The sequence below is a fragment of the Nicotiana sylvestris genome, chromosome 6 (genome assembly GCF_000393655.2).
Source record: "Nicotiana sylvestris chromosome 6, ASM39365v2, whole genome shotgun sequence".
NCBI classification, from domain to species: Eukaryota; Viridiplantae; Streptophyta; class Magnoliopsida; order Solanales; family Solanaceae; genus Nicotiana; species Nicotiana sylvestris.
This window is the reverse complement of record NC_091062.1, coordinates 719,748-791,836: the sequence shown is the minus strand read 5'-3', so window position 1 is coordinate 791,836 and position 72,089 is coordinate 719,748. Positions and strand designations below refer to the sequence as shown.

Here is a 72,089-nt window from a genome sequence, read left to right as displayed (position 1 = left end):
AGCAAAAGGGACGTCAGTACAAATAATATATTGAGTATGTAAGGCACATAAATAAATACATGAGAGATATTGAAGACATATGTACATGACTCAACCTGTAAGCCTGAATAACTTTGTAAACCATAATTACCTTTAACGTCATGCATATGCGTATGAATGTCATGTCGTGCATAGGTACATATTTCATAATATCATCAGCCTTTGAGGGCATCCCATCATATCATATCGGCCACTGTGGGCAAAATCATTATCGTATACCAGCTGATCAGGTGGTGGTGCGTATATAACGCCATAACCTTTCCCATATCCCATATACATATATACATACATATATACGCGTATATAATGCTGTTAGAATCATACTTACATATATATGCGTATATAACGTCGTTTGAATCATATTTCAGCCACTGTAGACAACATCAGCATCATATACCAGCTTATCAGGTGGTGGTGTGTATATAACGTCGTAACCTTTTCCCATTCCATATACATATATTTACATATATACGCATATATAACGCCATCTGGTCATGGGACAATGCACATGAATGCAATGCATGAAAAGTATGTCAATAAAATCATTCGGAAGGTTATAAGACCACTTTGCCTCTTGAGCAATATCATAAAGTAACATCTTTTGAACTTTCGCATTTTTCTGAGACCCATGAACAAATGATAAAATATTATGACACATGAGAATTAAAGAACATAGATATTTCTATTACTTCTATGAGTAGAGTCACTTATGGAATTTGTGCATTTGCACGTTTTGTTCATATCGTATGGTTCTTGCCAAAAGAAAGAAGGGATAACCTTAACATACCTGTTTCTGCGAAATTCTTGAAAGGAATTTATATTTGAATTTGAAATTGGAACGAAATTCTTGACAGAATAAGATGTAATCCGACGAAATTCTTGACCCTACTCCAACGTTTTTGTTGGATTTGTGTGGAATTTGGATGAAATTGTTTTGGGGAAGCCTTTAATATGCTTCTGTTTCAACGTGTTTGAAAATGAAGTCCAATTTGCAGATTGTATCTTTCTTATTAAATTGCTTCTAAGTTTCAAAAGTTGACTCCAAAGTCTTATTTGCTAAGACTTATCATGTAACCTATATCTTAGTCACATTACAAATTTAGCCATTTGGCATTAATGACTTACTTAGTCATCTCCCAATGTTGTAGCTTTTTGCCACGTGAGGTGGGGTAGAATTTTAATAATTTTTACCTATTTATTAGTTAACTGGGTAATGTCCTGTTATCCGGTAATTAATTAATTACCTTCATAATTTAAAAATTATCACAAATTACTTAAAATTCTATTTATTTTTAAAATACTTCTTATATACTTTATATATTATACTATCGTGGTCATATGGTACCTTAAATGTTACTAGTTCATAATTATAGGGTATTATCATTCGACTCGTATTTTATTCCAAATTGGCCACTATCAACGAAACTCGTTTTCTTTAATCCCTGTACCACTTATCCTTCATAACATATACAATCCTTATAATCTCCAAATAATATTTTCCTTGGACTGATGCCAATTACCTTACAACAAATTGAACGCACAATACTATAGGGCGCAACATCGTCGTAACTTAATACTGCGAAGTGTAACATCACCATAACGTAATACTGTTGGGTGCAATAATGTAGTAACTTAATACTGTGTGACGTACTATCGACGTAATATTGTGGGGCATAACATCATTCCCCCCTTTGGAACATTCGTCCTCGAATGTTGACTGATGCTCTTATCATTTTCGTAACTTATAGCTCTTATGAATTCCTAAATACTCTTCCTGCCATTTAAGCAGTTGCTCTGTGAATAAATCAAAAGTCTAGGGTATTCCCCCCCTTTAGTCTTTTTTCTCATATCATGACCTGTGGTCAAAATCTTCCTATCTTGCAGCTGTTGTTACCTCCTATCATGCAGCTTGTATGACCCTGGCTTTGTAAGTGCACTTATATGATTCATCTTTCCTTTTTCCTTTTATCTTTTAGTCAATCTCTAGGCCTTACTTTGTATATACAAGGCTTAATATGATGCCTCTTTGGGCCTCTATAGGTATGTTGAAGTCCTTTGCTCGATACTTTGTTGAATTCACGAATATTGTTATATCTCATCGCGTAGGTCCGTTTAGCCATCCGTATGAATTTGCTGCCATAACTCTTACTTTAATTTATCATTGCTGAGGCCTGCTACCAAATCCCAGCTTACTCTCGTTGCTTATTCCAGCTTGGGCGACCTATACATATCCATTTATAAACTTTTCTTCAACTTGCTTGCACCATAGATTCCCTTATGTTATTCTGGAACGTCAAGAGAGACATCACATGATCTCCAACTTTTCTCTACTCCCTTAACTAGACCTCTCAGTACTTAGAAACCATAGGCTGGAAGAGATGATGGCGACGATGCTGCTATCATTCCTGGTTATTGGATCCCCAGGCTTATAGCCTTTTATCCGAAGTATGGACTATTCACGATCTTCTGTCTTTGAGTATCTCGTACGTTGTTCACCTTTACCTCCTTAAAATCTCGCAGTGTATCTTCTATCTCTTTCCTGACCTCCCGTATACCTAGGTGTAATTCACGTCCATAACTTGAAGCTCTATTTTAATACTCGCACCTATGGTACATACACAATCCGGTGGGAGCTTTTTACTGACTTCTTGTGAGACTGGTACTTCTTCTAACTGGATTCCTTGTAGAGCCATTATAGATTATGGTTGTTGTGTTATTTCTCTTGAACATCTTATATTAAGAGTGATTCTATCATTTTCTCAAGCATAACTTCTATAATTTTTCTAGGTCCAATAATCAGACTCCTGATTTACTTAGGTGATGTAATTCTTTAGTTTCCTCTTCCTTCTGATCAGCCTTTACGTAGGCTTAAGCTATATTCCGATCTGTGGCTCATGGTATCAGTTATTACCTTAGCCTTTCTTGGGCGTTATGGAATATCCATGATACAATCTTTTAACAATTCAATCATTTGTCTATGCTCTAGTCTCAGTTCTTTTTTTTAACTTATACTGGAGTTTTCTATGACTATATGATTGTCAACAAATATGCTGCCTGGATAATGCTCCAGAATCTTGAGTGTATCCATAACGTACTAACTCTGGATCATTGATCGAATAATTCTTATGTTCCATCTTAGCTTTCTTTCAACGTAAGTTATTACTTTTTCTGGTCATTCTGCCTCCTTGTTACGTCCATACTTAGCTTATCTTAGTGCCCACACTTGCCAGAGTTTTCATACAACTCATATGATCTCGAATATTACTTTTAATTCTTACTTCCCATTCATTAGCCATGGTAGGTGCCACTTTCCTTTAGAATGGTTACAATGTTATTGCGAGATTGTTATTACATGACCATTTCCTCTTTAGGTCGTTGTGCTTAGATTGAAGCCTTATTTCTTATCTACTCAGGTAATCTTTCGTTGTAGTACTTAAGGAGAACCCTTGACACTCGTAAAGCTGTAAGCTTATTACGGACCTTTTCGATGTCCTTACTTGCCTATAATCATCCGTTGTTGCTTACTTCCATGCCTTTGTGCTTGTATGGTTGCTTCTGAATTGATATTTTGACTGCCTTCCTAGTGGCACTTTTTTTTATCCCCGTAACACTCATACGGTACATTTAACTACCCCGACTCTTGATTGAATATATCTCAAGAATTATAATGATATTCTCCGAGGCTAAATTCTCCATGTTGGGTTCTACAATATATATCTTACACGATCTGATGACTCATTTGTAACCTCCTGTTTAGCCATAACTGGGATCTTCCTGACCAATTACTAACTACTCGTTAGGCCATTCTCACATCAATATTCCTCGTATTCTTTCTTGGGTTATTTACTTTGTTTTAACTTACGTCTCGCACTGGCTCCGTATTTTTATTAATAACAGCTCGGGCAGGAACCTTTACTTCCTCTCCTTGACGTCGTGCTTGCACAATATTCTTGAATCATAATGTATCTGTAAGATTTGAATAAGTTCCATCTCATTCCTCTTTCATTTATTGCATTCTTTCATTACCATTCCATAGTTAGTAGAACCATTTAATTCTGACTTAATGCCACATCACTCCATATTCCCCCCTTTAGGGGTGTACTAAAAACCGAAGCCACGAGGATCTACCTATAGATGTTTTACCTCTTCATCTTTGGCATCGTTTCTCAACATCAATGATCGTTACTCGCCTTGCGGTAATCCTTCTGTACCGAGGATGACAAATTCCCTTACTCGCGAGGGTGACACTTAGCGTAACTGGCACATACAGTCTCTTAAGCTTAACTTTTCTCACATGTCTTGTTCTAGGGAAATGTCTCCCTGAATGACCATTCTCTGAATTCATCATGAATCTTCTTCTGTGGTCCATTCTATTACCACCGAAACAAAATCTGAAATTACCATGATGTCAATTACTTTCCAACCATTCAGTCCCTAATTCATATTTAGTTTATCTTGTTTACCAGTCCATACTGATTTCTATTACTCTAGGGATTAACTCTCCCCGCTGGTAGTCGTGTTGGAGTCACAAACTTGTTTCTCAAAATGAGGATATAACCTTATGGCCTATACTCTTTTGTTATCTTAAGTCCCATCACCTTTCGTCTCTTCCTTCATTTGACTATAGGTTCTGTAACACTCTACCGTTTTTATCCGTGTATCACACCTTATTAGTAATGCTTCATTATCTCTCTTCTCATTACTCTGCTAATATTTCTGCATATCCCTTTTCTTGTGAAAACTTCAATACGACATTCTTTCGCTTTTAGCTTCCTTTTGCTCCATCCATTGGCTCTTTGGGTTGCTCAACACCCTCTCTCTACAAGGGATGAGAGCCACACTTAAGGTAATATTTATCCCTTCAAGGCTTATAGTGCATGTCTTTGTAGTACATATATCTGGCTGCACTATTTTAGAGTGCACCATCTAGGTGTCTTACAAAGAGATCTATTAGCACATTTGCAATATCCTTCGGAAATGTCAACTGACGCAATCAATTCATCCATCATATCTTCTTATACTACATTTGTTAACCCCTATAGGACATATCTGGAAGGGGTGCGATAAATTGTATATACCTCTGTTACTATTGAATATAACTCAAAAAGCTTATGTTCCTCTGCCTCAATTATAAATGTTGTTAACCTTCATTAACTGGGTACCTCGTACCTTTTTTCACCTTGCTCCTTTTACTTGCTGAAACTTGTATTTATCTTCTTAATCTCTCATTGTCTTTTACCATAAAGATGGATAGGCATTCTTACCTTAAGACTTCTTATCAGGAAGCTTACACCTTTCAGTACACTCATGATCTGCTAAAGACCTCACATTTATTTATCGTAGGCATCATAAAAAAATCCAATTCCTCTGACTTAGCTTTTCCACAACAATCTCTCTTTCCAACCTTCTTTTCGGATATAGGCATCATCTTATTATGAATAAAATAGAATTTCAGAACTTGGATTCTTATAAGTGAGCTCTACCACACGATCTAGAGTAAGAAAAAAGAGTGACAATCCTAAATGCCCTGTAGCCTCCTGCTTATAAGTGTGGTGCACGACACACCCATAAACAAGACTCTACTAGACACGGCTTGTAGACTACCTAGGATAGAACTGCTCTGATACCACTTTTGTCACGACCCAAACCGATGGGCCGGAACGGGTACCCGGTACCCTACTCAATTGAGCACCAACGTAATGTATCTTTCTTAATACATCATCATATACACATGCATACGGGCCTAATAGGCCAACATGATCCTTTATAAACTCAAAACGTAGGCCGACAAAGGCCGTACAATCTTTTATGTACACGACATATGTCTATAATCCTCTAAGAATACATAAATGTCATAAGGGTCGGGACAGAGTCCCGCTATACTAAACAATACACGTCTAAATCATACTAACCAAACGAGCAACTCTGAAGCAAATGGAGTGCACCAACATCTTTCGCGGAGCTGATAGCCTACTTGGAGGGCTCTCGATCTGTCTATCGGGACCTGCCGGCATGAAACGCAGCATCCCCAAGCAAAAGAGACGTCAGTACAAATAATGTACTGAGTATGTAAGGCACATAAATAAGTACATGAGAGATATGGAAGACATATAGAGTACATGACTCAACCTGTAAGCCTGAATAACTTTGTAAATAATAAATTACTTTTAACGTCATGCATATGCGTATGAATGTCATGTCGTGCATAGGTACATATTTCATAATATCATTAGCCTCTGAGGGCATCCCATCATATCATATCGGCCACTGTGGGCAAAATCATCATCGTATACCAGCTGATCAGGTAGTGGTGCGTATATAACGCCATAACCTTTCCCATATCCCATATACATATATACATACATATATACGCGTATATAATGCCGTTTGAATCATACTTACATATATATGCGTATATAACGCCATTTGAATCATATTTCGGTCACTGTAGGTAACATCATCATCATATACCAGCTGATCAGGTGGTGATGCGTATATAACGCCGTAACCTTTTCCCATTTCATATACATATATTTACATATATACGCGTATATAATGCCATCTGGTCATGGGTCAATGCAAATGAATGGAATGCATGAAAAGTATGTCAATAAAATCATTCGGAAGGTTATAAGACCACTTTGCCTCTTGAGCAATTTCATAAAGTAACATCTTTTGAACTTTCACATTTTTCTGAGACCCATGAACAAATGATAAAATATTATGACACATGAGAATTAAAGAACATAGTTATTTCTATTACTTCTATGAGTAGAGTCACTTATGGAATTTGTGCATTTGCACGTTTCGTTCATATCGTATGGTTTTTGCCAAAAGAAAGAAGGGATAGCCTTAACATACCTGTTTCTGCGAAATTCTTGAAAGGAATTTATATTTGAATTTGAAATTGGAACGAAATTCTTGACAGAATAAGATGTAATCCGACGAAATTCTTGACCCTGCTCCAACGTTTTTGTTGGATTTGTGTGGAATTTGGATGAAATTGTTTTGGGGAAGCCTTTAATATGCTTCTGTTTCAACGTGTTTGAAAATGAAGTCCAATTTGTAGATTGTATCTTTTTTATTAAATTGCTTCTAAGTTTCAAAAGTTGACTCCAAAGTCTTATTTGCTAAGACTTATCATGTAACCTATATCTTAGTCACATTCCAAATTTAGCCATTTGGCATTAATGACTTACTTAGTCATCTCCCAATGTTGTGGCTTTTTGCCACGTGGGGTGGGGTGGGATTTTAATAATTTTTACCCATTTATTAGTTAACTAGGTAATGTCCTGTTATCCGGTAATTAATTAATTACCTGCATAATTTAAAAATTATCACAAATTACTTAAAATTCTATTTATTTTTAAAATACTTCTTATATAATTTATATATTATACAATCGTGGTCATATGGTACCTTATATGGTAGTAGTTCATAATTATCGGGTATTATCATTCGACCCGTATTTTATTCCAAATTGATCACTATCAACGAAACTCATTTTCTTTAATCCTTGTACCATTTATCCTTCATAACACATACAATCCTTATAATCTCCAAATAATCTTTTCCTTGGACTGATGTCAATTACCTTACAACAAATTGAACGCACAATACTATAGGGCGCAACATCGTCGTAACTTAATACTACGAAGTGTAATATCACCATAACGTAATACTGTTGGGTGCAATAATGTTGTAACTTAATAGTGTGTGACGTACTATCGATGTAATATTGCGGGGCATAACAATGAGCTTTGCTTGTCCTGCTTGGTGTTGTGTATCATTGAGGTAGTGTTGCTAAACAAAGCAATTTTGATACTAGACATGCATGATTTAGAAAAATGTAACATAAATACATAATTTAAAATAGTTTTCTTTAGATGAACCGACGAATGCGACGCGGTTCAAGACATTGCAACCTCTCTTGCTCCGGAATTTTGAGGGTCCTCCTTAAAATTCTACCCCAGTTTACTGGGTTGGTGCTTCTGACGGTTGCGTGCGATAAATGGCTGAAATCATCTTCGGAATTTTGAGGGTCCTCCTCAAAATTCTGCCCCAGTTTCCAATATGGGGGGAATGAAAATTTTATTGAATTGTGACCGAGCCCATAGGGCTGCCTACGTATTCCCTCTTAAACGGAAATCAGGTCAGGCGTAGTTCAAATTACATCATACAGGAAATCGTAAGAGTTACACATAGTATTGCTTCACTGCATCTGAATTGATCGGCTTCGGCCAAAATTCACCGTCCATTTCTGCAAGTATGGGGGTTCCTCCAGTTAGAACCCAATGAATCATGTATGGACCCTGCCAGTTGGGAGAGAACTTCCCTTTGGCTTCATCTTGATGCGGGAAAATCTTCTTTAACACCAGTTGCCCCAGTGTAAACTGTCTCGGCTTGACTCTTTTGTTGAAGGCTCTGGACATTCTGTTCTGATAAAGTTGACCATGGCAAACTGCATTCATTCTTTTCCCATCTATAAGATCTAACTACTCGTAGGGACTCCTTACCCATTCTGCATCGTCAAGTTCTGCTTCCTGCATGATTCTCAAAGAGGGAATTTCTACCTCGGCGGGAATGACTGCTTCTGTACCATAAACCAACGTATAGGGAGTTTCCCCGATTGATGTGCGAACTGTGGTGTGGTATCCCAATAAAGCAAATGATAACTTCTCATGCCACTGCTTATGTTTATCTATCATCTTCCTTAGTATCTTCTTGATATTCTATTGGCGGCTTCTACAGCTCTATTCATCTGAGGTCTGTAAGCCGTAGAATTCTTGTGTTTGATCTTGAAGGTTTCACACATGGCTTTCATCAGGTCGCTGTTGAGATTGGAACCATTATCAGTGATGATTGACTCCGAAATTCTGAACAGACAAACAATACGGTCACGGACAAAATCTGCTACCACTTTCTTAGTCACCGCTTTGTAGGATGTTGCTTCAACGCATTTGGTGAAATAATCAATTGCCACTAGAATGAACCTGTGCCCATTTGATGCGGCAGGCTCGATAGGTCCGATAACATCCATTCCCCAAGCAGAGAACGGCCATGTCGAGCTTGTTGCAGTAAGCTCGTTTGGAGGAACCCTTATCATGTCTGCATGTATCTGATAGCGATGGCATTTTCGGACATACTGGATGTCGTCTGTTTCCATAGTCATCCAAAAATAACCAGCTCGGAGTATTTTCTTGGCTAAGATAAAGCCATTCATATGTGGTCCGCAGGTCCCCACATGAATTTCCTCCAATAAGTTGGATGCTTCCTTTGCATCAACACACTTTAGTAATCCCAAATCAGGAGTCCTCCTATACAAGATTCCTCCACTATGAAAGAAGTTGTTAGATAGTCTCCGAAGTGTGCGCTTCTGAGTAGGATTTGCGAGTTCTGGATATTCTCCCTTCATCAAATATTCCTTGATATCATGAAACCAAGGTTTTCCGTCTGCTTCTTCTTCTACATGAGCATAGTAAGTTGGCTGATCATTGATCTTTACCGGAATAGGATCAATGAAGTTCTTGTCTAGGTGTTATATCATGGACGATAGGGTAGCCAATGCATCGGCAAACTCATTTTGAACTCTAGGAACATGTTGGAACTCTGTCTTTGTGAACCTCTTCCTCAACTCCTGTACATGATGCAGATAAGGGAGTATCTTGGAGTTCTTGGTTGCCCATTCTTCTCGGACCTAATGTATAAGCAGGTCTAAATCTCTGATCACTAGTAATTCCTGAATGTTCATGTCAATGTCCAGCTTGAGCCCTAAGATGCAGGCTTCGTACTCGGCCATGTTGTTGGTGCATGGGAACCTGAGTTTGGCAGATACAGGATAATGCTGACCGGTTTTTGATACTAGGATTGCTCCTATGCCAACTCCTTTGAATTTGCTGCTCCGTCAAAAAACATTCTCCGACCATCATAGGATACTGCAATATCTTCCCCTATGAAAGATACCTCTTCATCAGGAAAATACGTCTTTAGAGGCTCGTATTCTCCATCTACGGAATTTTCAGCAAGATGATCTGTCAGTGCTTGTCCTCTGATTGCCTTCTCAGTCACGTAAACAATGTCAAATTCACTCAGCAGGATTTTCCACTTAGCTAGCTTGCTAGTGGGCATGGGCTTCTGAAAGATGTACTTCAAAGGATCCATTCTTGATATGAGATAAGTAGTATAGGCATAGAAATAGTGCCTCAACTTCTGAGCTACCCAAGTCAGAGCACAACAGGTGCGTTCCAATAGAGAATACCGGGCCTCATACAGGGTGAACTTCTTGTTGAGATAATAGATGGCCTTCTCCTTTCTTCCCATTTCATCATGTTGCCCCAGAACACAACCGAAAGCTCCATCCAACACTGCAAGGTAGAGTAATAGAGGTCTACCCGGCTCTGGCGGGACCAAAACTGGCGGTGTTGACAGGTATTCCTTGATTCTGTCAAAGGCTTTCTAACAATCAGCAGTCCATTTGATAGTGACATCCTTCTTCAACATCTTAAGGATTGGCTCACAAATGAGAGTGGATTGAGCTATGAACTGGCTGATGTAGTTAAGTCTTCCCAAGAAACTCATAACCTCTTTCTTGTTCTTCGGTGGTGGCAATTATTGGATGGCTTTGACCTTTGATGGATCCAGTTCTATTCCTTTGCGACTCACAATGAACCCAAGTAGTTTTCCGGTAGGAACCCCGAATGCACACTTGGCAGGATTCAGCTTCAAGTTGTACCTTCTTAGTTTATTGAAGAACTTCCTCAAATCTTCCATGTGGTCAGTGGCTCTCTTGGATTTGGTGATGATGTCGTCTACATACACCTCGATCTCTTTGTGTATCATGTCATGGAAAATAGTAGTCATGGCCCTCATGTAGGTGGCCCCAGCATTATTTAACCCAAACGACATCATCTTGTAACAATATATCCCTCACGGCATAATGAAAGCCATTTTCTCCGCGTCTTCCTCATCTATCCATATCTGGTGATACCATGCAAAACAATTAACAAACAACTACAGTTCATGCTTGGAGCAGTTGTCAATTAGAATGTGTATGTTCGGCAAGGGGAAGTCGTCTTTCGGACTGGCCCGGTTGAGATCCCGGTAGTCAACACAGACTCTAACCTTCTCGTACTTATTTGGCACTGGCACAATATTGGCTAACCATGTTGGATACTCTACTACCCTGAGAACCTTGGCTTTGACTTGCTTGGTGACTTCTTCCTTGATTTCAAACTCATGTCAGGTTTGAACTTCCTGAGCTTCTATTTTACTGGTGGACATGTCGGATCGGTTGGCAGTTTGTGAGCTACAATAGATGTACTGAGACAAGTCATGTCATCAGGCGAATATGTCCTCATATTCTCTTAGAAATTCTGTGTACTCTTCCTTTTCTGATGGTGACAGATGAACACTGATGCACGTTTCTTTGATATTTTCTGCATCTCCCAGGTTGATAACCTCAGTTTCGTCCAGGTTAGACTTAGGTCTGTTCTCAAAATCCTCAACCTCTGGTATATCATATTCTTCTGAGTCTGTATCCGTTTGTTGTATTGTCTCGTTGCATGTCACAATCATCGGTTCATCAAGATAAGTAATAGTAATGTTGTGTAAATAAAGTAAACGATAAGAGCAAGATTTATAAGAAACTGAAATGCTTTGATAAAATTTCATAATTGTTTTGAACATTGGAGCTCTTATTTCAATATAAAAAATGTGGAAAGAAAGTCAACTAGCGAAAAATAAAGATAATGCATGGTGCTTTGTTTAGCCTTGCTCCCCGAAGCTTTTCAGGACCTAGTGGTTCTAATGGACCAATTATTGAGACGTGCTCCGCGGCTCACAGCTTGTATAGAAGGTCCTTCCTCCCTCTCCTCCTCGAAAATGACACAACAATCCATATTATCATCTTCCAAAAACAAATTCCTCATCACCGCCAGTGCTTCCTCTTCTTCCGACCCATACATGACACCGGCTGGCTGGAAGGTCTGCTCTAAGCGAGGTATTGGATGCTCCAACGGGTAGTAGGGACTGCGCCATGGTGGTGACCAGTGGTTGAACTCCTCCCAAGTGTATTCATATCCCAAACCGAAAGTGGTACCATGTTTCTTCAACTTGATAGGCTTAGCGATTCCTTGGAGATTCTTGCTAAGTCCCTTGCCAGGTTCATATCTACACCAATTCAGTATACTTTCAATTTTGTTATCCCACCATTTATCCTTGTCCACGATGTTGACTCACTCAATGTGATGGTAAGTTTCTCCGCCTATCTTCCTTCTTCCTCCGATTTCTGGGATGGTCTGGCGACTGTATATGGGATTGCTACCATTGCCGTGAATAATTACCTCTTGGTGATTCCACTCGGATTTCACTGCTTGATGTAGGGTTGATGCTACAGCCCCAGCGGCATGGATACAGGGTCGTCCCAATAGCAAGTTGTAAGATGTTGGGACGTCTATCACTTGAAAATCAACGTTGAACCAAGTCGGTCCCATTTGCAGACACAAACTGATTTCCCTAATAGTGGACCTTTGGGATCCATCGAAAGCTTTGACATTGACCGCTCCATCCTTGATCTCATGCAGGCTCTTTCCCAGTGTCCTGAGAGTCACCAATGAATAAATATTGAGGCTGAACCCTCCGTCAATCAGGATTCTGGTGATGAAATAATCTTCGCACTGCACAGTGATGTATAATGCCTTGTTGTGGCTTAGCCCTTCAGGTGGCAGCTCATCTTCGTGGAAAGTGATTTTGTGACTCTCCAATACTTGCCCTACCATGTTTGCCATTTCTCCTCTAGTTATGTTGCCTGGCACATACGCCTCGCTCAGCACCTTCAATAAGGCATTCTTATGTGCATCAGAGCTTGGTAGCAGAGCCAAGATAGAGATCTGGGCTAGCATTTTGTTAAACTAATCAATGACCAAATACTCTTTGGCTTGTATCTTCCTCCAGAGATCATTAGGCCCAGTTTCAGTGACGGTTGGTCGTCCAGAGGCCTGCTTACTGGACTCAGCAAGATGTTCTGGAGTATAAACCCTGCCGGTTCTTGTAATACCCTGTGCTGCAATTGCTTCTCCATATTTGGTTTTCCCTTTCTTTCTCACCTCGGTGGTGCAATCCCACGGTATGGCCTTTGGGTGGAATGGTGTTACGGCTGTCATGGCCACCAGAATGGGCACCCTTGCTTTGGGAGGTAATACAGCAACCTCAAATGGTACAGGTGCCTTTGGGGACCCAAACTCGACCTCAATAGGCCCTGGCATCTTTGCAGAAAAAGGTTCTTCGAACTCAAGTGGTATGGACATGTTCACTTCGGCGTCTCCAGAAGGTTGCATCTGGACCACAATCGGGTTAAGGGTGACTATTGGTTTCTTTGGCTCGTCACCTTCAACGATCAATCCAATCGACCCTTTGGGGTCCCAATCTCAATCATGTGAACACCTTCACCCTTGTGGTCTGGTAGAGGATTATTACGGACATTCGGAGTAGGCTCCTTTGCCACAATGATTTTGTTGTCAATCAAAGCTTGGATCTAATCCTTCAAAGAGTGGCACTCATCAATGGTATGCCCCTTCATGCCAGAATTGTATGTACATGTTTTGTTTGGGTTGACCCATTGGGAGGGGTTTTCGGGGTTTATGGAAGGGATAAGGGTGATGTAACCAGCAACTTTGAGCCTTTCATACAGCTGGTCGATAGGTTTAGTAATGGCGGTATACTGTTTGGGGGGTCTGCAGTCGAAGTTTGGTCAGGGTCTAGGGAAATTTTGGCGAAGGGGAGGTGATTGATAATGGGCTTGTTGGGTATTGTAGGCTTCGTAGACAGGTGCAGGTTGAGAGTATCTGGGCGAAGTGGGCTGATATGTGGGAGGTGGAGATGATTGGTAAGTAGGCGGTGGATCTTTGTAAGAGGGCAAGGGTGCTTGGTAATTTAGGGTAGGCTGATATGTGAGTGGAAGTAATGGGTAGGTTTAGTATTTGATTGGGGATTTTGTTCTCTGTGCAACCATCACGACACTCACATCCCTTTTCTTGGACGTGCCACCAGACTGTAGAGCCTTGTTGGTGGCCTATAATGCTTCAAAGTTTGTGACCATACCACTTTTAATACCTTCCTCGATCCTTTCCACTAGCTTAATGATGTCGGAAAATTTATGGCCTTCAATCAACATCAACCTCTCATAATATTATGGGTCTTGAGCCCGGACAAAAAACCTATTCATTTGTTCTTCTTCTAAAGCTGGCCTGACCTTAGCAGCTTCCAACGAGTAGCATACTCGCGGAATGTCTATATAGGCTTCTTCTTCAGGTTCTGGATGTAGAACACATCTGGCACATTCTCCGTATTGAATCTGAATCTGTCCATGAAATTGGACGCCATACTTACCCAATTCGACCACTTCTTCGGGTCTTGGCTAATGTACCAAGATAAAGCATCCCCTTTCAGACTTCTCATAAAGAGCTTCATGCAAATCTTTTCATCCTTTCCTACTCCGACCATCTTGTCTCAGTATGTCCTCAAATGAACTCTGGGATTCTCGGTGCCATCAAACATCTCAAACTTGGGAGGTTTGTACCCCTCAGGCAGTTCGACATCTGGCTGAATGCAAAGGCCTTCGTAATTCAATCCCTCGATCCCCTTGCTTTCTTCAACACCCTGAACTCTGCTAGTCAGCTTCTTGAGTTCTGTGGCTAGATTCCTGATAAGATAGTCTTTTTCATCATACTCAAGTGTGCTTGAAATAGGTTGAGTATAGTATGGTATGGTTTCCACATAGATGGGGGTGTTGTGGAGATGATCATTTGTGGAGTTTAGTGGTTCAGGAATGAGCAGTGGAGTGTTGTTTGAAGTGTGGCATGTGTTGCAGCGGTGATGGGGAGCGGATTGGTTTTGTGGTTTCGGGTTGTTTTGTAGAGGTGTGGGGTTTCGAGTGTTGGGAAAGTTGACATCTGGGGTGGTAAGGGAAAACGACAAGCTTGCTAAGTTCCGAACTTGGTCCAATTCCTCCTAAAATTTCAACAACTTTTGCTCGAGCTGGGAGGCACTCTTCTTGGAAACCTGAATACCCTGAGGAACCTCTACCCTTTCAACTGAGTTCTCCTTTCTAATGTTTCTCAAATCTTCCATTTTTCCCTTGTTCTTGTTTCTGATAGGACTCAGAGAGAAGGAGGCGGAGGGCCCTTAGATCTTGTGGAGTATGATGACGATGCCAGAGTGCACGAACTAACCTTTGGGGAGGGTAATAAAACAAAAAACAAAAACAAAGGTAGCAAGTTAGTGCAGATTATGAGAAGAAAATGTTGCGATATTTAAACACATAGTGCGAGAATATAAATCATGTCCTAATTTGGGAGCCTCATTGTGCCCGAGGTAGGCCTAGCGACAAGTTAATTTGGAGAGCTTATAATGCTAAATGCCTCATTTTATTGATAAAAATAAGACGAATCCCAAAATGACACTAAAAATAACAGAAAATAAAATTTCACTAATGGCCATTGACCTTATTACATTCTTAAAGCAAAAGAAAGCACTCCTAGCTACTTGGTCCCGGAAGGACCTTCTTCAGGTTGAATGTTTTCATTGATCAAATCCTCCAGTTCGCGCAAATTTTGTAGTAAAAATGCCTTCGCCAAGCGTTCTCCTTTGCCTTCCTTAGCGTTTTGACAGTCGGTGACTCTTTTCCTCACTTTCCCTTCCAACTCCAGCAGACTGTATTCCAGATATTCCAGCTTCTCACTAGACTTGGTGACTCCCTCTTTCCATTCGTTGATTTTGTTACTTGATGGGAGGTTCCTCTACCAGGTTAGCAAGAGTGAGGGTATGTTGACCATACCAAAGTCGGGAACTTTGTCATTCATTTCTGCAAAACAAAAGGGTGAGGCCATACTTCTAACAGATTCGGCTATTAAATATCAACAATTAGCATGAGCAACATTTAGTTCTCCAAATAAATGCACAGACATGGTAGCGTCCGTTTGGGTTTCAAGGAAACCCAGTTGACTTTGGATAAGGCTATCTTAAAGAGTCATTATGCGGACAACATAACTGACTCGGCTAGGTTTAACAGTGATGCATGCACATTTGAACAGAGTAAGGTTTCTATTGGGTATTAGACCGATACCCTTGAGCGGACAACTCAAGAGGGAAAGGCACGGAACCGTTGACTGCACCGCTGATCGACTAGTTTTACCACAAATACGCCTTTGCCAAATTTAGGGGTGATAATATTGGAAGGGTGCAACCACTCATTATAAGCGTTGCTATGATATTTTATTTGGCTCGGTGGAATATGATGTTGAATAAACAATTAAATGAATGAAACAAGTTGTCACGTATTTGCACGTTCATAAAGTAATGATTACAATAATTGCTCATAATTACAACGACATTGAAGGGAAGCAGTAAAAGAAAGCATTAAAGAAAAGAAACAAAGAGCCAAGTCAGTTTCATAGAAGAAAAGAGGTAAAGACATTAAATAAAGCTAATAAGGAAGTAATGAAGTCACAAGTAACATGAGATGGTAAAAGCCTAAAGAAGTTCCCAGCAGAGTCGCCATGCTGTCGCGCCCCCTTTTTCTAAAAAGCGAAATCGGGTTCATGACATTTGGGAGGAAAACTCGTTCCCTCTTGGGAATTGGGTTTTTGAAGAGTCTCCACTTAATGATTAAAGTGCATTAGGACACTAAAGAAGAGTACGAGTTGGAAAACTAGAGTTCGGGTAAGGGCTAGAAATTATCTCGAGGGGAAGGTGTTAGGCACCTCCCAAGATCCACTAGTGTGGTTCCCGGCCATGCTACAATTGTGAATTTGAATAACAAGTAAGAAAATAGAAGTCACAAGTAGAAGGGGGTTTTCCATAATATTGCAAGCAAGTTGAGAGTTTGACGAAAGTAAAGAAAGCAGAAATTTTAAAGAAATAGTTTGAGAATAAAAAAACAAATAAAGGAAAGGGGGTCCTAGGTTTACAAATAATATGGATCACATCAATGTAATACCCGGTAATCACTCCTCAAAAGAGGGGTTACACGTGGTATCGGCGCACCGGTCATCATATCCATATCTACCCTTTCCCAGCCCGTTAAGGTATTAAGCGCGAAATAGTATCGTTACTTATTGCATGCTAGTACCCGCCCCAATTTTATCAGTACCGGAGGCATTTGGGACTACAAGTCCTAAAGGGAAGGGAGATTTGGCTTTTCAAAGTTTTAAAAGGATAAAATTCTAGGGCGGCAATTAAAATATATAAGGCAGGTATGGGAGAACACATAACAGTTTAAAGGGCTCAAACGGGCCTCCTCATTTAAACAAACAAATTGTTTAGCATTACTTACAAATACTGGTTATGGTCTGAATTAAATTTAAAGCATTAGAGAAGGCTGATTTATCACATATTTCTCAGATGAGAAGTCCGAATTAGGCCTCCACTAGTTGTAATTATCAAAGACTGATGCAGTTAATTAATTACATAATGGCTTGCCTAGGTGAAACCTATAGGCATGATATCTAACGATGCTTGCTCTGATTTTAAAGAAGGCTTACTGATTATATATATAAAAAATAAGATCTGCAGATATTAAACGACATTACTACTGATTTTAGAATTGCAAACGATTCAGATTCGGTTAATTACTCCAATAGGCATGCTTTCTGAGCGTTGTTGGTTTAAAACAATTATGAAAGTGCAGGAGTCCTATAGACATGGTATCTAGGATGCATTTTGTTATTTTTAACCTATAATTGTTTGTCTAATGATGGAGGTATATGCGGAAGTGCAGAAAACCTATAATCATGATTTCTATATGCAGAAGTGCAGAAAAAACCTACAGACAGGATTTCTATATGATATGCAGAAGTGCAGAAACTTATAGGCAGGATTTCTATATGATATGCAGAAGTACATAAACTTATAGGCGGGATTTCTATATGATATGCAGAAGTGCAGAAAAAACCTACAGACAGGATTTCTATGTGATATGCAGAAGTGCAGAAACTTATAGGCAGGATTTCTAATGATATGCAGAAGTGCAGACACTTATAGGCAAGATTTCTAATGCAAAAGTGCAGAAACTATAGGCAGGATTTCTATATGAAATGCATAAGTGCAGAACTTGTAAATAGTAACACTTATGAGCATGTTGTCTACCCTTTGCATACATAAATGACCCTCTCCTTCTTACTTAGAACCCCATAAGTTATTATAAAATATTACAGACCAGAATAAATCAAAAAAAATACATCAGAACATCCAGCTGCAACCAAACAGCCTAATTCAGACTCAAGGTCTAGCAATATGAGATAAACCAACTTCCAGGATCCATTTTCCAAAAAGCCTTTTTCTTATTTGGGATGTGTCAAAGTTCCCAAGAGTCTCAAAGGGACTCAGGGCAGTGCTTACACCCCAAACACATATTAGAATCAGATTATAGTGCAGTGTGAAAGAGTCAGCCCTCAAATGTCCAAGTTTAGAGGAACTCAGGGTCCCAAAGCATGGCTCATAAGAGGGGGACAGAACTTAGAATCTAAGAGAGAGTGCAAGTGCATAGATGGGATTTAGGGGAAGTTAATGACAGCCTGGTGGTCATGCCCAGCAATCAGGAGTGCTGGCACACCCCTGACCAACCTGTTAGCCAAAGTTGGGAGTTAGGATCCATTGAGGATCAGGTTCAGACCTAAGCAACAACTTGGATGCTGTCAGGCCATGAACCTTAACTCAAACACATAGAAGGGAGTGGAGTATAGAGAGTTCATAACAAACAGCAGATGCAAAGAAAAAAAAAGTTTACATAGTTAACATTAATCACTGAACATGAACAGCAAAGTAAACAAGCTTTCAAAAACTGTAAATAAACACATAGGGGAGTGAGGCAGAAAAGTTAAATTAGAACATACCAGTTTCAGGGAAAACAAACAAGTAAAAGCAGTCTTGAGAAAGCCAAGTTGTAAGCAAACAGTTCCAAAAGATCTCAGAAAGAGTAGAATGCTGTAAGAGTATTGAACTCAAAGTAATATCGTAAGTATGTAAGTAAGTCGAAAGTATTGAACTAAAGGCTCGAGGTATTCAACTCGAAGTAGTGGTGTAAAAGTATTGAATTGGAAGTGTGTTAAAAGTGCGGAAGTGTAGTCCCTTTTATAGTGCAGAGAAACAAGTAAGAAAGGTAAGAAAATAACTTGCAATCAATCACATATAATTTCCCTTCAGTTAAGGGAATCGATTTCAAACGAGTAAAAGACATTTAAGGAAAGATATTTTGATTAAAACCTTTTCAAAAAGGTAAATACATAGAAGTTTATTTAAGGAAAAACTCAGTGGTACACGGCTTGGGAAAAATAAGGAAAGGGAATCAATCAAACAACCAAGGAAATCAAAGTTACAGGTTTAATCTCGAATGAACCAAGTCAGGAAAGGTAAAGAAGGTTCAATTAGAGAGAATCAGTAACAATCAGTCAAGACTCATTAAAAGGAATTCAAAATCAATCAATTAGTCAGTAAAGACCTTTTGAAAGAAGAGTTCCCATATATAAAGAACACAAACATGTGAATCAAGAAGTTATATAGAAGAGAGTTTACTCAAATAGAGGTTCAGAATCATGAGCAAGAAAGGGTACAAGTCCAGTTTGCAGACTCACAATGAGTCTGAGAGTTCAGGGTCCCAAAGCGGAACCCTAACTCGCACAAATTCAAAATTGCCAAGAAACCCCCAAATCCTAGGGTTTCATAGAGATGAGAAAGCAAGTCATTGAAACAGGCTCAGAAGCCTCTTTCAAAGACTTATGAGAAATAAACAGACATGATACAAAGAAAGAAAGCTAATTTGAGGTCGTAGAGAACATATTTGAGAAACTCGGAACTTAAACAAGTTTAGAAAAGAAGAGGTGATACAGAGTTAAATTAAAACAGAGGAAACATGTTCAGCAAGAATGCAAACAGAGTCTAATAGAGCAAACAAAAAAAAACTCAACAGTAAGCACATATACTAGAAAAGTAAGGGAAGCATAACAAGGAGTAACAAGAGTAACAGGTATAGTAGAAAAAGAAGAGCAGGAGAACAGTACACGCGTAGTAAAAGAATCCATAGGAGCATAGCACAAACAAACACATATAAAGAAAGAATCAGAAAGATCTTTTTGAAAAGAAAATTTTGAAGTAAACACTTTAGAAGCCTAGTAGAACACGAACATACCATAGATCTAAGAAAATAAACAGAGAAGAGCCTCGAACAACTTAGGGTTTTAGAGAAACCCTAGAAATGAGAAAGGCTTGGAAGAACAATCAGATCCTAAGTCGAACAGGTGAGGAATCAGGCTCCTGAGGCCTGAATGTGCCGGAGCATGGCCGGATAAGCTATAGAAATGAAGATCTGAGAAGATCTGGAAGAACCATCAAAGTCAGCCTTTAATACCTCGAACACCCAAGGTATAATAATGGAGAGGGGTGAGTACATACCGTCCATGGCCTGAGAAGCCATGGATTTCGGTGAAAACATGGTGAAATAAGGTAGGAGGAGGATAGAGTTTCGAAGAGCTGATGAGAGGATTTGAGAGCGTTTGGGATTCAAAGGCGGCGGGTCAGGTGAGAATGAGGAAGATTAGGGTAGGTCGTTTGGTTTAATTATGAAGGGTGAGTTATGGCCGTTGATCTTTCTCCAAAGTCAAAATGCACGTGATGCAGACAAACGTTCCTACTAGGGATCCGGCATGAGGTCTTGTTATACTAGGTTTAAAACCTGGGTTTATTTGTTCTAGACCTGGCTTACCCGAGCGGACAACTTGAGCCGAGAGGGGGCTGCGTACCGGTAACCAAAAGATCATCCGGCTTTGCAACTTGCCCGAACCTCGTTCTATTTGGAATAGGACACTAACAGAAAGAAGTCACGACCAGCGTGCACTCCTCAAGAGAGAGAAGAGAGGGATTTCGTAGCAGTTTATATATACAGTTCAGATAATATCAAAGCGGTAAAAAGCAACATTTAGCACATTAGGCCCAAACATGTAACCAAATCATATAAAGCCAAAAATAACAATTTATCTAAGCTCGAATTCTGAACCCTGAACCAGAGATTCTGGGTTCGTTCCCTAGCGGAGTCGCCAGAGCTGTCACACCTCCTTTTTACCTACACCCCCCAAGAAGGGATATATAAGGGAGTTTTTCCAATTAAAGGACAATCGAAACGGGATTTATTTATTTAAAGATTCAGAGTCGCCACTTGGGAGATTTATGGTGTCCCAAGTCACCGGTTCAAATCCCGAATCGAGGAAAAGGTTGTCTCTGTATTATAGTCCGCAAATCAGAAATCCGGGTAAGGAATTCTGTTAACCCGGGAGAAGGTGTTAGGCATTTCCAAGTTCCGTGGTTCTAGCACGGTCGCTCAACTGTTATATTTGGCCTATTTATCTGATTTTAGAACAATTATAAACCTATGTGCAAATTTTAACTTAACCGCTTTTATCCATTTTAGGAATATTGCAACATTATTAAAACATGTTTTGAACCACGTCACATAAATACACCCGCGGTCTCCGACATATTTCAACATTGTTAAGATTTAGATTTGGGTCACATAAATGCGCACCCGAATTTAGGAAGATAAATTATTAAAATGACGTGCCTAAAGCAACTACGCATTTGCAACTTTGCGAGGGCCATGGTAATTTCGCTAAATAGCGCGCCTCGATTTCTAAGGATAAAACAAAATTAATTAAAATGAGGGTCATGCAATTGTGATTTTTGTTTGGCACGGCGCGCCTCAATTTATTATTAAAGGGTAATTCAAATTAAATTTAGGAGGGCCATAGACTATTTGTTATCTAATATGGTTCACCTCCAATCTATTTATGAAGAGTATAGTTTAATTAAAGAAATAGGGCAGAACTTCTAATTACTCGTGAATTGCCTAAATTACTTGTTTTTTTAAAAAAAAAATCTGAAATGAAGACCCTACTTTGTTGCAAAGAAATGCTTAGGCCCAATCTATGATGGCCTCATAGCGTCGCCCTTATGAACTGGGCCAAAGACCAGTTCACATTTAACCAACACACGACTCGAGTTTCGAGTCTGGATGACACAAATCCTTTTTAGCATTAGGAGCCTTGGGCTCCAAATAACAATACAGACCTCAATCACTTTTCCTGGTCATACAGTAGTAAATCACAAACTACTGGAAATTCTCATAACATAATTTGAAACTACCAATTGATTGAATATTCTTAGAAAATTGTTACATAGTCATTTCATTCACATATTAGAATGACTCCCTCGAATTCAATTCACATGCATTTCTACCAATAAACTAAACATTAACACAATTTCCACATGAAGTATGCATGATTTGATATACACTTCTCCCTATTCCACTTTGCCTATTTAAATCCTCATCCTACTCGACATTCAAAACAATAACTATTTCACCACACGTAAGGGCTTATCAATAACACCATAGGAGACATAAGCCTAACATGTTTACTGTTGAGTTATCTGTAACTATTTAGGCATAAAACAAACCTACTAACATTCTAAATTCAAAGTTCTCCAGCCACAGAAGCATTTTGGTAGTCATGATTCACATTCCAAACTTACTTGAGTTTATCCTCAATTCAACAAAAGAACAACTCCAAACCCAATTACTAGAAAGCTAGAAATGCCAACAAAACTCAACTTGGTTGAACCAACACACAACAACAGACTAATACTTGACCTATAACCAATTCGAATGGAAAATAGAGTTAAAACAAACACTAATCTTTAGTAAACCAAACAAGAGTGTAGAATCCATAAACAGTCAAATTAACCTTTGATGCAACAGCCCTATCAACTTCAAATTAATATCTAGTGACAAAAGCTAATTTTGCAGAAATATGACACTAAAGAAAACTATAGCTAAAACAGAGAAAACAAGTTAACACTATGCTTTAATCTTCATGCCTTTCATTTCGTTTCTTCACATCCAACATTCATAGTCATATGAGCTTTACAATGTGTACCTGAAAAATGTGAAGTGCACACAACAGAATAATCAGAGGCCCAACAGCAGTAGCAAAACAACAGAGTCAAACACTAGTTAAAACTAATTTAAACCAGAAAGTGAGGTAAAATAGCCCAGAAATCAACTTCAGTCACAAAGTGAACCACAAAAAACTTCAACCAGACTCGATCAGTACCAGCTAACCAGAAATTGCTTCAATACTAGAAAAACTTTAGAAAATACCAAAAGAACTCAATGAAACAGTGTTATTTATCAGTATTTTTCAATATTTCTTCTCTATTTACTCTATCTTTTTTTTTTGAACTCCCTCAAACACTCAAATTTTTTAGAAAGTTTCAAACTGGCAGAGTAACGTAGAGAATTAAAACCAAGTAACGCTAATTCCACTGACTTTCAGCAATTGAAAACTAAGAAAAATTGAAGAGGAATTTCAATAGAGCAGTGTTTATAATGAATTTTTTTTTCAGATTTTTCTATCACTTAGGTCTCCCCCCCTCCCCCCTTTGTATTTTCAGTCCTAAGATCTCTTAAATAGGCAACGGAAAATGCCCCTTGGATTCACAAAATGACCTTTCAACATTTTAAAATGATTCCACTTACTCAATTAATGCACTTCTAACCCTACCACTATTAGAATCTTCTTAAGTTAGGTGAATACCTCTTTTTATTAAACAATTCTCAAGCTATACTCTGAAATCCTAATTATTTGATCAGAACTACTGAAAGTTCTGATTATTTGCAAACTTGCACAAACAATTCTATAAAACAAAATCATCAAGCAGCCAAAACCAAACAACATCAATTTCTGAAAATATAAGAGTTTAACATTGAAAAGAAATCAAAAAATACCCCATACATGAGTGATTTAGAATTGAACCAAGCAAGAAATAACCAACGAATGAACTCATTTGTGATTCGACCTTTAAAACAATTAACACCAAATTAACTAGACTTGTTACTAAACAAATTCAAACAAATTTAATAGAAAAGATCTAATTAAACTGACTGAGTTAGTGGACCAACAACTAGAGAAGTGAAACAAATACTAAAAAACAATAATCAAGAAAACTTACCGGTTTAACTGGACAACTTGGTACCCAAATTTTTTTTCTTTTCGATTTCATCGCCAAATGATGTTAGTCAGTTGTTCTTTGTTAAAAACAAGTGATTAACACTATTTCATGATGAAATCGGCTCTAAAATTATCATCAATTCTCGAGTTTAGGTTTGACTTTAGAATTCGGACCCTTGGATTTAAGATTCGAGCAGATTGAGCCCCATTCGAAGGAAACGGATTATGGATTAGGGAAGAGGGAGTTGTGGTGGTCAAGGGGTGTTAGTTTGGGGTCGATTGGAGGTTGCGCCGCCACCGGAGAAAGTTAGGGCGGTGCTAGGGTTCATCCCTTCGAATCGATATTCGAAGGGCTCCAGGAATGTTCGAAGGTAACGGGTTACGGATTTGTGAAGAGGGGAGTGAGGGGGTTCTACGATATAAATTTGGGGCTGGTTGGCCACCGTTTGCCACCGTGGGTGATTTCCAGCGGGCGGAAGGCGGTGGTGTGTTGCTTGGTCTGTGAAGAGAGACGAAAGAGAGGAGGGGGAAATGAAATGGGAAGGGTCGGGTTTGGGGGGGTTGATATATTAAAATGTTTGATTTAATCAGGGTCGTTGGATAATTGGAATCCAACGGCTCTGATTAAATCATAAATGGGAAACAGGGTCGTTTTGGTTTCAACTGGGGTGGTTCGGGTGTGGGAATGGGTCGGGTTCGGGTAATGGGAAATGGGGCGAAGTTTTAGTCGTTGGATGTAGATGAATGGACGGTTAAGATCTGTTGAAATCGAAACGACGTAGTTATGTCCCTATACTACATTGTTTCGATGGTCTGAGAGACTGGAAGTTTGGACCGGGTATGGGGCATATTTTTGGGGTAATTTGATTTGGGCTTTGAATTAATTAAATATGGCCCAAGAATTCTGATTTCTCTTTTATTCTTCCCTTTTCTTATTTATTTCAAAACTATTTTCTCCTCTCAAAATAAAAATAAAAACTTAATTAATCCCCAAACCAAATCATTCTATCAAATTAACTTAATTATCTCTAAATAATAATTATCACCAATAATTAAATACCAAGAAAATCACACAATTTTGACATTAAACACTAAAATGCAAAAATACTTTTTTTTTGTTGAGATTTTTTATTTTTGTAAAACAACAATTTACTTAATTAATCTAAAAATGTAGAACTAAATTCTAAATGCAGATGCTATATTTTTGTATTTTCAATGCATTAATAAAATTAAATATGCACAAAATATGCAAACACTCAGGCAAATTGCACAGTAATTCCTAATTTTAGCAAATAATTAGATAAAAATCTAATTTTGAGAATTCTTTTTGGAGTAATTCATGTGAGGCAAAAATCACAAGCTCACACTTCTTAATCAATTTATTCAGAAGTGAGAAGCTTGCATGCCCTAATCTTCTATGCCAAAGTTATGCATCATTATCAACTGCCTTCAAGCAGCTCATATCACCAGCTCGTAGAGATTTAAATTCAGCAACGTAGATGTTCTTGTATCTTTTATATACTAACACTACAAGAAATCATGGATACGGCGATATTTATTTAATGACATTTAACATAAATGTCGGAAATATATAATTTCCTGACATTTTCTTAAAAAATGTCACAATACAATGACATTTGGAGAAAAACGTCACAAAATACTGTTAGCTTAAATATCATTTATCAAATGGAAATTAGTGACACTTGTTATAAATATATTATATTATGGATGTTCATTTAGTACTCCGTTGTAAATAATCTTCCTGAAGAAGCTTATCCATACGGGACTCCACCGTAAATATGTTTATCTATTTAGTACTCTATTGGAAATAAGCTTCCTGAAGAAGCTTATCACTTCGGTACCCGGTTATGGATAAATATTGCCCTAGGTAGAAGATTATCCATATCGGGTATAATAAGCTTATCCATTCAGTACTCCGTTATGGATAAATATTGCTCTCAGTAGAAGATTATCCATATCTGGTACAGTAGCAGCTTACACAGCAGCTTGTAGTAGCAGCTTACACATCAGCTTCCTTTCTTCTATAAATAGAAGAGATTTCAGTTCATTATGTACATCAGTTTGAGTTCGAATAATATATCAGTTTCTCTCTATACTTGTCTTTACTTTACAGTCTTTATTTTATAACACGTTATCAGCACGAGACTCTGACATCTCGAGCAAATACTTTGAAAGTATTAGAGGTAAGAACTTTCTTTTCCTAAATAATGTCAAATCTTTCTAAACTTGAATTTGTAGCCCTGGATATATCGGGCAAAAGCTACATGTCTTGGGTGCTTGATGCTGAAATTCATCTTGATGCGATGGGTCTGGCAGACACCATCAAGGATAAAAATCAGGCATCAAACCAAGACCGTGCCAAAGCAATGATATTCCTACGCCATCACCTTGATGAGGGCCTGAAAATGGAATATCTCACTATTAAAGATCCAGTCATACTGTGGAATAATTTGAAAGATAGATATGACCACCTGAAGATGGTCGTTCTTCCACAGGCACGTTATGATTGGACTCATCTAAGGCTACAAGATTTTAAATCTATCAGTGAGTATAATTCTGCTATGTTCAGAATTATTTCCCAATTAAAATTATGTGGTGATAATATTACTGATCATGATATGTTGGAGAAAACTTTCACCACTTTTCATGCCTCGAATATGCTCCTGCAGCAGCAATATCGAGAGATGGGATTTAAAAAGTATTCTGAACTTATCTCACATCTTCTTATAGCAGAGCAACATAATGGGCTATTAATGAAAAATCATGAAAGCCGACCTATTGGTTCTTGTCCATTCCCTGAAGTGAATGAGACGAACTTCCACCAAGCTAAACGTGGAAGAGGTCGTGGCCCCAGTCGTGGTCATGGCCGTGGTCGGGGAAGAAACCCCAATCATGGTAATAATAATGCACCAAAGAAGCCTCCTCACCACCAGCAGTGGAAAAGGAAGGAACAAAAGCATGAAGCGGTGCAAGCGCCAAATGCAGAAAATGCATGCTATAGATGTGGAGGAAAAGGGCACTGGTCACGTACTTGTCGTACGCCAAAGCACCTGGTTGAGCTTTATCAAGCCTCCCTGAAGAAGACAGAGAAAAATGTTGAAGCAAATTTTATTTCTGAAGATAATTTAGACTTCATGCATTTGGATGTAGCTGATTACTTTGCACTCCCAGAAGGAGAAATAAGTCATGTAATCGGTAGTGAATCTGTAGAAATGTAAATATTTTAATTTTTGTTGTTTGTAATAGATAGTATGGTTATGTAATTGTTGTACATAAATAAAAGTTATGCTTTGATAATGATGTTTACTATAATATATTTTATTTATGTTATTTTGAAGAATATGGATAACCCTCAAATTATGTTTGGATCAAAGACAAATCATGAAGATATTTGTGTTATTGATAGTGGAACAACTCATGCCATATTCAACGATCAGAAATACTTTTCTTATTTGCATAAGGAAAAAGCAAATGTTTCAACAATTTCTGGTAATATAAGTTTGATTGAAGGCTCCGGAAGAGCCATAATATTTCTGTCTAAGGGAACAAAACTTATTATAGACAATGCATTGTTCTCCTCCAAGTCCCGAAGAAACTTGTTGAGTTTTATAGATATCCGCCGAAATGGGTATCATGTAGAGACAATAGATGAAATGAACAGGGAATATCTTTGTATTACAAAGAATATTTCTGGCCAGAAATGCATTGTAGAAAAGTTACCAACTTTATCTTCTGGCTTATACTATTCAAAAATTAGTACAATTGAAGCACACTCTATCGTAAACCAGAAGTTTACGGATTCAAATACTTTTGTGCTTTGGCATGGCCGTTTGGGCCATCCCGGATCAATAATGATGAGACGAATTACTGAAAATTCGAGTGGGCATCCATTAAAGAACTTGAAGATTCTTACAAATGACGAATTTTCTTGTGATGCTTGTTATCAAGGAAAAATGATCACTAGACCATCACCAATGAAGGTTGGTATTGAATCCCCTGCCTTTTTAGAGCGTATACATGGGGATATATGTGGACCTATTCACCCACCAAGTGGGTTGTTTAGATATTTTATGGTCCTAATAGATGCATCTTCAAGATGGTCTCATGTGTGCCTACTATCATCTCGCAACCTGGCGTTTGCAAAGCTATTAGCCCAAATAATTCGATTAAGGGCACAATTCCCAGATTATCCTATAAAGGCTATTCGCCTTGATAATGCTGGAGAATTCTCATCTCAAGCTTTTGATGATTATTGTCTATCCGTTGGGATAAAAGTTGAACATCCTGTAGCTTATTTTCATACTCAAAATGGCCTTGCAGAGTCATTTATTAAACGTCTGCAATTGATAGCAAGACCACTACTTATGAAAACAAAATTGCCCATTACTGCTTGGGGCCATGCTATCTTGCATGCAACATCACTTATCCGTCTCAGACCGACACATTATAATAAATATTCTCCGTCACAATTAGTTTTTGGTCATGAACCAAATATTGCCCATCTGCGAATTTTCGGATGTGTTGTATATGTGCCAGTAGCACCACCACAACGTAGTAAGATGGGACCACAAAGAAGGATGGGAATATATGTTGAGTTTGAATCACCCTCTATTATTCGCTATCTTGAACCATTAACAGGAGATTTATTTACTGCTCGATTTGCAGATTGTCGGTTTGATGAAACAAATTTTCCACAATTAGGGGGAGAGAAAAAGGAAATCAAAAGAGAAATTGTGTGGAAAATTTCATCATTATCTCACTTTGATCCCCGTACCCCTATATGTAATCAGGAGGTCCAGAAGATCATCCATTTACAGAATATAGCAAATCAAATGCCAGACGCATTTACTGATTTGAAAAGGATAACTAAGTCACATATCCCAGCAGAGAATGTGCCTATCCGAATTGATGTCCCAGTAGGACCATCTACTAGCATGAGAGATAGTGAACCTAAAGCACGCCTGAAGCGTGGTAGGCTTTTGGGTTCTAAGGATCGAAATCCTCGAAAAATAAAATCGACAAATGATCAAAACGATAATATGAAGGGATCTCCTGAAGAGACCCAAAATTTGATTAGTTCTGAGATTCCTGAAGAAATTAATGAACCCGAAGCTCATGTGAGTGAGGAACTTTTAATAAGTTCGATCGGTGATGGGATTAATTTAAATCGATCTGAAATAGTGGTGGATAATATTTTTGCATATAATGTTGCACTTAATATTATGCAAGATAGTGAGGATCTTGAACCTCGATCTATCGAAGAATGTCGACAAAGATCTGATTGGCCAAAATGGCAAGAGGCAATTCAATCGGAATTGAAGTCACTTTCTAAAAGAGAGGTCTTTGGATCAGTAGTCCAAACACCTGCTGGTATAAAACCAGTTGGTCATAAATGGGTTTTTGTGCGAAAAAGGAATGATAAAAATGAAGTTGAAAGATACAAAGCTCGCCTTGTTGCACAAGGATTCTCACAACGACCTGGAGTCGATTTTGATGAAACATATTCACCTGTTATGGATGCCATAACATTTCGATATCTCATCAGTTTAGCACTACATGAAAAGCTTGAAATACATCTAATGGATGTAGTTACAGCTTATCTGTACGGTTCACTTGATAATGAAATTTATATGAAAATCCCTGAAGGATTTAAAATGCCTGAAGCAAAATCTCAGGAAATGTATTCAATCAGATTACAAAGATCTTTGTACGGTTTAAAGCAATCTGGGCGCATGTGGTATAATCGCCTTAGTGAATATTTGCTGAAAGAAGGTTACATAAATGATGTTATTTGTCCATGTATTTTTATAAAGAAAATGGCATCAGAATTTGTTATACTTGCTGTTTATGTTGATGACATAAATCTTGTTGGAACTCCAGAAGAGCTCCAAAAGGCAATTGAATATCTTAAGAAAGAATTTGAGATGAAAGATCTTGGAAAGACAAAACTTTGTCTTGGTCTGCAAATTGAACATTTAGCAGACGGGATCTTTATCCATCAATCTGCCTATACAGAAAGGGTCTTAAAACGCTTTTACATGGACAAAGCGCACCCATTGAGTACACCAATGGTTGTTCGATCACTTGAAGTGAATAAGGATTTGTTCCGACCTCCAGAAGAGGACGAGGAACTCCTTGGTCCCGAAGTACCCTATCTCAGTGCAATTGGTGCACTAATGTATCTTGCTAATGCTACAAGGCCTGACATAGCATTTTCTGTTAATTTACTAGCAAGATATAGTTCTTCTCCTACACGGAGACATTGGAACGGGATTAAGCATATATTGCGATATTTAAAGGGAACTCTTGATATGGGTTTGTTTTATGCTAACAAAGATAGTGCAGACCTTGTTGGTTATGCAGATGCAGGTTATTTATCTGATCCCCATAAAGCTCGATCTCAAACCGGCTACGTATTTACATATGGAGGTACTATCATATCATGGCGCTCCACAAAGCAATCTATTGTTGCTACTTCTTCAAATCACGCTGAGATAATAGCTATTCATGAAGCAAGTAGGGAATGCGTATGGTTGAGATCAATAATTCATTTTATTCGAGAAAAATGTGGTTTGGAATGTGAGAAAAGACCCACAATTTTATACGAAGACAATGCTGCATGCATAGCCCAATTGAAGGGAGGATTTATAAAAGGAGATAGAACGAAGCACATTTCACCAAAATTATTCTACACACACGATCTTCAGAAAAGTGGTGACATTGATGTGCAACAAATCCGTTCAAGTGATAATCCAGCAGATTTATTCACTAAATCTTTGCCAACTTCAACTTTTGAGAAGATGGTATACAAGATTGGAATGCGGAGACTCAAATATTTGAAACAAGGTTTTCATCAGGGGGAGTAAAATACGCGATGCACTCTTTTTCCCTTACTAAGGTTTTTTCCCATGGGGTTTTCCTTATAAGGTTTTTAATGAGGCACCTAGCAATGCGTCTTACTAAATATGTGTACTCTTTTTCCTTCATTGGGATTTTTTCCCACGTGGTTTTTCCTAGTAAGGTTTTAATGAGGCACATTATCTTTTAATGAACATCCAAGGGGAGTGTTATAAATATATTATATTATGGATGTTCATTTAGTACTCCGTTGTAAATAATCTTCCTGAAGAAGCTTATCCATACGGGACTCCACCGTAAATATGTTTATCTATTTAGTACTCTATTGGAAATAAGCTTCCTGAAGAAGCTTATCACTTTGGTACCCGGTTATGGATAAACATTACCCTAGATAAAAGATTATCCATATCGGGTATAATAAGCTTATCCATTCAGTACTCCGTTATGGATAAATATTGCTCTCAGTAGAAGATTATCCATATCTGGTACAGTAGCAGCTTACACAGCAGCTTGTAGCAGCTTACACAACAACTTGTAGTAGCAGCTTACACAGCAACTTGTAGTAGCAGCTTACACAACAGCTTGTAGTAGCAGCTTACACAGCAACTTGCGTAGCAGCTTACACAGCAACTTGCGTAGCAGCTTACACAGCAGCTTCCTTTCTTCTATAAATAGAAGAGATTTCAGTTCATTATGTACATCAGTTTGAGTTCGAATAATATATCAGTTTCTCTCTATACTTGATAAACTTTACGGTCTTTATTTTATAACAACACTTTTATTTTAATGCCATAATATCCGTCTAACATTTGGAGGGAATAGCTACTAAAAGATATTAATAATTAAAAGTTAAAACGTAAGTTATTCCCTCTAATAAATAATTACTAATAATTCAATCCCTACAATTCCTTTTTATTCACTAAAATTCCCTTTGCTCCCCACGCCGTCAGTTTGTTCCGAACCGTTGTCCAGAGGCGGAGCTAGAATTTTAAGGTTATGGGTTCTAATTTCATCATCGAACCCTAACTCGTTTTAGTTACTGAGTTCGCAATTAAATATTTTTATATATTTAATAATTTTTTCAATACAAATACAGTGTTTAAACAAAAGCTGCTGGGTTCGACCGAACCCGTAGCTACCACACTACCTCCGCCCCTGCCGTTGTCGTACTTTCCCTTCTACCCCACCATCGCCGCCCACCATCATGAGGTTACTAATAACTATCTCTCGTTTTTATATCTATATATCTTTTTCTACCACCATGGTGATTCTAGTTTCGCTAAAGTTCGCCATTACTCCTATATATATATATTTTAAATCTATCTGTCTTATCCGAATATACCTAAATAATTCGTTCAATGGTTATGTTTTTCTTTTAATTTTTTTAATTACTTCTATAGTTGATTTGATATTTAGAATGATAAGCTCTGCCGTTGGGTCAATTATGGTGTGTGTTCTAGGGTTTAGATGCACGTAATTTGGGTTAAAACCGTTGTGGCGGTTTCATTACTGTTTCGTGTTTGTTGTTCGTAAGGCCTATTTCAATTTTTACTACTTCTGAAAGTAATCTAATAGTAGTTAATCAAATTTTTCCTCTTTCCTCTTTAGTTGCTTTTAGTATTATTAAAGAATTTACGGACTTACTATTGGATAGTTCCATAAGTTTAGATGAGTGTAATCGTTCGGGTTTGTAAATTTGCTGTAGAATTTCAGTTAGCCTAATTTTTCTCACCAACCTTGTCTGTAGGCTTGGAGTGAATTTTAAGACACTATTTAACCTTGGATTTTTTAACAACAAATCCATAAAAATTTGAACGGTTCAGTTTATTGTTATTAAAGAGAACTAGTACACCTTTTTATAATCGGATGATGCCCCTATAAGGCTGTTAAAATTGGTGTAGGTGCTGTGAGTTTTATTGTGTAAGAATTTTGGTAAAATTAGAATATATAAAAAATCTTTATCACATCTGATTTTACTCGTAATCAATAGATTTATATTCGATTAGCTCCTCCTTGGTTGCAGATGCATTGTGTATCATACTAGTAACTATTATTAAAGACTTATTGTAACCTCAGAGTGTATGAAAAATTCTTGATCAGATTTACTTTTTACCATTTAAAATCAATAATATTTGTTGAAAAACTAATTCAAAGTTGTAGTAGGAAACCTTAATTATTTAGGATTTGGTTTATTTAATTCATATCTGAATAGGAATTGCAGTTAGAATAAATGTAGGAATAGGCTTTCATGTTTCTAGTTGAAATAGGTTTCATACTATTATAAATATGGGTATTGATAGCTTATTTTATATGTGGAGATTTGTGAGAATTGAAGAGAGCCTGCAGAGACTAATAATAAAATAGTTTTATGAGATCTTTGCTGCTTTGGGCAATTTCTTCTAATTGATGTTCTTTGTTTCTACAACAGATGTAGCATAATGCAATAGCTTACATAGAATTGAGTTGCAATAGTTTGTCTAGTTCCTGCTAAAGTTTTTAGCTTTGAATTCTTTAAACGATCAAAGCACTACTGTAATAATTCTTTCCGGGTTACAATCCAGATTACTAGTAATAATTAATGGAGTAGAAAAAATATACAAGACACTTCTACTTTTATTTATTTATTTATTATATTGTTATAATTCTTTCTTATATGGACTTTTTGTGCAGCATTTGAAGGATGTCAGTTCAATTACTGGCAAGGAAAACTTGAGTTGTGAAAAGATGGATCCCCGAATCGTTGTCACTGTATTTATTGTGCAAGTTAAGGGAATTATTTGAGTTATGAGCAATCTTAGCGTAGTTGTATGTTGACATCTTTTAAATTGTTCAAATTTGTATGGAGTACAATTAGTCGATCACTACTTTTGTTCTTTGGATTCATTACTAAAAGCATTCACTTTATATATCATTTGTGTTTGTACATTGTGTATGATGTTTGATATTTACAAATGTATGAATAAGTACTAGTGTCATGAATAATGAACTAAATAAATGATTATTATTCTTTTTCAGAAAATTGTCAGAAATTTTAATGACATTTCATAAAGTTCTAATGAAATGTCGTAAATGTTTTATTGACATTAACCTAAATGTGTGAAATTAAATGTGACATTTCTTAAAGGTTATAATAAACGTCGTAAATCTTTTACCAATATTACCTTAAATGTCAGAAAATTCAAGTGACATTTTTATAAAAGTCGTAAATAAATGTCGCAAATCTTTTTGTGATATTTACCTAAATGTCGGAAAATTTCCAATATTAAAATTTACGACATTTAGTACATATGTAAATAAAATGTCGGCGATTAAATTTGTGACATTTAAGCACCATAATACGACATTTATATAATGTCGTCGTATCCCCTACTTCTTGTAGTGTAAGACCACTTTGCCGGTTACCAGATTGGTAACTGTGCACACTTTGATAAGAACTCTACTTTGTTCCCTTTATCACAGATTTGATAAACACTCAAGAGACTGTACTTTAGGTCATCCACATAGTACATGTTCTCAATTGAGTGTGAAAGAGACTTTCCAACTTTTCCAACATGGATAATGTACCCCTTTTTCTATTTCCAAAGGATATATTCCCTCCCTGCAAGGCTTTTAGTGAGAGAAAATTCATGGTGTTTCCAGTCATGTGCTTTGAGCATCTACTGTCCATGATCCATTGCAGTCCGTTTCCTCTCACTGTTCCCTGCACATATAAATTATGGGTTAGTTTTAGGAACCCAAACTAGTTTGGGTCCCTTATAATGAGAAAAGGGATGAACAAGAGCTTTTCTAGTCCATGCACGCAATACTCGTTTTTTCGAGTGGTACCTGGTCTCTCTTTAGTAGTCACCTTTTCAGCGAACACTTTATTTTTCTGAACAGATTGAACCCTGGCCTGGCAATTTTCTTTGAAGTGCACATTGTTTTCACAGTGGGTACAAAGCTAGTTATCAGGAATTGTGACGTACTTGATGTGAGGGTTGTAAGGAGTTTTCTCCTTTTGGAACTCGATTCCCTATCTGTTTCCATTATTGTTGAAGTACATGGCAGTGACAACATCTGAGGACCAGGTCCACTTGAGAGATTTCTCAAGATCAATTTTTACTTTCTTCAATTCAACTTGAAGCTGCCTATTTTTCTCGAGTTCACCACATAGACTAGTCCTCACATCATTTAATTCTTTTTCAAGTTTGATGTGTGTCTCACTAGCTACTCCATTCCCTTTTTCAATACTTGCATGCCTATGTTCAGATTTGAGTCCCTCAATGGTTTCCTCTAGATCTGTGATAACCACCAAAAAGCCATCCCTTCCTTGCTCAGTATCAGCAATTTTCTCTTCTATGACATTCTTTTCTTTGCTTAGGTTTTCTAAGGTTTCCTTCGAGTCAACAACCACTACCATCAGGTCATCTCTCTCATTTTCTACACTATTTTTTTTCAATTAGAGCTTCCTTTTCTTTTTCAAGATTAGCTATGGTCTCATTTAAATTCACCACACAGACCACCAGATCATCTCTATATTGTTCAACATCTCCTAGCTCTATGGTCAAGGCCTCCTTATCATTATCAAGACTATAATATGCATCAATTAAAACATTTGCTAGAGACATCAATTTTTTAGAAGAATAGGACTTCAGATTTCTCTGAACATCCCTGAAATTTACCTCATCATTTTCATCCTCTTCATCGTCATCAGACTAAGCCATCAATGCAAACAATGAGTCATATTCCTTTGCTTCAGTTTCCACTGCCATCATAGAGCTATTTTTTGCATATGGTTCCCCTTCTGATTCACTAGAAGAGTCTCCCTAAGTAGCAAGAGCTTTCCTCACAATATTGTCAACCGCACTTTTTCGGTTGAATCGTTTGTCAGGAACCGGGTTCCTTTTTGCTGCTTTGTCAGAGTTTTGTTTGTAATGCTCCTGTTTCAGAAATGGGCAATCTATGATGAAATGCCCTGGCTTTCCACACTTGTGATAGAGATCATTATTTTTTGGTTTGCTTGTACTACCTCTCTTAGGTGCCACCATTTCTTCGAAACATCTTTTGAAATCTTTTAGTGAGATAGGCCATATCACTATCTTCTTCATTTGAGTCATTGTTTCCAGCCTTGAGCACCATGTTCTTCTCCTTCTTTGGCTCTCTTCTTTCACTGTCTTTCTTTCTTTTCATCTCGTATGTCTTCAGATTTCCAATCAGCTCATCCATGGTTAGAGTTTGTAAATCTTTAGCTTCAGTGATAGCGTTCACCTTGCTCTCCCAAGAGCCACGTAGAACACTGAGAACCTTCCTTACAAGCTTGTTTCTGGGAATAACATCTCCAAATGAATGAAGCTCATTTATGATAGATGTGAATCTAGTATGCATATCTTGTATAGACTCATCATCCTTCATCCTGAAGAGCTCATACTCGGTGGTGAGCATGTCAATCTTGAACTGTTTAACCTGAGTAGTTCCTTCATGTGCCGTTTGTAATGCTTCCCATATTTTTTTGGCGGAATCACATGCTGAGATTCTATTGTACTCATCAGGTCCTATTCCACATACCAAGATTTTCTTGGCACGTAAGTTCTTTTCTACAGCTTTTCTGTTAATATCACTATACTCTTTTTGTTTTTTCGACACCATCGGTCCAGTTTCTCCAAGTTTCTTCATAGGAACATGTGGACCATCAAAAATGACGTCCCACAGCTCTGAGTATTCTGCCATTATAAAATCATACATACGAGTTTTCCACCAGCCGTAATACTGACCATTAAATCTAGGAGGTCTGTAGGTTGATTGTCCTTCCTTAAAGTTAGGTATTAACCTTTTAGAAAGAACCTACTCTGATACCAATTATTAGTTTATATGAATCCACCAAACTATAAAGTACCTGGTACTCTATGGGTTTCCACTGGTGATACTAATTAAAACAGTAAGTAAATGAGACACGAGATGTTTACGTGAAAAAATCCCAACTCAAGAGGAAAAAAACCACGACCTACACCTGCAAGCTTTCAACTTCACTAACTTGTAAACACACTATTACAAGCCACTTTGTAATGACTCTATTGCAAAGACTTCAACTCAACTAACTTGTGATACACTTACCACAAGCCATTTTATCACTTTCTAGTTACAAAGACTTTAACTTATGACTAACTCTAGTCACAACACAAACTCAGAAGGTTTATGATTTTGAGTTTCCTAAAACAAAGCTTCTAAGAAAGCATGATAGGAGTTACAATGAATAACAAACAACAAGAATACAGCTCAACTACGGACACACATAGACTCATTGTGGAACTGATCCTTAATGGAGTTGTCTTCTTGTTCTTGACCCACTTGTGATTTCAATGCTGGATCAAATCTTTAATACTTGAGAAAATATCACTAAATGCTCAAGTAAATATCTTGTGCCTTACACCATGTTGTTAGACTACCAAAGACATCCCAAGGATGATGTCAATTCTTGGTTGGTACACGCCTCTTCCCAATGGGAAGTGACTGTTGCACTGTCGCGTGTACAGTTGCAGGCAGTTACTTTCTGCAGTTGCTTTCCAGCTGTATAGTTGACTTGTATTTCTGCCAGAGAACACCAAGGGATCAGGTCCCTGTCTTGTTCCTCAATTCTCTACACTTGCAGCAGTTCACATTAGCTGGAGTTCAGGCTGGAAGTCGTTCAATTTCAATATGTGCCAAGTGTGTCAGGTTCCCTATCTGGTTCTTGACAGTAAGTTTGTTAGATCGTCAAAACATAAGGCAAAGACATTGAAAACTCATCAAGTAGTTTAGTCTTAGCTCAATGTAACAGTGTATATCTTTTCTCAGCATAATGAAGTAACTGATTGCTTCTGCTTCTTTTCATTTCTTCTTCTTCTTCTTCTCATATCTCTTCTCCTGTAACCGCCATAGCTGAAGCTTCTTCACACCTAAAAATATTTTTACTCCTCTCATTAAATTATGTTGCAACATTTAATTAAGGGGTAATTTAGTCACACTAACTATTTTTTTCTACAATTTAATATTTTCTTAATGGGTGTGCTCAAGGCAAATTGATCGCTTATTGTGAATCGGAAAGAATAATTGTTATAAGGTGACGATATCTCTTCAGCGTGTGAAGCAGTAGGTTTATCAAGAGGCCATGACTTCATTAATTATATTACTCCAATTATAGTAAACATTAAGGTGCGGATGTCGTAACTCGAATATTCATTTAGACACCAAGTATTGACTTTGATTTGCTTTACAATCCCTATACATAATCCTTCTTTGTTTTTAAGTCTATCTACTTAAAAACAAATTATGGACATAAGAAAATCAAAGTAAGCTCTTTTAGTGAGATTCGGTGGTGGCGGGGTGCTACTTTAAAACAAATTCTTTATTGTGTTCAATTATTTATTCATTAATTTCAGGTGAGTAAACTCTTATTTTATAATTTAAACATAATTTTTGATATAATCTTTATGTGATTTGAAAAAATAGTTCTTGACACGCGAAATACGCGTATGCTAATTAGTTTCTGATATAATATTTATTTAAGACTAATTAAATAATAGTTTAAATAGAGGGGTGAAAGGATTGGATTAGTTTCAATATCATTTGATAGATTGGCCAAATAAGCCATAAAATCAGCAACTCAATTACAATTTATCAGGTCCAAAGTTCTTAATCCAACTGCAAAAAAAAAAAAAAAACATTTTTTTTCCCTAAATTACTGAGTAGTCGACTAAAAAATAAATGGCTCAAAAGGCTTAATTTTTCATTTAATGAAAAAACCAATTTTGTTATAATCACATATTGTTCAAGTGATAAATAATACGTGCATAATATCATTGTTTTCTCTTTCCCTCACCATTGTTAATTACACAGTCAATCACCGGAGTATTTTCCAGCCACTGGACGGCGATCGGTTCCCGTGGTAACCATTTTCTCCTGTAATTGCATCATGAGATCTATCATCATGTCTACCTACATGCATGTATTATACATGATATCTATATATTTTCATGATGACATTTATATATATATATATATATTCTTCACCCGTTTTCTGAATTCTTGGTAAATTGCGCTAACATCGTGATTCATAATTATTATTCCAATTTTATTCTTTTACACCATTTTATTTCACGTGGGTAACGAAGCATAGACATGTTTTTCATTTTAATCTCCCTCTTTATTAGCCCTAACCTCACCTTAGTCAGCGAATCATTAATTCAATATGCATGTTCTTTGAGAAACATAAAATGGCAGTCGGTGCACTAAACTCATGTTATGCGTGGGGTACGGGAAGGGTCGGACCACAAGGGTCTATTATACACAGCCTTATCTTGCATTTCTGCAAGAGCCTGTTTCCATGGCTCGAACAACTGACTTCCTGATCACATGGCCGCAACTTTAATTTACCAGTTACGCCAAAGCCTCAGAGGCTAATGTAGGATTTCAACCTTAAAGTTCTTAGCATTAAATGTTGCACTTTGGAATTTGATACTTGTTGAAACTTAAGTGGTTTTGTGAAATATATGTCTTGTTAAGTTTAGTGTTGAAAATATTGAGTTCAGTTAAATGCATTAATCTTAGGCTCCATCCGCCTTTGCATGCGTTGTTGAATATGCAAAATTGCGAGTTTTGAACTGTCTATAGAGTAGAGCTGCTTGTTCATGAATGAAAAAGTACTTTGACAGATGATTAATTATTTGTTTAATTATATTAAGCATTGTTTGTTTTATGGATCTCTGTCCATTTTTGGGATCAGATTTTGAGAAAAACTTTAGCTTTTAATGATGATAAATGATGGAAGTGTTATATGGTTAATAACACAGTGATTTTACATTTTTAAATGTGATATTTGATTAGTTGGTAGCCAGAGTCCAAATGATGGGTAAATATTGATGAACTTCTGTTCTTTTGTATAAATAAAAGGAATCAGAAAATAGACTTTGCATCCACCTTATATAGTATGTATTGGCTCCTTGATTAGCTCTTAATTACTCAATTAAAATGCATTACGTGAAATTTGTTGCATGTCTTTTTCCAGGTTCTGTTATTGGGTAACAAAATTAAGTTCTAGGGGTTCTGATATTGCTGCATATGGCGAGAAAAGCTCTTGGTGCTTTAAAAGACTCCACAATGGTTGGGATGGCCAAGGTTAACAGCGAGTACAAGGTGAACTATATCTTTGAAAATATATTATATTAGAATGTTTATGCAATAGTCTAATATTTGAGTTAGAAAAACCATTGATTAAGAATCTTGTTTTTCTTCAGAAACTAGATGTCGCTATACTCAAAGCCACAAACCATGTCGAACTACTGCCAAAGGAGAAGCATGTACGAAGTAAGTTCAATTTTAACTTTGCACATCAGAGACATCGAATTTATATGGCTTTGTGTCAATCTTTAGTGGTCTCAGCAGCATAGAACTTCCGTTAATTGAAGGCTGAGGCAACCTCGGATGAAATTAGTGATGTTCATAAGAAATACAGATGTCTCTTTCATTTCCTTTTAGGAATTATGGGCTTCTAATTTCGACTTAGCCATTTTGTTATCAAATTTAGGAGATGTGTCCAAATAATATGTTTTTCAGTGTCATATATGAACCTTTTGACTTGACAGATAAATGTTTTTTGTCATGCATTTGTTTTCCTTTTGCGTTTAAATGGTTATTGCACAATGTACTCAACTTCTTCTTTTTGCAGCTCTTTTCAATGCAGTTTCAAGCAACAGACCTCGAGCAGATGTTTGCTATTGCTTACATACTCTCTCCAAGAGGCTCACCAAAACGCGTACTTGGCAAGTATGATCCAATTACACCATGCTATTTGTTTCATTTACTTTACTTCAATGCATTGAGTACTTTTTGCCGATGGCTGTTTCTTTTACAATTCTCGTCTTCATAGTCTTGCGTCGAAGAATTTCATGTAGATCATATGCCTGTAAATATTTTGAGGTACAAAGTTCATATGTACTTTTCTACTGACAGGCTCTTATATTATGTTTTCAGGTTGCACTAAAAGCGTTAATTGTTATTCATCGTGCTATGAGGGAAGTCGATGTTTCATTTCTTCAAGAGCTTGTTAATTATACTGCTCATAGAGACCATTTGTTAAACCTAACACATTTCAAGGATGATACGAGCACCAATGGTACGTATCGCCTATCTTTTTGATTAATCATATGCAAATAATTACTACTACTAAAATACGAGAAACTGACAGTGTGGATTCTTCTGATTTTGATTGTGAAGCATGGGACTATTCGACTTGGATTCGTTCTTATTCTTTATATCTGGAAGAATACCTTGAATGCTTCTGCATTATGAGATATGATTTTCAGAGAGAACGGAAGGTATATATGTTATTTTTTGCATTGAATAAAACTATCTTAGATGTTATAAAATCCATTTCCTAAACCATTTTGGAATGCAATTTTTTTCTTTGAAATTGATTGTTTTTAAAGTTCTCTCAATGTAATAGTTAAGTCTTTCATTTTGTTATGAAATTGTTATTGATACTAAACAGAGAATAAAGGAGCTAAACACCCCAACCTTGATAGGAACAATACCTGCTTTACAACAACTGCTCTCTCGCCTTCTTGATTGCCAGGTGATGGATCAATCAATTACTGAGTAATCATTTGAAATCTCTGTTTCTTTTTATATTTTGGTTCACGATGTCGTCCTATAATGTTCTGGTACAAATACATTTCCTTTGCTTTAGAGGAATAATGAGTGTCATATTTTCAGCCAGTGGGAGCAGCTCAATATAATTTCTTGATTCAGCATGCCCTTTCAATTGTGAGTTATTACTGAATGTCCTTTCACTATATACCAGTAACTTCATTTGGCTTTAATGCTTTTCACATTGAAAATCAACTTATCATATATCTTATGTTTGATATAGGTTGCAGCAGAAAGTGCGAGTCTATACGTAGCAATTGCTGATGGGATGCTTAACCTGGTGGACAAGGTACGATATAGTTCAAATAGTTGTGATAATGGACAGATCAATGTGAAAAACAATTGGCATTGACTAATAACCTTTGACAGTTTTTTGAGATGCAACGTCATGATGCGGTCAGGGCACTTGAAATTTATCGAAGGGCAGGAGACCAGGTATGTGCATCTTCTTTGTACATATGCATATATCGAGCTACTCATTGTGCATATTTTGCTTTAATACTTGGAAATATATCTATGTGATGCAGGCAGTAAAGCTATCTGAGTTCTTTGAGATATGCAGGAACCTTGACTTTGGACGAGGTCAGAAATATGTTAAAATTGAAAAGGTAATCCAGTTAGTCTTTGTCTCTTTCTCCTTTTGGTCCATGTTTCTATCCCCTGATTCCTATATTCTCATAATCTTAAACTACAAACAGGTACTCCTTTCAGATTTCTAAGTCTGTTTGACAATGTTGTATGATCCTAGTTTATAGACTTTACATAATAATGCTGACATTTCTTGTTGTAACATGCTGTTTCTTCTTCTAATTAATGAATACAGCCACCTGAATCATTCATTACAGCAATGGAAGAGTACTTGATGGATGCACCAAAACCTCTAATGATTACATGGAGGCCGGTACGTTGTAAAGAATTCAATTGAAAAATCTTGTGGTTAGAATTTCAATCTGTTATAAGGTACTAAATTTTACCTTAACTATAGTTCTGTTCTTCTCAATGTTCTCACATAACAGACAAAACCTGCCCATTACATGGCTGTATGTTATTTCTGTCATTGGAGTTCGATATGATAGAAGCTGCCTGTTGCGGAAGCCAAATGTATAGAGTGTGAATAAGTCACAACTACTATACCAAAAATTATGACAACCACCAAATAATAAATAAGACAATAAAGCAACAATAAAGGGAACACCAGAATTTACGAGGTTCGGCTAATTTAGCTTACTCCTCGGACACAACCAATATTTTATTTCACTCCAAAAATACAAGTGAAATAATACTAAAAAAGGGAAGATACAAATGCCTTAAACAGATGAGAAGGCAAATGAGAGGTGTGTATCAATCCTAAACATTAGGCCTTCTTTTATAGGGGAAAAATCCCCCCAAACTTAACTCCCAACCAATGTGGGACTTTGGCATTTTGCCAAACTTCAACAAATCTCCACCTTGGCAAAATTCCACATTTTCAATTCTCTCTCAATAACAAATTTTGGTTGTGTCTTCATCTTCAATCTTCAGTGTTCAACAATGTTGATCAAATCCAAACAATGTTGAAACTTGACCGCAGTCACCACCTTTGTCAGCATATCAGCAGGATTCTCTGTAGTATGAATTTTCTTCACCGTGACTCCACCTTCTTCTATGATTTCTCGTACGAAATGATACCGAACATCAATGTGCTTCGTCCTTGCATGATAAACTTGGTTCTTCGCTAATTGAATAGCACTTTGACTATCACAAAAAATTGTGATACCTTTTTGTTCAACACCAAGCTCCTTTAGCAATCCTTGAAGCCAAATTGCCTCTTTCACAGCATCTGTAATAGCCATGTACTCTGCCTCTGTTGTAGACAAAGCAACTGTTGACTGCAAAGTAGACTTCCAACTAACTGGTGCCTTTGCAAAAGTAAACACATAACCAGTAGTTGATCTTCGTTTGTCCATATCACCCGCAAAATCTGAGTCACAATATCCAACTACAAACTGATTGTCTTCCTGCTCAAAAACTAACCCGACATCTACAGTATTATGAATATACCGTAGAATCCACTTCACAGCTTGTCAATGCTCCTTCCCTGGATTGTGCATATATCTGCTAATAACTCCAACAGCTTGTGAAATGTCAGGCCTTGTGCAAACCATTGCATACATCAAGCTACCAACAGCATTTGCGTATGGTACCTTTGACATATACTCTCGTTCAGCTTCATCCATTGGCGACATAGTAGTACTTAGCTTAAAATGGGAAGCAAGTGGAGTACTAACTGGCTTAGTCTTGTCATCTATGCCAAAACGTTGAAGTACTCTCTTCAAATATTCCTTTTGAGATAAACAGAGTTTCTTTGAACGTCTATCTCTAATTATCTCCATGCCAAGAATTTTCTTTGCCTCACCCAAATCCTTCATCTCGAACTCCTTCTTCAGTTGAATCTTCAACTTATCAATTTCTTCCGAATTCTTGGAAGCTATCAACATATCATCAACATATAGGAGAAGATATACAAAGGAACCATCTTTAAGCTTGTGCAAATACACACAATGATCGTATTTGCTTCTCTTGTACCCTTGCCGCAACATAAACTCGTCAAATCGCTTGTACCATTGTCTAGAAGATTGTTTCAATCCGTACAACGATTTTTCAAGTTTGCACACCATATTTTCTTTTCCAGCAACTTTGAATCCTTCTGGCTGAGTCATGTAGATTTCCTCCTCCAAGTTTCCATGTAAAAACGCAGTTTTTACATCCATCTGAACTAGTTCCAAATCCAATTGTGCTACCAAAGCCAACATAATTCTAATGGAGGAATGTTTTACAACTGGAGAAAACACTTCATTGTAATCAATTCCCTCCTTTTGAGCATATCCTTTGGCCACCAATCTTGCTTTGTAGCGAACATCTACTTGGTTAGGAAATCCTTCCTTCTTTGCAAATACCCATTTGCACCCAATTGCTTTCTTTCCCTTCGGGAGATTGGCCAATCTCCATGTATGATTCTGATGAAGGGACTGTATTTCATCATTCATGGCAATCCTCCACTTATCTTCTTCTGAACTTTGGACAGCGTCTTTATAAGTAGTAGGAACATCATCAGCTACAATTGAGGTTGCACAAGCAACCGTCTCTATGAGACGAACAGGTTTCGTTATTGTTCTTTTTGGCCTGCTGGTTGCTATTGATTCAAGTTGTTGTTGAGATTCCTGAGTTGGAATCTCCTCTACTGGCTCTCCTTCCAGAGGGTAATCTTCATTTGTTTCCTCCTCTGCTTCTTGTGTAGGAAAAATAAATTTTCCCTCAAACTCCACCTGCTTAGAAGCACCTTCATTTTGTTTGGTATCTTCTGTTACCTTATTTACCATAGCAAATTCATCAAAGGTAACATCTCTGCTGAATATTACTTTCTTTGTCATAGGGCACCATAAGCGATATCCTTTGACTCCAGAAGTAATTCCCATAAAAATAGCCTTCTTTGCCCTTGGATCCAATTTTGACTCCGTCACATGATAATATGCAGTTGAGCCAAACACGTGCAAAGAGTTATAATCTACAGCAGGTTTTCCGTACCATTTTTCAAATGGTGTTTTGCCATCAATAGCAGCAGATGGTAGACGATTAATGAGGTGACATGCATATGTAATTGCCTCAGCCCAAAATTCTTTGCCCAAGCCAGCATTGGACAACATACACCGTACCTTCTCCAGCAAGGTCCGGTTCATACGTTCTGCCACTCCATTCTGTTGTGGTGTATGTCTAACAGTGAAGTGTCGGACGATGCCATCATTTTCACAGACCTTATTGAAATGATCATTTTTGTATTCACCTCCATTGTCTGTGCGAATACACTTGATCCTCCTGCCTGTTTGATTCTCCACCATCGTCTTCCATTTGAGAAAAATTCCCAGCACTTCATCTTTGTTTTTCATTGTATACACCCACACTCTTCGAGAAAAATCATCAACAAAGGTTACAAAATAGTGCTTCCCACCCAATGAAGGTGTTTTGGAAGGACCCCAAACATCAGAGTGTACATAATCCAAAATGCCTTTAGTATTATGGATCGCTGTACCAAATTTAACCCTTGTCTGTTTCCCTTTGACACAATGCTCACAAAACTCCAAGTTGCAAGCCTTTACTCCTTTTAACAATCCTTGATCTGATAGAGTTTTCAAGGATTTTCCTCCAGCATGTCCCAAGCGCATGTGTCATAGCTTGGTTGCTTCTGCCTCTTTGTCGTCACTGGATGTTACTGTCGCTGTCCCAATAACTGTACTGCCACGATAGCGGTACATATTATTATTCTTCCGATTAGCCTTCATTACCACTAGTGCACCGGAGCATACTCTCATCACTCCATTTTCTGCAATGATTTTGAACCCTTTTGATTCTAGGGCTCCCACAGAGATGAGATTCTTCTTCAAATCCGGTACATATCGAACATCTATCAATGTTCTGATCATTCCATCATGGTTCCTTAATCGTATTGAACCAATGCCATATGAGGTAAGAGGGCTGTTATCCGCTGTGTGGATGACTCCATATTCTCCTTCTTGAAATTCCATGAACCAGTCCCTGTTGGGACACATATGATAGCTACAAGCCGAGTCCATCAACCATATGTCTGATGATGTTGATGACTCTGTTGTAACTAATGAGAAGTCTGAATCATCACAATCAGCTACATTTGAATCCATAATGGCCTTTCCATTGTTATGTTTGGCCTTATTCTTCAACTTCGGACAGTCTTTCTTCCAGTGCCCTTTTTCTCGACAAAAGGCACATTCATCTTTGCTGGGTCTGGATCTTGACTTGGATCTTCCCTTCTTTGTCCTCGTTTGATTTTGAGGACGACCCCTCACAAATAGTGCTTCTCCTTCTCCGCCCTTCTGTTTTTCTCGCTTTCTTTGTTCATAGCTGTACAAAGCCGAACAAACTTCTCTGAGAGAAACTTCGTCATTTCCATGGAGTAGAGTAGTTTCAAGGTGCTCGTACTCATCAGGAAGTGACGCCAACAACATCAAGGCCAAGTCACCATCATCATAAGTTGTATCCATATTTTGCAAATCTGTAACCAACTTATTGAAACTGGTGATATGTTCATTCATCGTGGTACCAGGAACATAGGTGAAGTGAAACAGTCTCTTCTTCATGTACAATTTATTTTGACTGTTTTTCTTCAAAAATTTATCCTCCAGTGCTTTCCATAATTTACTTGCAGAAGTTTCCTTTGTGTATGGATATTTCTGCTCTCTAGCAAGGTAGGATCGAATGGTACCGCAAGCAACACGGTTGATAATTCTCCAATCTTCTTCTCCAATAACATCTGGTTTCTTTTCTTCAATGGCCAGATCTAGCCCTTGTTGAAAAAGGACATCTAGAACCTCGCCTTGCCACATCCCAAAATGTCCGGACCCGTCAAATATTTCGACCGCAAATTTCGCATTTGACACAATTCTTGTCATAAGCGAAGATGCCAATGATGACGTATTGTTGACACTTGATGTAGATTCTTCTTGTTTATTGTCTCCCATCTTTGACACAAATATTATTTAATAGCTGACGACACAAATCAAGATTATTTCCTTTCTGGTGTGGAAGATCAGACTATGCTGCAACCACAGAGCATACTTAGACAGTACCTTGGCTCTGATACCAATTGTTGCGGAAGCCAAATGTATATAGTGTGAATAAGTCACAACTACTATACCAAAAATTATGACAGCCACCAAATAATAAATAAGACAATAAAGCAACAATAAAGGGAACACCAGAATTTACGAGGTTCGGCTAATTTTGCTTACTCCTCGGACACAACCAATATTTTATTTCACTCCAAAAATACAAGTGAAATAATACTAAAAAAGGGAAGATACAAATGCCTTAAACAGATGAGAAGGCAAATGAGAGGTGTGTATCAATCCTAAACATTAGGCCTTCTTTTATAGGGGAAAAATCCCCCTCCCCCCCAAACTTAACTCCCAACCAATGTGGGACTTTGGCATTTTGCCAAACTTCAACACTGCCATCATCAAAACCTTCTTTCATAGTATTAATTCTAGTTATCCCTAAGACTTTCGACAGGGAAGTTCTTATGGAATGAGATAACACAGAGTAGGACTAATCTCGCGTAAGGTTACTGAACTTTATTCACTATAAGAGTGACATGAGAAAACTATTTCTTGTCACATTAAAGTAATTGAACTTTACTCACTATAACAGTAAAGTTACAAAAGTATATTTAGTCGCATTAAAGTAACTTAACCTTTCTCAATCTAACAGTATAGTCACTAAACTTTACCCACATTAATGACAACATACTGATCGAAGACCTTACCATTATAATGGGTAAGATCCAGAGATCCTTCGTGAAATTAACCTCACAGATGTAACTAGTTTATAGTCTTATTTCTGGGAATTTCTTCTTTTTTTTTCTTATGCCAACAGGATGATGATGACAGAAGTACCAAGGTCATTGCTGTTCCTGAATCCAAACAAGAGACTGATCAAGAACAAGAACCTGAAGTACAAAAGAAAGAAGAGAGTAACACCGAGACTCCAGCCCCACCCCTCATTCCTGACCTTTTAGTAAGGACTTCTTGACATAATTTAATTACTTCCAAATGGAAAAATCAATTTTCTGATGATACATTGTTAGCTAATTATAAACTTTTATAGTCTTTTGATGAGCCAACTGAAGAATCGGCTGCTCCGGAAGATAACAACTACCTAGCTTTAGTTATTAGTACACCTGGTATGTCTTCTTTCTTTCTTGTCTTCTTCTTTATATTTGTATCTATCAATGCAGAGGGATCCAAGTTTTTCTTCTAAGTATGCTCATTATATTATGTGTGTAGAGGAGTTGTCAAATTCTTTGAACAGTTCAGACCAATGTGGTGAGCCGACAGGTTGGGAATTGGAACTCGTTACAGCGTCAACTTCTAACCAGGGGCCGTTCACAGATAATAAGCTGGTTAGCCTTTTCACTTGAAGTATAAAGATTTTATCTATTGATCCTATCTTATATCTACCATTATTCTATTTGTTGTCTAACCAATTAATAAGAATTGCATCAGCTTGATCAGTGATGTGCCTTTAATATTTTCGTTTACCAATGCTTCATTATATTTGAAACATTTTCTCCTATTTCCAGATACAGGGGGGTGTACTAGATAGATCAAAGTTGGATAATTTATATGACACAGCATTGGCAAGACAGAATATAAATGAGCCTTATAATAGGGATGCTTCATCTAATCCGTTTGAGGTAGCCGATAATTCCCAGGATGCATTTTATAGTTCAAGTAACTCTGGAACAAGTGATGCACAAAAGGCTGCTATGACTCAATACCATGACTATATGGTTTTAATGCAACAACAAATGGCCAATATGTCTCAATTACAAGAACCATTCATGGGACAACAACAAATTTCTGGAATTCCCGGACAACATGAAACCTTAATGCAGCAGCAAATGGCCGCTATCGTGTCTCTACAACAGCAAAATGCTGTTATAACGCAACAAGAGGAAGTCATTATGAAACAACAAAATGATGGAAAGTGTCAAGAACAAGAAACACAAATGCAAGAAAAGATAGAAGGGCCAGTATTGGTTAATGATGCAAATCCATTTGGGAATCCTTTCACTGATGTTACAACGTATAATCCCTCTCAGGATCAGTCTCATGTATCTCAAAATCAAAACTCACAGGCTAGCTTAATATAAAATCATTTTTCAAAGAGAAAAGATGGTATTTGGAAATGCAAGAAATTAGACTGTTGATAAGATGGGAATAACCAATGTGTAATTCAGTTAGATTTATTTGGCTGGTTGTTCTAGTCATAGTGACAGTAGGGGGCTGCTATCATTTCTTGGCAATTATACATGTTGATCCCATGTTTGTGTTAGTAGTAAATGTAAATAAGAATCGAACAGAGTATTAATCAGAAAATGTTCTTTCCTCCTCTATCAATAGAATACTGAATAATCTTTCAAAATGTGCATTTTTGGCTCAATTAATTCCCTGATGTGTTGTTTTTAAGGTAATACCATAAATATGCAAAACACATTTGTAGGATGTGATTTAAGAATGAAGCATAACGCTACAAGTCGCGTACAAATCGCATTCGTCAAATGTGATTTATAGATCGCATTCCCCAAATGTGAATAATAAGTTGTTTTTGCTGCATTCGCTAACTGGAATGTATAAATCGCCATCACTCAGTGCGACTTATAAATCGCGTCTCGGTAATGGTGACTTATAATAATTGCGAGTTATATATTCATTCGATCATTGTGACTTATAAACCACATTCGACAATTGCGAGTTATGAATCGCATTAGTAACAGCCACATTTGGCGACTTAAAAATTACATCTTATAAATCGCATGCTGTAATTGCAACTTATAAATCGCATTCTTTAACTTATAAATCGCATGTATGATTGCGACTTATACATCGCATTTGTAGCGACTTATGCCATGTATTATCTATTCTTTCATTTATGCCTTCCGCGTGGCAACCATTACCATTAACTACAATCTACAAGTGGGGCAACTTTGAAAATGTAAACTTTTTGTTAATACACAAAGCAACTAACTCCATTGTCATGCGGCTTCAGTTTGAAATTTTAATTTCTGCTTTGTGTAAAAAACTTGTTTCAACACAATTTGCTTGGCAAATATTGGAGTTACAAAATAAATGTTGCATAATAAATTATCAAAAGGAACCCCAAATTAACCAAAATATCCGTTAAAATAGCACGAGTTAGTTAATTTTCGGACTGGTCATTCAAAAATAGCCAGCATTTGTTAAGTCATTGAAAAATAGCCATTATTTTGATGTAACAGAGATCGGTCCAGCATAATATACTGGAGTTCGGTGCACTTGTGTAAGAACTTCCAGCATATTATGCTGGACCGATATACTTTGCTGGCTCCAGTATAGTATTTTTTAATTTTGAACAATGTTTTCGTTCAAATTTATCTTTATATGAAACTGCGGCTATTTTTGAATGACCACTTGTAAATCGGGCTATTTTTTAATTTTTTCCAAAATATCCATAGTGTCGGCGGGGAAAATCCAATACACATGCAGTAGGAGCTTTACAGCTAAACGGTGGCCCACAAATTGCAGCCCAATCCAGCGGCTCAAAAACTTTTAAAAAATGGCAATTACATCACTCACATGGTTGTGGGCCCTCAACCATTTAACTCGTAGCCGTATTTCACGGTTGGCCTCTCATCTCTTAGCTGTCTGCTATCAAATGTTGTCATAAAATATTAAATGCATCAATGGGAAAATATCCCATGTGCCTCTTAAGTTTAACCAGTACACCATGAAGTATAGTTCAATGGGAAAATTTTACTTTGTGCTATGTTTGAAAAATGGAGTTCGTGGGATTCAAAATCTTGAGTAAGGTAAAACTTTGGATCCAGAAATTTCACTTTTAGATATATGCAATTTCGTGTGAGCACAAAGTAAAAAATTTCAATAAATGATGAGAGATCTTTTGTTGCTTAATCAAATGTCCAATTTTTTGCCACAAATTACTAAAATAGCTAATTTGATATTACTAAAGCACAAATATCAAAGTGTCAAAGAAATTCAAGTACATAAGTTGAAGGGAAAAGAGAAGGGTAGCTTTGACATAAGCTGCGGTTGATTAGGAGGTTACGGGTTCGAGTCGTGAAAATATCCTCTTGCAAAAATACAGGGTAAGGCTGCGTACAATGACCCTTATGGTCCGCTCTTTCTTCAAAGAAAGCGCATAGCGAAAGCTTAGTGCACTGGACTGTCCTTTTAGGAAATTAGAAATTAGACTGACCAAAAGATCCTAAAGCCCGTCAATCGAAAATAGTTTCTCTATCTTTATACGGTAGAACCAAACCACAACCTTATAAAATGTAAGATAACAACTTTAGCAGTAAATTACCAATCAATTACAACCTTACTTGCTTATGCTATACAAGTGTCTTTATCATATATGTATTCCAAGGAATCCAATAAACAAAGTGCAAATGCGTTTATAAGAAAGCATTTAATAACAATATTCTAAACAAGGGATAAGGAGCTCTCCAATGTTCTTAGCTTCTCTTCCCCAAGAAAAATATTCAATTTTTTTTTTCCTTTTTCCCTTTTCTTCACCTTTCTTGCGGTGATTTTAAAAAACATAAAATCAAAGAAAAAAAAGTTTCTATTAAAAGAAGAAAATAAAATTAACAGAACAATCACTTTACAGACTTTTCTTGACTATAGCCGTAATAAGAGAGATACCACCTAACAAATTTTCTCAACCCGGTTTGCAAATCGGTTGTCGGTTTATACCCGAGTTCTTTTCGGGCCGAGCTAATATTTGCATGCGTAAACGGAACGTCGCCGTTTCCTAGCATATCCACAGTATGCTTCTTAGCTTTTACCTTCAAATGCTTCTCCAACATCCCAACCATCATCGGAACAGTCACCGGCGATGTATTACCCAAATTAAAGATCCGATAAGTAGCGGGACCTCGTTTCTTTCCACCCGACCCGGTACTCTTCCCTGCAGTATCTAATGATCCAACACATCCTTTCACAATATCATCAATGTAAGTAAAATCCCGGGCCAAGTCAACCCGATTCTTACCCCGGTAAATTGTAATCGGCTTTCCTTGTAAAATATTCCGGGTAAATGAAAAATAAGCCATGTCGGGTCTGCCCCATGGACCATAAACAGTAAAAAACCTCAATCCAGTAATTGATAACCCGTAAATATGATTGTACGTATGAGTAATTTCCTCACCAGCTTTCTTTGTTGCTGCATATAATGAAGCGGGTTGATCAGTCCGATCCGATTCAGAAAACGGTACCTTTTCATTTAACCCGTAAACTGAACTGGAGCTGGCCCATACAATAGCAGGTTGCGGGTTAGCATTTTTGCAAGCTTCAAGAAGTGTAACAAGTCCAGCAATATTACTATGAACATAAGATTGAGGATTTTCCATGGCGTATCGCACACCCGCCTGCGCAGCTAAATGCATAACATGCGTAAATGCTACAATATCAAAGAGCTTTGCTAACATGCGCGCGTCGTTAATATCACCTTCTACAATGAAAATATTTTGAGAATTTAACAGATTTTTCCTTGCTTTTTTCAACGAAGGGTCGTAGTAATTGTTGAAGTTGTCGAGTCCCACGACTCCATCGCCTCGTTTTTTCAAGGCGAGGGAAACGTGGGTCCCAACGAAACCAGCTGCACCGGTTACCAGTACGGACATGCCGTTGACGCGGTGGATTTGGGCGGAGTCACGAACTTGTTTCTCCCAATGAAGACTACCCCACGTTGAGGAAAGATACCGGGTACCGGAATCCATAAATGATTGAAAACTCAAATACGACGCCGTTAAAGCTATTAAAAACAATGCCCATAAAAACATTGTACTTGTCGAAGCGAAACATCTATGGAATTGCCGATTTACAGAGTAATAAGTTTTGTCCTTGAACTTTCCTGGTGTTGATGGATACAATTGCTCCTCCAATGGCCGCATTTTCTTGAATAAAAAGAGAAAAAAAGAAACTTCTGGGGTTGTTTTGTAATTGAGAGAAAATTGGAACTTTGTTAGATGCAGAGGAAAATGGTGGATTTTTTGAGTCTGCACCTGAGGAAAGAAGAGGAAAGAAGAGGAATATATATATTGAAAGAAAGCTTCAAAACGCGTTAAAGAAAGAGAGAGAAAGGAAAATATTCAAAGGATAAAGAAATTGGACGAGAGAAAGAGAGAGTTTCGAGGAGACAGCCAATGCCAAGCCAAGCAGTACAAATTTAGGAAACTGGATTTTTGCCTTTTTAGAAAGTGAGGAGAGAGAAAGAGGGGGATGGGTAAAAATAGAAACTGTAGAAAGATAGTAAATCTGTAATTGGATAATATTTTACTTTTAGGTGGAAACACCTTTTTATTTTAATTTTTCATATATATATATAAAAAAAAATTCTTTATTTATATAATAGAAAATGCTCTAATTGGAAACAAAGAAAATGTTTTTTTAATTAAGGTGCTCTAATATTCCAATTAAAGAGACACATTAAGGTGTGGAATTACAATTATTTTGACATTGTTTCCAATTTGTGACAGAGTAAAAGAAAGCGTAAAATCTCTACTCAAGAAGTAAAAAGTGTATAATAGTAAGTTCATATACTATTCGCCTTTGGAAGAAACATAATATTGCTATTAATAAGAATTGTAACGAAGTAGAAAATACTCTTTTATCTTTAATCAAAATTCTAGAGTTCGAGCTTTGAATATGTAATTGTCTTTAATATGGGACTTCTTATTATGAATTTAAATTTAATCAAGCTCGAATTCGAGTACCTAATTGTTAAGATATACTATTAATCATGCGGTTTAGATATAGTATTGTATTTTATTCTTTATGAAATAATTATTTATTTGATTTATTCAATTTAATAAAGTACTATTTTAAATAGATCATTTGTTACATGTGTGTCATTTAGTTATGAAATAGACAATTTAGTGTATGGAGTCTTAGCTCATGCACGGAAGATTAAATTGTCGGTTCTCATAATTAATAAACTATGTTCACAATCGAATATATTATTGGGAAAAATATCTTGATGGTTGTAGCACGAGATTAATGTATAATTTATCTTGATTATGAGAGTGGTTTTACTCCGACTTCTTGTGCTAGTATACTTAGTGTATATTGAACAAGCCAAGTAGAGAAAAAGTATTTTTGTACTGAATATATATAAAATATTTTATCTAATTCATTAAATGAGCTTATACTCCTAATCTTGATATAATTATTATGATCAATGTGATTTGTTTATTGTTTTGATTTATCAAAATGTACAACTCTATTCAGAGTTAGTGTATGCCTAATAGATTGGACAATAACGAATAGTATTTGTGAAATAATAATTAGTTGATAGAATCTATGACTCGATTTTGAGTTTTGATGATACCCATTTATGTAAGCTTATAAGTTTTTATGTGAAAATCCGATCGATGAATTTTGTATCCGTCACATGAAATAGTTTAAATAGAATTATAAAGGATTTATTAGTTGATTAAATTAAATTGTCAGTGATTTAATTTAATTAACTGGTATTTGTGATCTTAACATGGGAAATTTAAATAAGTGTTAGTGAATTTTCGAAATTCATATTGAGGAGTTCAATTGCAGTTTTTTGGTGGAATAAACTGCAATTAATTATAGTAGGAATTAATTTATCAAAATTTTCGAATTGATGCTATAATTGGTAGCCTCTTATTGTTTCTGTGGTCCCTGTTATACTTAGTAAAATCCTCGACAAACTTGGGTAAAAAGTGACTTGGGAGAAAAGTCATCCTTTTGAGTTAGAGTAGGATTCTACTTGCACAAGCAGAATCCTACACGTTTTTGAGCCCCCTTTTGCCTGAATTTCGTGTCTACATAAGGAAGACGTTTTTCACCCAATAACTCACTCTTCAGAGTTGTATTATTTTTGCTCACTCAAAACAATTTCGTCCAAGGTTTTATAAGGTATAGCAGAAGATTGAAGCCCTGGATTCTTGCTCTGTGGAGGATCTGTGCAACGTTTTCAAGAGGTTAGTTCTTCTAATCTCCGAATTATATATCAGCGTCTAGTTTACATGTTTGTGATACCTAAATTTTATACTTGCTTCTGCTGCACATGTTCTCGCAATACTATCAAATGAAACCAAACAAAGAAACATATTTCTAAAAAACCTCACTGCATATGGTCCACATGAGAAGATTAAGCTACACCTTTTGCTATATTTAAAAAGTATATGGGAGTATGGGACCCTAAGTTAGTATATGCTTTAATTAAGCTAATCCTGTCAGCCGTACAACGAGACACGTTTGGTGCAACTTGCACGTCGTAATAAAATATTAATTATAATTTTTTTAATTAGACAATACTTACGGAAGGCCGTATTGTGAAAAATTTTAATGTATAACAATTACAATCATACAACTTACTCAAAAATCTTGAAAACAATCAGTTCAACTATTCGGGGTTGAAAGATAACTCATTAAGTGAGCTTTTTATTTTCCACGGTTTAGCTAAAAATTAATAATTTTAACTCTTTGATGAGACTAATGTAACTTATCACTTATGCTATAAAAAAAGATAGAGAGAATATACTAATAAATACATTAACATGCAGGGAGTTACGGGCGGTGCACTGAGCCATCCATTTGAATATTATGGAATTTTCCTTGATCCTTCATTCTTGACTTAATTTATTTCTTCAAGTGTATAATATCTTTTACAAGAAGATTAAGATTCCAATCTTGGGTGGTTGGAATGGGATTAAATAAAAGAAACCTTAAATAAAGGTTGAATGTGAAATTAGTTACGTGTTAGCTTTTAAGCAAAGTGTGTTCTTTTGACTAATCAAGCACATATCGTCTCTTGTAAAATTGTAATAATGAAAACACCCGTAAGAGCTTATAAACTGATTCTGTTTAGTTTCTTGATTTTTTTTTTCAAATTACTTTCCTTTTTCCCTCAAGTAATGAAGTTTTTCTTCTTCAAAATATTAGAATTTAATCTTTTAATAATGATCTAACTATCATCAAAGATAGCTAAAATTTTGAGTTGAAGTTTTGAGAATGAAGTCGTTTTTGGTAGGAATTATTTTATTTCTCAAAGTGAAATTTTCTGACGCGAATTCAGATTATTGAATCTTGAAATCGGTACCGAGCATATGAAAAAAAAAAGATCTAACTAGCTTTATGCCTTTGTATAGTCCTATGTCAACTTCCAAAATGTGCTCTCTTTCAATTTATAAATGAGGAAAACAATCAACTTTCCTGTCTTCTAAAATTAAAGAGATTGCAGATATAGTTATTAGCTCTTAATGAGTTAGTTAATCCTATTAATTTTATGTCACCTAGTTTCCTTTAATGAACAGGCATAAATCCATAGATTTATTGATAAAGTTGATGAACTGTCGTAATTAATGGAAGGACTAAACTTATACTGTAGAATCTAAGAATAGTAAGTTGACATGATACATGAGCTGTGACGCAGTGTCTGTCTACAGTCTACAGGCTTGACTTTAACATTGATCTGCCATTTATATGAGCTGTGATTACAGTAAGATATCCACTCAGTCACTTATATAAATAGTAATACTTGCACGGACTATACGGATGACTAATACGGCTAAAATCTGCCATCTAGTTGAAAAGGTAAATTTAGCTGGCGTTTGAACTAATAAGTTGTGAAAATAAAATAGCTAGTGTAAAGTCATTGAAAAATAGCCACTATTTTGCTGTAACACGGAAAGTTCCAGCATACTGGAGATTGATGCACCTGTGTATGAACTTCCAGCATATTATGATGGAACTCCAACACACGAAAAGTTCCAGCATAATATACCGGAAATTGGAGCACCTGTCTATGAACTTCTAGCATATTATGCTGGAAGTTCAGTGTATTATATTGGAATTCCAGTATATTATACTGGAATATTTTTCGAATTTTGAACAATGTTTTCATTCCTATTTATCTTTACATGAAAAGTGGTTAAATTTCGATTACTTTTGCAATTGTGACTATTTTTCAATTACCACTTGTAAATCTGGCTATTTTTGAATTTCACCCTAATAAGTTTGGTTAAAATTAATGTGTCAAAATAAATAAAACGTGGGTGTAGATTAACATAACCTAATTGGGCACGTAAAGCAATTTCTTGTAGCGAAAGAGAGAACATAAAACACAAACCATACTTAAATTACTCCATTTAATCTAATACACAAGTGACAACGGCACAAACTAGTACAAGGTACTAATTACAAATATAGGACTCCATGCATTATATATTCTTTATTCTTATTCATACAAAAGTAGTAATTAATCTCCTTTTTTATTTTTCTAATGGAATATTTAGTTACCATAGTCACCTCCGTATTCACGAGCACACATGATCGGCCTTAATTACCGGAACCAGAACCAGCTCTTGATCCAGCGTATGAGCCTGCCTCTGAACCAGCACCACTTGATCCACCTCGATTGCCTGAACCAGAACCAGCTCTTGATCCAGCATACGAGCCTGCCTCTGAACCTGCACCACCATTGCCCGAGGAAGTTGAACCTGAGCTTGAGCTTGAGCTAGAACTTGATCTTGAGCCAGAGCCAGAGCCAGAACCGGCTCCTGCACCGGCTCCTGAACCACTTCCACCTCCTAAACCCAAGCCTACACCAGCACCAACGCCCACTCCTATACCACCACCCACGTCTAGGCCCAAATCCTTTCGTGCCACCCGACCTTCAGAGGCCATAATAAGAGTTGACAAAACAAGCAAGGCAAGAAAGCCCAATGCCTTCACCCTAGCCATATTTAAATTAAGACACTAAGAGTAACAAAATTACAAAAGTAAATGTTTGTCAACAAGTATTCCTCTATTTATCTACTAGTAATGCTTGATTTTATCTTGTTGTAGTGAAACATGACAATTGTAACGGTATTTATAGGTTTAGATACTAAGGTTTTGGTTTGGTAAACATTAACAATTAAAGGCAGTGGGGGACATTTAGCATTATTAACATAATGGGCCGGACTAAAGTTTGTGGATGAGAAATAAAGGCATGAAATTGAAGAAAGCTTTTTGGACTCTTCATGTGATAGCCATACTATGATGAGAGTGTGCCGACCCACGTATCATTCCACTACCATAGTGGAGTACCTATAAAATATACAATAATACATTCAATAGGAGGACAATAATACAACACACGAAAAGAAGAGAAATGTGAATAAGGAATTGATAGACATGAGACATGTGTACCTTACAAGTATTTTAAAATTCATATTCATGTGATGAAATGTTGATTAAACGGTTGTGATGGAACGGTAAGTACCCATTCATTTTAATCAAAAAGTCTCAAGTTTCAATCATGAAAGTGTAATTGTGGTAGGGAGTGCTTTACATCCAAAGCAAGACTTACTGGCGATAATCCGAACCGCAAAGTGGCTACCGAACGCAGGGTGAAAAACGAAAAAATAGAAAGGAGAGAGTGGAATCTTCTGGATTTTAGGACTTAGGTGTGAATAAGAATTTGCTTCTTGAAGCTTCGATAATTAAACGTAGTGCTCTAGGCATAGTTATGCAGAAGTCAAATGTGATGATTATTTGCAATATCACAAGATGATTAGGGTTAGATAAAGATTGGAGTGAAGCTATGTCAAACCAAGAAGCTGACAAGAGACAGCGATAACTGCCTATATTGGAGCGTACGCGTATTTATGTCATTGTATAGCATAGAGTGTGAGTTTTTGGTTTGTGAATATTACTTAGATGGATTAACATTTAACTTTTGCAAATGCTATTAAAAGTTCAGTTTAACTAGCTTGGTAGACTTAGAATGATGATGTTAGACGGAATTTTCTTTCTGTTTAAAAAGAAGATGGAAACTTTATGAAATTTTATGTTTATTTGAAAGCTTCAGAAAAAATTAGAAAGAGCAGTAAAGAGTTGTTTCTAAAAATAGATACAATTCGAAAGAAAGAGAAAAAAAGTTAATTTCTGTTAACATTATAAGAAAGATGAGTTTGCTATTGCTATCAAACTCATTTATCTTTATTAATTTTTGTCTTTCAAAAGGCACTTTATTAGTTAAAGTTTTTAACAGCATACAATTTTACACTAAAAATAAGCTAATCATTGCTAGATTTGTAATTCTAAATCGATTCAGCACGAAAAATATTTATGTTTCAGCTTACTTAAATTCCAAATTGGTTAAAGAAGACTAGTCTTAATAAAAACCACCAATTTTTGGTAATTGTTCAATGCTACAATCAAACCCCCCCCCCCCCCCCCGCACCCCACAATTTTTCTGGCTCTCTCTCTTTACAATAAGTGAAAAATATTACAATAATCCCTTCTTTTACCATTTTACGATATGTTTGTAAACATCAAGGACTGCGACTGCTTGAGATTTGCGAGAGAAAATCCTTCACCAAGTACTCAGTAAGCTTATAATATGTTGCTTCAGTTGGATGAATACTATCAAAAAATACGTATTGTGAAGTATTTGAACACACTGGTGAAAGACTTGTACACAAAGGTCCAGCTTCAAGTAATCCACTTCCACAGCACCCTCTTTTAGTTTCCTCGAATCCTGTTCCAATTAAGTAAAAGAGCAAATTTAGATTAATAAGGAAAAAATAGACAATCTGATGTACGAAGTACCTCGCGTTCTTGCAGGGTTTGGGGAAGGGCAACATGCCAATAGAATATGATGTATGCAGTCTACCCTGACGCATGCATCTGTGGCTGATTCCACGGCTCGAACTCATGACCTATAGGGTCGCATCCAAGAGGATATGATGTAGGTAGCCTACCCTAATACAAGCATCAATGGCTGATTCCCTGGCTCGAACTCGTGACCTATAGGGTCGCACCCCAAGGGAATGTGATGTAGGTAGCCTACCCTAGTGCAGGCATCAATGGCTGATACCACGGCTCGAACTCGTTACCTATAGGGTCACATCCAAGGGGATGTGATGTAGATAGCCTACCCTAATGCAAGCATCAGTGGCTGATTTCACGGTTCGAACCCGTGACCTATAGGATCGCACCCCAAGGGAATGTGATGTAGGTAGCCTACCCTAATGCAAGCATCAGTGGCTGATACCATGTCTCGAACCCGTGACCAATGGGATGTGATGTAGGTAGCCTACCCTAATGCAAACATCAGTGGCTGATTCCACGGCTCAAACATGTGACCTATAGGGGCGCACCCCAAATGGATGTGATGTAGGTAGCAAGCATCAATGGCTGATTCCACGGCTCGAACATGTGACCTATAGGATCTCACCCCAAGGGGATGTGATGTAGGTAGCAAGCATCATTGGCTGATTCCACGGCTCGAACATGTGACATATAGTGTCGCACCCTAAGGGGATGTGATGTAGGTAGCAAGCATTAGTGGATGATTCTATGGCTCGAACCCGTGACCTATAGGGTCACACCCCAAGGGGATGTGATGTGGGTAGCCTACCCTAATGCTCATGCAAGCATCAATGGTTGATTCCACGGCTCGAACCCATGGGCTATAGGTCACAGGATAACTTTACCGTTGCTCCCGGCTCCCCTCAACTTTAATGAGAAAGAAAAACAAAAATAAAGTCTGCATATAAGTTGAAGTATTGAAAACTCAGTACGTACCATATTGTTGTGGATTGTTAATAAGGTCTAATAGGGGATTGTATGTGTCTGCATATAATATTGTGCTTCCTGGGAGTTGTGCTTGCAATTGAGGTAACAATTCCTTAAGCTTTTGATTGTAAAGTTGAGCATCAGAATTCTCATTTTCTATGCAAGTTCTAAGAAGTGGAGATTTTGTAGTCATTTGAACTGGAAGACAACCAATTGGAGGCAGTCCATTCAGTACAATCATACGGCATCCAAGATCATAAAGTTCCTGAAAAAATTACTAGATGCATTAGAATTACCATTAATTTGCAATGCTTCTAGCTAGTTTGATGGTGAAACCTTACTCGTAATGAAGTTTGCACAAAACCAACCAAGGCAAGACGTTATTTTTATGCATATATTTATTCTTAAACCATGATTAAGTTATAATAAGTAATGGCGGAACCACATGTATTCAAGGGATGTCAACTGGTAACCCTTTATCGAAAAATTACAGTATATATATATATATATGTCGCTTGACCTTTTCGGGAGTTTGCATGTTTATATTTTGATCCCATTTAATGAAATTTTTGGGTCCGCCGCTAGTGACTTGGTGTATAAAATTGATGCGGATTGAAAACATTTGAAATGTTGACTATGTGATGAGACTATAGACCCATATATTAATGAAGAGCTATTTCTGGTTCTAATTACCACAAAAAAAAGGTTATTAAAGAAGGAAAATTGGTGAAAGACAAATAGGCAAAAATAAGAAGAAAAGAAAAAAAATCTCATTTTTAGCAAAGATTAATTTATATTAACCAATTAAATAGGAGTACTACTGATGTAGCGGATGAGGCTCCTCCTCCCTTAACCAGAGGTCTCGAGTTCGAGCTCTGCGTATGGAAAAATTCTTGGTAGGGACCGCTACCCTCCAAATGGCCCCTACCCCCACGCGAATTCGGATATAGTCGGACTCCAATGTGGATACCGGACACCGAATAGGAAACCAAAAAAAAAAGTTTCAAAATAGAATACACTTTTCAAGTGGAAAAATTCTCATAAAATCAAAACTATATATAGGACAATCTTAAGTCATTATCCTTTAGGAAGTTTGACAAAAAACACAACCATCGGCAGTGACAACAAAAACAAAAGTCTTAACCTTTCAGAAATGCTGAGAAATTCACAGACATGCATAGTAAAGAGTGATGAAAGACAAAGAACAAAGTAAGTAGTCTAACCTTGACAAAACTTTGCAGCTTTTCTAGCAAAAAATCTTGATATTTACTTACAGTACTGAACTGAAGTCTTCTTGTGGGTATATCATAGAAATTAAAAACTAAGTCATTAGTTCCACAACTAATAATAACCAAAGCACCTTTCACTATTTTTTCAGCTTTTGTCTCTCCTACAACCCCTTTAATTTTCTCCAAATATTCCTCAAAATATTCTAACTGTTTACTTATTGGAATTGTACTAGTAATAGTACTAGTTAATTCATCATATCCTGAACCAGCTGATGCAAAATTAATTCCAGTACATAATTCATTTGTTGATAAATTTGGCTGTAAATATGGTGGAACACCATTTTGTTTGAGATTTAGTAAGAAAGCTAACATGTCTGGAACAAGTTTTCCATTTGAAAATCTTCCTGTTGGGATATTGTTAGGATAATCTTTGCCATAGGGTAAGTGATTTGCTTTGACTAAAGTGAGTATATAGTTATTATTTCCTGTATCCATTGTGGAATCACCAAAAATTAAAATGGAAGTAAAATTTGGCATGACTGTTTGGTTAGTAATGATTATATTACAAAAGAAAAGGGCAAAGAAGAAGAATAAGAAGGTTTGAAGTGCCATTTTGGATAAAAGAATAAACTAAGATATTGGATTTCTTATGATTAATTTCATGAACGTGCATGCATAGATATATAGCCAGGAATTTGTTTCTTACACAACTACCTAATTAATCAATATGTTTAGTCTTCTTAGACGTATATCTTGTGCCTTTAGATTGTTTTTAACCCAACTTTGATCCTGCAAAAGAGAAAATCGAACTTTAATTTTTTTTCTATATTTGAATACTATGGATTATTGCTTCTTAACTCTCCTAACCAAGTTCCAGTTTTTTCTTTAATTATTCGTATTAGGAAAATTCGAATTCGTACCGCAAAAGGTCCGGCAAAAGGTTTCCTACCAAAGATTTCTCCATTGACTTGGCTCAAATCCGAAACCTCTAATTACACCAAATTCTACTTTATGCTTCTGAAAGTAGTTTTGACTTCTAATTTAAATCAACCTTGACACTATTTGGAGTACTACTTTCTTTGTAAGTATATGGATGAAATCAACAAAGAAGAGTTTGCCATATTTAATTTGTGAAGAATCATAATTTTGATACGTAATGTTTTCTCCCTCCGTCTTTAGCCAAGACGTCTGTCCATGTAAAGCTTATCACTTGGTCGTTTTAGATACTAAAATCTTTTATTATTCCAAACAATGTTGTCTTTGTCAGAGTGATCTCAAAGGACTTTTTGAAAAGCTAACTACGGACTGCGACTGTATTATGAGAGTGATATAGAGAGTTGGCTTAACAAGTAAAGGAGTGAGCGTGAAGTGAATTAAGTCAGTGGCTCAAGGGACTGAAATTATGCTATTCTTTTCTCTCTATCTGAACGGACTAAAGTGATTATTTAACTAAATGTGGAACGTAAGTATTGATGTAATTCCTTGAGTTAACAAAGACGACTAACCGACCAGGATCAAGATTTTGAAACGCAAACATGGTTTATGGGCTGATTTCAAGAAACAACGTATCTCAAGTTTTAGGACTCGGAATCTGATGATTCAAAAATGAGGTGAAAGATGACGATCTGAACTATAAGAAAGACTATTTACTCGTTCAAAACAAGTAAATATTGATGCTGCACCAGTTTAATGAAAGTTATGATTCTATGATATCAAAAGAACGAAAGATCAAGAAACGTGTTCTTAAAAGATCAAGAACTAACAAGTTCCTAAAGTCACCACTTGGAATCAATTAACGTGATAAAAAAAAACTTGTTGCGGCCAAACGCACACGTAAGTATTGTTGGGGTTTTAAGCATTAGTATGACTTAAAAGAGGGTGAATGGGAAATGGAGAGAAATGAAATTTTTGAGTGAAATTTTAAGTTCCCCCCTAACAAAGAGACATTGTCCCATATTGGAAAAGGAAGAGGTTTTTAATAAGTATATAAGCAATTGCTCTTTTTCTAGCTCTCAAAGAGTTGAGAAGAAGGCAAGCCTCGCGCCGTCGTCGTCGCTCGGCTCGGCTTCTGCTTCTGCTTCGGTCAATTGATTGATTAATTTTTTGACCAAGTTTATTTGTTAAAAGTAAATATTAACAGAAATGTTATTAAATATTCGTTTTAATAACAAAATATTAATATTAAAATCCAACGGAACCTTTTTCAGTTTTTCAGTTGTGTAACTAAAAATTAAACTTCCCTCTTCAATTCCGGTTTATTATTGCATAAATTAGTCATTTATGTTATGTCATTTATGTTATGGCATTTATGCTATGGGCATTTTGCATAAACAACCATTCTGAAAAGTTGCACCTCTTCAGTTTTCAGCCCAACATTGGCTATAAATACAAGTCCATTCTCTCAGAATTTTCATACGAATTTCTCAGTTCTCCTCCTTTCTTCTGCATATTTTTAATTTCAAAGAAAGCAACAGTAAGTGTGATTTACTACCGAACATTATGTTTGCTGAAACACTGGGTTTGAAGTACCACTATACCAGTGTGTAATTCATTCTATCAAGGGAGGAAATAATCCATAACCTTGGGTGCTAGGAGTGGATTAAATTCCTTAAGGAAACACTGTGAATTCAGTGGGCTCAGATTAACTTCTGTTTCATTTATATGTTATTTTATTTTCTCTAGAATTAATTTACAAATACATTTTACTAACAAGCTTAAGGAAATTTAATTTTGTATTTTGTAATTGTGTTATATTCATTGTTCTGGAGAATAAAACCTTTGTGGTTTTCTACTTCGTTGGAGATTAAAATTTATGTGATTTTAACGTTTGCTTGTGTCATTCTTTTACAGAAATGACTAATGATAACGGAAACCAACTGTTCCGATGATGACTGCCAATGCGTCGTCAAGCCGAACACCGTCATTGGCACCGGCGGAGAAACCCAAAAAAAATTTCGGGTTAGATTTCAAGCGGTAGCAGCAGAAGATATTCTTCTACTTGACTACTTTAAGTCTGCAGAAGTTTATCAAGGAAGGTATTCTTGTTCTGCCTGATGAAACTCCAGAGAATGAACGCTTTCTTGTGATTAAGGCGTGGAAGCATTCTGATTTTCTGTGCAAGAATTATATTCTTAGCGGACTGGAGGACGATATGTATAATGTCTACAGTGGCGTGGAGACGTCAAAAGAATTGTGGACTGCGCTTGAAAAAAAATACAAAACAGAAGATGTTGGGTTGAAGAAATTCGTTGCCGCTAAGTTTTTGGACTACAAAATGGTAGATAGCAAGTTTATTATTACCCAACTCCAGGAATTGCAATTGATTATTCACGATCTCCTTGCTGAAGGTATAAATCGAATTAATATTGATGTTGAAAGTAGTACTTTTAGTATTTTTACTAACATAATTTTCATTGAAGGTCTTGTCATCAATGAAACATTCTAAGTAGCAGCGATGATTGAGAAGTTGCCTCCTTTATAGAAGGACTTCAAAAACTACTTGAAACACAAACGCAAGCAGATGTCCCTTATAGATCTCATTGTTCAGTTGAGAATCGAAAAGGACAACAAAGTTGCTGAAAAGAGAGGCCGTGGAACCTCAACAATAATAGGAGCAAACATTGTTGAGAATACTTCTCAAAATAAGAGAAAGAGGAAGCAGGCTTCTGGACCGAAAAGTAACCCAGCAAGAAGCGGTTCAACGGAAATTGCTACAACTGTGGGAAAGCTGGGCATAAATCTACGAAGTGCCATGCTCCAAATAAAGACAAGAAGAAAGTTAAGCAAACATGGTTGAAAAGCATGAAGATGTTGATGACTTGTGTGCTATACTTTCTGAATGCAACCTGGTGGGAAATCCTAAGGAGTGGTGGATTGATTCTTGATCCACTCGCCATGTTTGTGCTGTTAGGGAAGCCTTTGCAACATATGCTCTGGTTGGACCCGAAGAGACGCTTTCTATGAGAAATGCTGCAACCGCCAAGATTGAAGGATGTGGGAAGATCGTTTTGAAGATGACTTCTGGCAAGGTGGTGACTTTGAACAACGTCCTTCATGTTCCCGAGATTAGGAAGAATTTAGTCTCTGCTGAACTTCTTGTTAAGAACGATTTTAAGTGTGTTTTTGTATCCGATAAGGTTGTAATAAGTAAGAACAAAATATTTGTAGGAAAAGGTTACCTTAGTGAGGGCCTTTTCAAGCTGAATGTAATGGTTGTTAAAAATAATAATAAAATTTCAGCTTCGTCTTACTTACTTGAGTCAAATGAATTATGGCATATATGTTTGGGTCATGTCAATTATAAAATCTTGCGTAAAATGATTAACTTGGAAGTATTGCCTAAGTTTGAATGCGACAAATCAAAATGTCAAATATGTGTGGAATCTAAGTATGTTAAACATCCTTATAAGTCAGTTGAAAGGAATTCAAATCCTTTAGACTTAATTCACACAGATATTTGCGACATGAAGTCAATACAATCTCGCGGTGGAAAGAAGTATTTCATAACTTTTATTGACGATAGTACTCGATATTGCTATGTTTACTTACATAATAGTAAAAACGAAGCAATAGACGCATTCAAGCAATACAAAAATGAAGTTGAAACCCAACTTAACAAGAAAATCAAAATGATAAGAAATGATAGGGGTGGTGAATATGAATCTCCTTTTGAACAAATATGTTTAGAATATAGAATTATTCATCAAACAACGGCTCCTTACACGCCCCAATCCAATGGGATTGCGGAAAAAGGAATCGTTCATTAAAGGAGATGATGAACGCATTATTGATAAGTTCTGGTTTGCCAGAGAACTTGCGAGGGGAAGCCGTTCTTACGGATAACCGAATACTAAATTGAGTACCCCATAGCAAAACACAATCCATTCCATATGAAAAATAGAACGGAATGAAGCCCAACTTGAATTATTTTAAAGTGTGGGGTTGTTTGGCAAAAGTGCAAGTTCCTAAACCCAAAAGAGTAAAAATAGGACTGAAAATCGTTGATTGTGTTTTCATAGGATATGCGACCAATAGAAAGCATATCGATTTCTGGTTCATAAATTAGAAAATTCGGACATTCATAATAATACGGTTATAGAATCAAATAATGCTGAGTTCTTTGAAAATATATATCCGTATAAAAAAGAATGTGATTTGATTGGTGAAGGATCTAAATGACCTCGGGAAGAACCAAAAGAAAGTACATTTAATCAGGAGGATCCAAGACGTAGTAAACGTCAAAGAACGTCTACTTCATTTGGACCAGATTTTATGACTTTCTTATTGACAAATGAGCCTCGAACATTTAAAGAAGCTATGTCTTCTTCGGAATCGTTGTTTTAGAAATAGGTAGTCAATAGTGAAATAGAATCCATATTGAACAACCATACATGGGAATTGGTTGATCTTCCTCCTGGAAATAAACCTTTGGGTTCTAAATGGATCTTTAAGAGGAAAATGAAAGATAATGGCACTATTGATAAATTTAAGGCAAGACTTGTAGTAAAAAGGTATAGACAACGAGAAGGTCTTGACTACTTTGATACATACTCTCCAGTTACAAGAATTACGTCCATACAGATGTTAGTAGCATTAGTTGCAGTGTATGGTCTTAAAATTCATCAAATAAACGTTAAGACGACCTTCTTGAATTGAGATTTGAAGGAAGATATCTACATAGAACAACCTGAAGGGTTTGTGATTCCATGTAAAGAAAAGAAGGTCTGTAGACTTGTTAAATCCCTTTACGGACTAAAACAAGCACCCAAACAATGGCATTGTGAAATTTGACCAAACAATGTTGTCAAATGATTTTAAGATAAATGAATGTGATAAATGTGTATACATTAAAAATGTTCAAAATCACATAGTCATTGTTTGTTTATATGTGGACGATATGCTGATAATGAGTAATGACATTGCCAACATAAATGCTACTAAGCGTATGCTAACTGTAAGCACGTGATTTTGCCCTATATGAGAATTACTCCCAAAAAATTCAAAAATAAAATGATTTTTCTTTGGTGTGCAATTTTGTGATATTTTGTGATATTTTTGAATAATTATTTGTATTTGTCTGTGCATGTTTATTTGTTAAATTAATAAAAATACAAAAATATGTCGCATTTTGCATGTAAGATTTAATTCTACAATTGTTAGTAATTAAATTTGTTTTACAAAAAATAAAAATTACAAAAATAGGCATCGTTTGCATTTTTAGCATTTAATGTCCAAATATACAATTTTATGCTTAATTATTACTTAATTGTGCGTTAATTGTTATTGGGAGTTAATTTGCGCTTTTATAACTTAATTTAGTTCTTAATAATAGTTTAAGTATTTTTATAATTTAGTTTTAGAAAAATAAAAGAAGAAAAAAGAAAACAAAAATACAAAATATCGGAATTGGGTCTCTTTTTCAAATTCAAGCCACAAGCCCAAAAAATACCCAATCTTCCAAAATGACCCAGTCCATTTCGAACTGGGTTGACCCAGTCCATAACCCAAAATACCCAAACCCCCTTTGTCTTTCATTTTTTACAAAACAAAAACAAAACAAAAACAAAAAAGAAGAAGAAAACCCTAAAACTATACTAACCAATCCGCCACCCCTCCTATCTTCTTCTTCCTCAAGCTTCCTCAAGCACACAACCATGGCTGCCCTCGACCCCACTCCCTCACGTCCAAACGCCATTAACAAACAGCTCGTCACACTCACACACACATACACAACAAAACACACACGCACACACGCAGCAGCCCGTCCATGGCTGCTGCTTCTCCTTCTTCCTCGACCTCACCATCGTGAACGTCCACCATTGACGTAGCCAACAACTGCTCCAGCTCCTCCATGCTGCTGCTGTTTCCTCGTCACAGCTGCTGCCCATAAATCGACCTTCTTCGAACGGACCCAACTGCTGCTGCGTCAAGCTCGCGTTGTTGCTCCATTGTTTCCTAAAGCTGCTGAACGCAGCAGCAAGTAGACGACCACTGCTTCTTTTACTCCATTGATGTTGCGTCGACCAGCTGTTTCTTCTTCGCTACATCCAGTCGTCGATGACGAACAACCCGTCATATGGGTCTGAACTGTCCGTCATATGGGTCTGTACTTCCCCGTCGTCGTGTTGCTGCTCGAGCAGCGTTTCTGCCGCGTCAACTACTGTTGTTGCTTCGGCGCGGCTTCATTTGTTCATGTTCGTCATCGTTTGGTCGAGCTTTGGTCCAGGTTTGTCGAAACAGTCCGTACATATTTCGTTCAATCCGGTTAGTAGATATTTGATTTTTTGGTTTTGTTCATGTATTTTGATTGAATTAATTTTCAGATTTCAAATGGAAAGTTAATTAGTGTTTTTTCATGTCTATTTCATGTTTGTTTTATTGTTTAGGTAAAAATTTGTTAGTTTAATGTTTGTTAGATTCAAATTGAAAATTAATTGATTATTTTTTCAATTTGTTTCATGTTGTTATGTATTTTGAAGAAAATTACTAATTTTGTTTGAGTCATTTAACCCGTCATGTTTGTTGTGTTAAAATAGATTTAATTCATGTTCATACTTTGTTTGGTTGATCTTGAATCCAAAATTTGTATAGTTTGATTTCTTGTTTATCACCTATGATTATTTCTTGAATTTGTCTCATAATCTTATTTAAAGTTTAATATAGGAATTGTTTGTTGTAATGTTGTTAGAGTTGATTTTAAGTTCAATATTATTGAATTTAGAAATCTAAATATACTTGTTTGATTGTTGTTGTTGAATCTGAAAATAGATTTGTTTGTTGCTAAAAATATTGTTCAATCAAATTTTAGTTGTTCTTTGTTGTTCAATTTGTGTTCATGTGATTTGTTGTTGAAATGTTGTTGAAATCATGTTCATGTGATTTGTTGTTTGAACATTGTTAGAAATTGATCATATTGTCTATATTTTGGTTAAGTTTGATTAATTGATTGTTATAGCTGATGGGGTAGTTTGGTAATTTGTAGTACGTTCAGGGGTAAAATGGTAATTGCAATAAGGTCGGAGGGGTAGTTTGGTAATTGAACATTTTGTAATTCTTTATGTTAAGCATGGGGGACAAAATGTAATGGGTTGGGTTTTTGATATAGTTGTTTAATATAAAGGGGGGACAAGACAAAATTTAGTGGGGAGGAATCTTGTATTTGTTTAGTGAAGCATGGGGGACAAAAGATAATGGGGTGGTGATGATATATTTATTTAATGTAATGGGGATGAGTGGGAAGAATAATGGGTTTGGTAGGAAAAAGTATTGATTTTAATTGATTGAAAGATTTATGGGATGAGATATATAGAGAAGTCTTGAATCTGATTTAGACAGAATATAAGGAAAGAGAACACAGATTGAGAACGAGAGAAAAACGAATCTGAAGTAAGAGAATAAAAAGAGACAGAACAGAAAAACACAAAGGGAGAGAAAAAAAGAGCTGAATATTTAAGAGAGAGAAAAATTCCGAAAAATATTCAAACTTTCAAATAAAAAAAACTAAAAAAATCTTCTGCTTTCTTTCATTGTTTGAAATCAGCATTAATTGTTGTTGTTTCATAAAAATTGAAAGCATTTGTTTTGGGATTACTACTCCACCGGTCTGTTACTGGGTTGTTACTGTTGTTGGGCTGTTGTTGTTGTGTTGTATTATTATTACTGCTGCTGATTCTCATCTTCATCTTCTTTTGTTCCCAATACCAGGTATACGACGGTAATACTAGCTATTGCAAGCTAATAATGTGGAAGCATGAATACATATGAAGAATGAAATTTTGAAGTTTTTATTTTCGCCTTTTCTTTATTTCTTTTATTGATTGTATTTAAGCTATGTCATGTATTACTAAATAATAATTGGAATAAGAGAAAATAACATAAGTTAGTCTTTAATGCATCGGTTTGGCAAAACGGGTTAATTCAATAGTTATGAAGGTTTTAAGATTATCAGCAGTAGGTTAATCGTGAACAAGTAGCTAAATTTAGCTAAGGCATGAATTTAAACTAAATTTCGTGAATTAGGCATTAAGTCATGATTCAAGTTCAAACAAGATTAGAAGATCGTTTAAGTTTAAAAAACTTTCCAATAAGCTTTAGAAATTATGGTTAAATCTAGTTTCAAATAGTTGTGATTAATTAATCTCAATAGTTTTTTTATAACAGTGCGAGTTTTAATTTAGCTATATTTGATTCTTTTGAATATTAGTTGTTGAATTTGTATTTTTATTTATAATTTCGAAATTTTTAAGTGAAATTGCTTTTTGTCAATATTTGTATTAATCTAGCAACTAGTATTCCATATTTTCTTAAAAAATAAAAAAAATAAAAACTCGTAATTAATTAGGATTTTCTTTCTTTATTTTAGAGACTAATTTTAATAGAAAAATGTAGTCGCTTTAAGATCTGTCCGTTTAAAATAAATGAGATGAACCTCGCCTCGCAAAATGTATAGATTGCGAGGCCCTCACAAATGTATGTATTAATTATTTGGAACATCGGGTTTGGCCGTCTAGTGAAATTTTACGGCCTTTCCCAAAACAACAATACGCTAGTCGCTCTAGGCGCGTCTTTAACAAATTATTTTCTTAAATATGGGTGTGCATTTATGTAACCCAAATCCAAATCTCAACAGAGTCGAAATATGCCGATAATCACGGGTACATTGATGTGACGTGGTTCGAGATATATTTTCACGATGTTGCAATTCTCTATAAAAATAGTAATAACAATAAAAGCGGTTAAAAGTTAAAATTGCACTATAGTTTTTTTGAACATGTATTAAAATCAGATATTTTAGCCATTACAACAGTTTAAGCGACCGTGCTAGAACCACGGGATTCGGGGGTGCCTAACACCTTCCCTCGGGTCAACAGAATTCCTTACTTAGAATTTCTGGTTCGCAGACTTCATTTGGAAAGTCGAATATTTTCCTCGATTCGGGATTAAATTGGTGACTTGGGACACCCTAAATCTCCCAAGTGGCGACTCTGAAATAAATAAACAAATCCCGTTTCGATTGTCCTTTAATTGGAAAAACTCCCTACGCCCCCCGCGGGAGCGGAAAAAGG

At 36.6% G+C, this 72,089-nt stretch overlaps 2 protein-coding genes across 2 annotated transcripts; one reads left to right on the top strand and one right to left on the bottom strand.

Moving 5' to 3' along the window:
* The first annotated feature begins 38,779 nt into the window (after nt 1–38,779).
* Nucleotides 38,780–49,623, top strand: LOC104234959 (putative clathrin assembly protein At5g35200). Its single transcript, XM_009788615.2, has 16 exons — nt 38,780–38,868; nt 39,988–40,115; nt 40,217–40,286; nt 40,648–40,745; nt 40,953–41,094; nt 41,196–41,296; nt 41,470–41,553; nt 41,694–41,744; nt 41,851–41,916; nt 41,997–42,062; nt 42,155–42,235; nt 42,451–42,528; nt 48,069–48,209; nt 48,300–48,375; nt 48,479–48,594; nt 48,775–49,623. Exons 2-16 carry the CDS (start codon nt 40,041–40,043, stop codon nt 49,345–49,347), a joined length of 1,818 nt encoding a protein of 605 aa, XP_009786917.1. The 5' UTR covers nt 38,780–38,868; nt 39,988–40,040; the 3' UTR covers nt 49,348–49,623.
* A 2,000-nt stretch (nt 49,624–51,623) lies between these two features.
* Nucleotides 51,624–53,426, bottom strand: LOC104234960 (UDP-glucuronate 4-epimerase 1-like). The gene has a single exon (XM_009788616.2). The coding sequence runs from the start codon at nt 53,146–53,148 to the stop codon at nt 51,853–51,855; it is 1,296 nt and encodes a 431-aa protein (XP_009786918.1). The 5' UTR covers nt 53,149–53,426; the 3' UTR covers nt 51,624–51,852.
* Between the last annotated feature and the right edge of the window lie 18,663 nt (nt 53,427–72,089).

Excerpts from the sequence above, each read along its gene's own strand:
- LOC104234960 (XM_009788616.2), bottom strand. The coding sequence starts at position 53,148 with ATGCGGCCATTGGAGGAGCAATTGTATCCATCAACACCAGGAAAGTTC.
- LOC104234959 (XM_009788615.2), top strand. The coding sequence starts at position 40,041 with ATGGCGAGAAAAGCTCTTGGTGCTTTAAAAGACTCCACAATGGTTGGG. Across the intron at positions 41,554-41,693 it reads CTCGCCTTCTTGATTGCCAG|CCAGTGGGAGCAGCTCAATA; the intron begins GTGATGGATCAA and ends TCATATTTTCAG. Across the intron at positions 42,529-48,068 it reads TAATGATTACATGGAGGCCG|GATGATGATGACAGAAGTAC; the intron begins GTACGTTGTAAA and ends TTATGCCAACAG.